The sequence below is a fragment of the Oryctolagus cuniculus genome, chromosome 11, assembly GCF_964237555.1.
Source record: "Oryctolagus cuniculus chromosome 11, mOryCun1.1, whole genome shotgun sequence".
NCBI lineage: Eukaryota > Metazoa > Chordata > Mammalia > Lagomorpha > Leporidae > Oryctolagus > Oryctolagus cuniculus.
Window position 1 is genome coordinate 27648583 of NC_091442.1, and position 70833 is coordinate 27719415.

General features: G+C 52.2%; 1 protein-coding gene across 1 annotated transcript; it reads right to left on the reverse strand.

The window, feature by feature from the left end:
- Positions 1-20029: 20029 nt before the first annotated feature.
- PDYN (prodynorphin) lies at positions 20030-32656 on the reverse strand. The gene is made up of 3 exons (XM_002710907.5): positions 32351-32656; positions 23348-23489; positions 20030-22142 (listed from the first exon to the last, which is right to left on the reverse strand). Exons 2-3 carry the CDS (start codon positions 23468-23470, stop codon positions 21513-21515), a joined length of 753 nt encoding a protein of 250 aa, XP_002710953.2. The 5' UTR covers positions 23471-23489; positions 32351-32656; the 3' UTR covers positions 20030-21512.
- Positions 32657-70833: the final 38177 nt, after the last annotated feature.

Below are 70833 nucleotides of genomic sequence, written 5' to 3' on the forward strand. Positions count from 1 at the left end.
CCTGGGAAGGCAATGGAGGATGGCCCAAGTGATTGGGCCCTGCACTCGCATGGAAGACCAGGAGGAAGCACCTGGCTCCTGGCTTCGGATTGGCGCAGCGTGCCGGTCGCAACACGCCAGCCATAGCAGCCATTGAGGGGTGAACCAATGGAAAAAGGAAGACCTTTCTCCTGTCTCTCTCTCTCACTGTCTAACTCTGCCTGTCAAAAAAAAAAAAAAAGAAAAAAGAAAAAAAGAAAGAAAAGAAATGAACACAATATCAGTGATACTTGAAACAGTGCCAAGTGTGTATTGTGTATGTGTGTGTGTGTTGTGTGGTGGATATATATATGTGCGTATGCATTTATGTTTGTATGTGTGCATGTCTCCTGTGTGTATATGTGTGTCATTTGTGTATGTGTGTGTTCATGTGTATGTATTGTATATGTGTATTGTGTGCGTGTGTCTGTATGTTGTGAATGTATATGTGTGCATGTGCATTGTGTATGTGCATGTATTGTGTGTATGTCTCATATGTATGTGTATGTGTGCATGTGTATCATGCATGTATATGTGTTTGTGTGTATTGTATGTGCGTGTATTGTGTGTATGTATGTGTATGTGTGCTGTGTGTATGTGTAATGTTTGTGTATGCACATATGCATCCATATGTGTATTTAAACACATATATGATGGGCCTTCAAAAAGTTCAGTGAAAACATTATGCAAAAACTATGTATAGCGTTCAAAATTGTTCTGCTCCAAAATAAGTTTGCCTTTTAATTCTATTTTTCCATGAACTTTTGGAATTCCCCTTGTGTATAAGCAGATAAACAGATATGTGGAGACAGAAACAGATAAAGGAAAAAAAGATGTGGAAGGAGAAATAACAGTTAAAAATTTTCCAAATCTGTTGAAGACTACAGACTCACAGATCCCAAAGTTCCGTGACCTTTGCACAATCACAACCTCAGTCTACACCTGTGTCCATGTACTAGGAGGACCAGATCCATGAGGATCCCACAACCACGCCCTTCCGCCTCTCCCCTCCTGGCCTTAAAGAAACAGCCAGAAAATGACACCGAGGCCCTTTGCAGTCAAGCTACTCAGAAATAGATATAAAGAAAAAAAATCCTAAACGCAACTAAAAAACACATGTTACACACAAAGGACGAAATAGGAGACAGGCATCCAGTTCTCAGGTAAGAAGACTGTCCTGCCTTTAAAGAGCTGAAACGGGGAGGAGTCGGCCTAGAATTCTACATCCAGCAAAAATACCTTTTAAAAAAATGAATGCAGGAACATGTTTTCAGATCCAAGAAAGCGGAGCGGACTCGTCGCCAGGTACCTGTTTACAAGAAATGTTAATGGAGTCCCCCAGGCAGAAGGAAAAGGAGAGCAGATGCTGCACACAAGCACGAAGAACACCAGCGAGGGCAGCCACAGGGGAATGAAAACCCTTTTTCCTTATTTAAAAATGAACCTTTCAAATACAATCGACTGTTTAGGGTGACACCGTGACACCGCACCATGGGGACTGCAATGCATGCTGTAGCAGCGCCAAGGCCAGGGGGAGAAGCAGGCACAGGACACTGATCCCATCTATGGAGCAGTGAAACATCACCGGAAGGCAGACTGCAAGCAGTTAACAATGTGTATCACAAACTATGAAACAACTGCTAATACTGCAGACTTATAGCTGATGAGCCAATGAGGAGATAAATGGAAGCACATAAAATACTCTTGATCCAAAAGAAAGCAGAACCAAAAGGGGGGGGGGGAGAACCAACAACAAAACGGACAAATAGAAAACAAACAGCAATGTGATGGATTTAGATCTAACCACAGCCATTACCACATTAAATATAAATGGCCTAAACACCACAGCGAGAGGGGCAGAGCTGGCGCTGGCATCTGGCACAGCAGTTAAGACACCATTTGGGATGCCCGCAATCCATCCTGGAGCGCCTGGGTTTAAGTCCTGGCTCTGCTTCTGATCCATCGTCCTGCTGCACACATCCTGGCAGTCAGCACCAGTGACTCAAGTACCCACGTCCCTGCCACTCACATGGGTACCTAGCCGGGGTTCCAGGCTTCTGCTTTGGCACTTAGCCCGGCCCTGGCTGTTGCAGTCATTCGAGGAGTAAACCAGTCTGCCTCACTCTCTGCCTTTCAAATAAAATGAATTTAAATATTTATTTATTTGTTTGTTTGTTTTAAAGGGGGGACAGGGATTGTCAGATTGGATTGCAAACCAAGACCCCCTAGGGGCTGGTGCTGTGGTGTAGCAGGTAAAGCCGCCGCCTGCAGTGCTGGCATCCCATATATGGGCGCCAGTTCAAGTCCTGGCTGCTCCACTTCCCATCCAGCTTTCTGCTATGGCCTGGGAAAGCAGTAGAAGATGGCCCAAGTCCTTGGGCCCCTGCACCTGCCTCGGAGACCAGAAGAAGCGTCTGGCTCCTGGCTTCGGATCAGTACAGCTCCAGCTGTTGCAACTATCTGGGGAGTGAACCAGCAGATGGAATACCTCTCTCTCTCTCTCTCTCTCTGCCTCTGTCTCTCTGTAACTCTGTCAAATAAATAAATGACTCTTTAAAAAAAAACTCCATAATTTTCTTTGCATAAGAAACTCACTTTAAGCCACAAACATTAAACATTTAGGAGCAGATATACCACGCTAACCATAATCAAAAGAAAGCTGTGTCACCACATTCATATCAGATGAGCTAGATTTCGGAGCAAAGAATACTGTCTAGCATAAGAAGAGCCTTCCATGCTGACTGATGCCTGGGTCTGTCCCCAGCCCCCAGCCCCCAGCCCCCAGATGTTCTGACCTCACAGGGCTGGGCTCAGACCTGCACCTCGGTGTTTTCTGGAAGTCCCCAGAGGCTCCGACCCAAGAACCTCGTCTCCATCTGGGCTCCTTTGTCGCCTGCTTGGCCCCTGCAGGCACTTGAGCGGGCTCCCCTGGATCAGGAAATGATAACTAAGTGCTGACTCTGGGTGTTTCCTGTATTCCTGGTAGCTAAGGGCTTACAGCATAGCCTCTCACCTCGGCTTTCCTGCGCCACTGTTCCAAGCAATGCCATCGGTTCTAGGGCTGAGGTTAGGAACTGGGCCACATGTGAAGAGGGGGAGCCGAGCACGCTGGAGGGCAGGGGGTTTGGATTTGACCCCTGACCTGGAATCAGGTGCCTTTGCCGCCAGTGGATGACAGGAGGGGACTGGAGCTTCAGAGACCACTCCCAAGGAGAGGCGAGGCCATGTGGGGCCACTAGAGGCACAAAGGTGGGAGGTGCTGGCAAGAGATCCTGGGAAACTGATGTGCAGCTGACATCAGTCCGGCTGACAAGGAGTGGGGCACGGGCAGGGCCTGGGGACGACAGATCCGGGATGACCTTGAAGGGACTTCCTTGCCAGCACTACAGCCCGGAGTCCAGCCTCCTTTGGCTCCGACAGTCCGGAACGGGGGACTCTGTCACCAAGGATGCTACAGGGGAGCCTGGACATCTTCGCCGTCCTGCAGGGCTGTTCCCCTGGAGCCGCAAACCTGATCACCCTCAGGGCACACAGAGCCTGGGAGAGGTGCCAGTGTGGCCCCAGCAGCCAGGCCGCCCTCACTGCCTGGTCCCCAGTCACTCCTCGCTTGTCCCCCTCCAGGCATGTGGACATCTCATCCACGGCCTCTGCCCTGCCCCCCAGGGCTCCATTTGTCTTCAGGACGAGGCCTGGATGCAGCCTGGGTTCCCTTCCCAACGACTTAGCGCCCCCGCCCCCCACAGTGCCGTGTGCACCTCCGACCTGGGACCTGGCTTTGCCCTCTCTTCATTTGCAGGGTCAGCATGAAGTCAGGCCTGAGAGCACGCATGGGTGGACGGAGGAGGGGAGGGCTGGAGGGAGGCACGGGGGGCCATGTGAAAGGCAGAGGTGTGAGGGGCTGAGGGTGCACAGACAGGTGTGCAGCAACGAGTGGAGGGATGGATGAGTTGATGAAATGCAGTGGTACACGAGGTGACAGCATGGACAGTCTCCAAGACACAGGCATACACTGTCGTATCCCCGGTGCTTAGAACTGCATCCAGTACACTAAGCATCTGATGAACAAACCCCAGCCCCTCACCTTTCAATGCCATCACTTGGAGCTCAGCCCCTGTCTTCTTTGGGCCTCTGTCTGCCCATCTATAAAATGGGCTAATTGCCTTTCCTTGACACTACTATCCTAAACACACCGAGTCACACGGCAACAATTAGGACCCAACAAATGCTGGCTCACTCCAGTCTTCCTATTCTTTTTTGTTCAACTTGAACTCCCCTCCAGATTTTTTTTTTCATTTTTATTTGAGAGGGAGCAAGCGAGCAAGCGAGAGATCCTCCATCCACTGGTTCACTCCCCAAATCCCTTCAGCACCCAGGGCTGGGCCAGGTAGAAGCCAGGAGCCTGGAACTCTGTTCAGGTCTCCCAGGTGTAGGTGAGCCACCGCCCCCAGGGTTGTGCCAGCAGGAGGCTGCACCTGACTCTGAGCGGCCAGGACTGGAACCAGGCAGGCAGGCATCCCAGCTGGCTTCCAACACCTGTGCTACAGGCCTGCCCTGGATTTTTGAAAAATACTACAAAATACCTACTCTATCTCCTCTCTCCCAAAAACACACCTCCGGGAGTCCAGGTCTATGCAGCCGAACCCAACCCCTACAATGCTGACTTCCGGCAAACGAACCAGACTGTCTTCTTTCACCCCAACTGTGGTCAGGCACCCCTGAGCGGCCCTCTCTGTCCTTACAGGGTCCGGCTGAAGCGAGAAGTCTGCCATCAGGTTATAGGGAGCCCCCCGCCCTGGCAGCTGACCCTCTGGTCGCCATGGCCTTGTCCGTTCAGCCAAAGACCCTCACCCTCATTTCTTCCTGACTTTCCGCTTGTCCTTGCTGGGCGGAGCCTGAGCCTGAGCCCTCTCCTCCCCTGAGGCTGGGGGTGCGGGGTGCGGGGTGGGGGGGGGGCTTGCTGTGTGCACCAAGTGTCAGGAGTTGCCCTCTCCACCAGGCTGCACGCAGGCAATGCTCTCCCACACAGGCATCGCAATCTCAGTCGAGAGCCCTCAGCATGTGTAGTTTATTATTTTTGCTTTTATCATCATCATTTTTATCTAAAATTTCCCCTGGAGCTCGAGGCAGACAAAAGCCTCTGGGTGTTTTTATCTTCGCTTCTAAGTGGATGGCATGGGAGGAGGGGGGAAAACAGGAAAACAGGGCTTGGTCCTCCAGGGAGGCTAGAGTTTCTGAGAGCCGACTGTGCAGGCTGCCAGGGCCGGTGCCCGTGAGAGCCAGGGTCGTCCCCTTTGCTTCCCAGTGAGCAAATTGCTTAATCCCCTGCAGCACTGAAGAACAGCACATTTTAATAGGAAGCACACAGCCTTCTCATCTTAAATGTTAACGACTGCCTATTTGTATTAAATGGGACCCAGAGCTGCCTTTCTAAAGCCTCTTTGTCTCTTTGCCTCCCTGAGCTTGAACCGCTGTTAAGACCACCTGATGGTGGGAAAGCCTCCTGCAACATGCATTGCTCTGTCTCGCCACCAGGGGGCGCTGCCAGATCAGACACAGGCGGCCACAGCCCACCTGCCCCTGCTGCTGCCACCTCCCCGGGAGGGTGGGGTCAAGGACGTCTCCTGTCCCAATAAGATGGCCTTGCCGGGCAGGTGCAGCCCTGAAGGCTGGAGCAAGGTCATTACAGAGGAGCGGGATGTTCACGACAGACTGGACTTCTGGGGGGGGCTCATGGGAATTAAATTGAGGGCCTACTATGTGCCAGGGTTGTCATTCAGCCCACAAATACCAGGGCCTGTGGAGGAGGTCGGGGAAGGGAGGAAGCTGAGGTCCACAGGGAGCTTGACCTTCAGAGGCGTTTCCTGGGCCGCAGGCACGGCCTTGCTCGTGTTACTGAGCAAGAAGCTGGCCTCAGCTGCGGCTGGCTGGGCTGAGCGCGACGCTAGGGAACTCAGCGTGGGGACAGGTCTGCGGGGGCCCCGGCCGGATGCTTGGGGAGAAGCAATTTTCTAGGGTACAGGCAGTAGCAGAGGGCATGGAGACCCCAAGCAACAGAGGACGGGTACACCAGCCGGAACCGGCCCCAGCGGCGTCTGCCACGGCTGTCATAGTGACTGCTCCGGCTTGTTAGGACGGCCAGGATCTGTCCCTCCCCAGGCACAAGTGTGGGGATGGCTCAGGTCCCCCTTGAGGACCCTGGCGTCAGCTTTGACTCTTTCGTGTCTCTTGGCTCACTTTCGTCTCCCTGGTGGAATGTCTCCAGCGCAGACTGCGCCTGCGCCAGGCTGAGATCAGGGACACGGGGCCGCTGCCTGGGCTCTGAGCACGCATACCTGCGCCCGACCCGCAGGGCGCTCCACGCCGCCTTGTCTCCTCCCCGGTTCTGCCAGGCCCCTTTTGCAGGCTGGCATTACGGTGCAGCTAGGGGACCAGTAAGGACACTGAGGGTACTCCCAAGCCCCAGGTTAGCTCCTGCAGGAGCTCAGGAATGCCACCGTGGGAGAGACTTTTTTTTTTTTTTTGATGCAGATAAAGGTTCCCTGCAAGTCCTTGTTAGTCAATGAATATTCATTGTATAGCAGTTAACTTTAAAAACCTAGTCACTCCTAAGCCTTTAAGTTCAACTTGCAAAACTTATTATTCTACTTCCGTACAGTCACATCCAAAGGGCTTGTGATGAATGGTCAGTTGACTCAGTTAAATGATCCATCCGGTTTGCAAACTCGGTTAATTAAATTATCTCCAGCATTTTACACAGGACTTGCTAATCTAACATATTCAATTTCCTTTTTTAAACACTTTCCTTGCCTGACCTGACAAGCAAAACTTCTCAAAGTCCTCAAACCACTTTGGAAAAATCTAATTTAAAAACTTTTGCAATGGTGGCTCTCAAGATATCTTCTACATTCTGGTATCATTTATAAATTTAGCATAAGATTCGTATGCTTCTCGACAGAAGAATCACGAGTCTAAAATCAATTACACATTTTAAATTGGAGTCATAAGGCTAATTTGTTCATACTCTAATATGCAAGAAAATCGCTTCGATTTTATGAATACTTAAATACCAAATACACAATAATATGGGCCTGACTTCTAACCATTTGCAGAGCTGGAAGGCACCTGGCAGGGGTGGGGGGGCGGAGTTCCCCGCCCACAGGGGCTGATAGCTCCTCCATCTCAGGGACAGAAGTTGACCAATGTGACAGTAACCGCTGGGTCCCTGGGCCATGCTCCCCTGTACCTCACACACAGGCCCTCAGCTTCGGAATGGGCATTGGGCCGCCTGGAACAAACGGGGCATTCCCTAGCCTCCCTTGCACCTAAGCGTGGCCCTGTCACCAAGACATGGTCATGTGGAAACTTCCAGAAACCTTTCTGAAAAGCCATCTGGGTGTGTGTCCTGTCTCTGTCCCTCCTCTGCCTTGCTGCCTGGTCCAGGAGTGCAATGGTTGGACTCCAGCTGTGACCGTGGACGCGGAGGGCCAGGGTCAGTTAAGTGAGCAGCTGACTGGATCTGGTGTCTGAGGTCCCCGGGGAGAAGTGCTTCCAGAAGGTTCCCTCCCAGGAGCTGTGCTCCTCCCCCTTCCCACCATGGGATGACATCTCTTCCCCTCCCCTGGACTTGGCCTTCAACTGTGACTTACTCTCTTCTTTGCCTTTTTTTTTTTTTTTTTTTTTTTTTTTTACAATTTACAGGTGTGGGAGGGTTGGGCAAGAGAAGTTTTCTACCACTGGTTCACTCTCCAAATGGCCACAGTGGGGCTGGGCCAGGCTGAAGCCAGGAGCCTGGAGCTTCATCCGGGTCTCCCATGTGGGTGCAGGGGCCCAAGAACTTGGGTCATCTTCTGCTGCTTTCCCAGGCATGTTAGCAGGGAGTGGGTCGGAAGAGGAGCAGCTGGGACTGGAACAGGGGCTCCTATGGAGTGCCAGCGTTGGAAGTAGCGGCCTGACCTGCTGTACAACCAGAGGGCGAGGGTCTCTGAGCAGGGGGCATCAGCTGCAGGCACTGGGGTGGGTCCATCCGGGCCGGGCAGCGGTTTTCAGCCCCTGAGTGTTCCCGGGCCTGGCTGTCCACCTCTGGCTCTTCCGGGAGAAGCCGACTTTGATCTTGGTAGGGACGTGATCGCTCGGGGTCTGGGGTGAACCGATACTGCGCCCCTGCGGACCAGAGACTCTTGCTGGGCGAGATACCTCCATAACTGGGGTGAGTCCCTTGCCCTGCCCAGGGACCAGCTGTGAGCCCTTTTTTAATTGGTTGCCATGCCAACAAGGGACTCCATTTCCTCTGAAGAGGTTGGCCTTGTGGACAATTAGATTCTGGCCGCAGCATTACCTAATTCCCGTCTGATCTGCGACGGCAGCCCCTCCCTGCCTGGCCCGCCCCTTGCCCCTCGCCCACGAGGTCAAAGCTGGCTTCCTCTGCTAATCTCCTTATTGCCTAATTGAATTCTGCTGCTGTTTCTTGCGCTTTCTGTCTGCCCAGGCTGCGGCTCGCAGAGATGTTTGAACAGTTCCCCTTGGATTCTGCGTCTCTCTCTTTCCAGGCTCTGGGCTGCACCTCCCTGAGGTCAAGCTCCACAAGCAATGGGAGCCTTCTCCTGATCCGAGCCTCAGTTTTCTTATTTGCAAAATGGGGACAGACTCATGGGGTTGCCAGGAGAGCTCTGAGCTTCCGCCTGGATGCACCTGGTGGTTCCCAGCCCCTCATTCCCTGTGCGGGGGCCCAGATGGCTTCCCAGGGCGTCGGTGATGAAGTCTCAGCTGCTCGCGGGGGCCTGAAGGTCTGCTGGGCTTCTATGTCCTCCTTCCCCTGCCACAGCCGTGCTGCCCAGCTGCTGCCCCTCAAGCTGCCTGGTGTGTCCCCACCCCAGGGCCTTTGCACCTGTTCCGGGGTTGCTCTCCCCTCAGCTCTCTCATGGCTGACTCTCTCCCCATCCTCAGATCTTAGTTTAAATCTCATCTCTCCAGAGAAATCGTCCCTATTTTGACAAAAGAACCACCCTGGCCTGTCTCATTCCTACCCATCAAAGGTAATAAAAATTGCATAATTAAATTCTAATTTTAATAAAAATCAAAGCTCTTCATTGAAAATGGTATGTCCACACAAAATCCTGCACACCAATGTAAACAGCAGCTTCATCCATAACTGCCCACACTTGGGAGCACCTGAGAGCCTTGCAGCAGGTGAGTGGACAGACGGGGAAGCACCCAGCAGGCGGAATATTATTCAGTCATCAAAAGACATGAGCGACCAAGCCATGAAGACACAGAGAACCTCAGCTGAGTATCACTGAGTGAGAAGAGCCAGCCTGGAAGTCTACACCCTGCAGGGTTCCAGCTCTATGGCATACTGGGGCAGTGCAGCCAGGGAGAGAGCAAAAAGATGAGTGGTTGGGGCCAGCGCTGTGGCGTAATGGGTAAAACCACTACCTGCAGTGCCTGCATCCCATATGGGCACCGGTTCAAGTCCCTGCTGCTCCACTTCCGATCTAGCTCCCTGCTGATGGCCTGGGAAAGCAGTGGAAGATGACCCAAGTCCTTGGGCCCCTGTGCTCACATGGGAGACCCGGAAGAAGCTCCTGGCTCCTGGCTTCGGATTGGTGCAGCTCTGGTCATTGTGGCCATCTGGGGAGTGAACCAGCAGGTGGAAGACTCTCTCTCTCTCTCTCTCTCTCTCTCTCTCTCTCTCTCTCTCTCCCTCTCTGTAACTCTGCTTTTCAAATAAATAATTAAAAAAAAAATAGATGCATAGTTGCAAGAGACTGACAGCCAGGGGGCTGAAGCGGCAGAGCACCGTCTAGGGCAGTGGGACGGTCACTGTCATTGGGCAGGACTCTGGTGTTAGGGCCAGGACCTCACCTTTCCAGCAGGCCCCAGCACACCCAGCACAAGGAGTGAGCCCTAACAATGTATCAGCAGATGTTCAACCTGTGTTACCAACAGGGAAGGCTGTGTGCACCCAGGCAAGGCAGAACAGGGGTATGAGAACTCTGTATTTTCACCTAATTTTGCTGTGTAAAATCGATCAATCTTTTTAAAAATTAAAGCTCTGGCACAGGCATTTGGCACAGTGATCAAGCAGTGACCTGGGACAGCTGCAACCCGTATCAGTGTCTGGTTCAGGTCCTGGCTTCTTCCCTTCTGATCCAGCTCCCTCCTGATGCATCCGTAGAGGGCAGCTGCCACCCACGTGGGAGACCTGGATGGAACTCCAGCCTCCTGTCTTCTACGTAGCCCAACCCTGGCTGTTGTGGGCATTTGAGGGAGTGAACCGCTGGATGCACCATCTGCGTCTCCTCTGCGTCTCCTTCAAATAAAAAGCAAATACATAAAAACGAAGGCTCTTGCAGCACTTAAGATGCCCAAAGTTACACCGGCAGCTTATCTGTTCCCGTCTCGTCCTCTAGCGGGGAGCAGCACGTCATAGGAGGCTGGCGCTAAGTCCCCCTGGTGAGTGAATGGGTCTGCAGCAGCACAGGGCTGCACCCACTTCATGGGGATGAGGTGTGGACAGGCCACCCTCGTGCTGAGAACCCTTGGGACAAATGCTAAGCTCATGACTGCAGGACGCAAAGCCTGTTGTGATGGGAGGTGGCCCCAGCCCCACAAGGTGCACACCTCCCTAAGCGAGGCCACCCGGAGCCCCAGAGGGAGACAGCTTTCTGTGCCCTTTGACACCTTGGGCTTCCATTGCAGAGAAAGGCTCGCCTGTTGCTCATCTCTTTCACCCTCCACTGCTGGGGAATCTCCCTGGGCCCGGCTTCCTCGTCCTCAGGCTCCTGGGATTGCGGCTTCCATTCGTGGACTCTAACACCAGTTTTCCGGTCATGCTCATCACGCAAACTTCCCTCCTTCCATCAGCTCTGTGCACGGAAGTCATTGCAAAGGCTGTCGGATTCGCGGCAGATGCTAAGTGGAGGGCAGTGCTGCAGCGGGAGGCTGCGGCCGTCCGAAGCTGGGCCAAGGCAACGTGACCACCAAGGGTGCCTGCTTGTGACCGAACGTTTGCTTAGGCTGACTGGGCAAAGTCTGTGAATCACAGAGTTATTGCCAGCACCGTGATGAGAATGGAAGCAACTCAAACGCTTTTCCTTAGGGAGAGGACTTCCGGGCCGGCGCTGTGGCGCAGCGGGTTATCACCCTGGCCTGAAGCACTGGCATCCCATATGGGCGCCGGTTCAAGTCTCGGCTGCTTCACTTCCGATCCAGCTCTCTGCTGTGGCCTGGGATAGACCCGGAAGAAGCTCCTGGCTCTTGGCTTCGGATCGGCACAGTTCCGGCAGTTGTGGCCAACTGGGGAGTGAACCAGCAGATGGAAGACCTGACTCACTCTCTCTCTCTCTCTCTCTCTCTCTCTGCCTCTCCTCTCTGTGTAACTCTGACTCTCAAGTAAAAAAATAAATAAATCTTAAAAAAAAAAAAAAAAGGAAGAGGACTTCTCATCTAGATTCTTTAACAAGTGACAGAGATGTTATTAATTATGACTGCCAGTGGGGACACCCACCTCCCCGTCAGTGTGCCTGGGATCGAGTCCCATCTCTGCCTGCAGCCCTGCTTCCTGCTAACGTGGACCCTGAAGGCAGTAGATGACGCCTCACGTACTTTGGTCCCCGCTACCCTCCTGGAAGAACCCAGCGGAGTTCTCGGTTCCTGGCTTCTGCCTGACCCAGCCCTGGCTACTGTAGGCATTTGGGGAGTGAACCAGCAGATGGAAGATCTCTCTTCCCCCTCCCCTCTGCCTTTCAAATAAATAAATAAACTTAACGAATTCATGAGCCCAGAGGGGCTGGCCTTTGGCACAGGTGTTAGGAAATTGCCTGGGACGCCTGCGGCCTAGGTCAGAGCACCTGCATTCGAGCCCCAGCTCTGCTTCCAATTCCAACTTCCTGCGGACGCTCACCGTGGGAGGCAGCAGTGAGGGCTCAAGTACGTGGGTCCATGCCACGCACATGGGAGACCTGGATTGAAATCCAGGTTCCTGACCTTAGTCTGGCCCAACCCCAGCTGTTGCAGGCATTTGGGGAGTGAACCAGTAGATGCTAGAGCTCTCTCCACGGGCCCCCGCCCCCGCCACCCCTATCTCTCTGCTTTTCAAGTACAATGAGAGTAAACTAAAGCTATTTTTAAAAGGAAGACCAGAGCAAAGAGGCAACCATGGAACACCCCCCCAGGAGGAGTTCTTAATCAGGAAATGCTTAAGTGCATTAAGGTCCATCCAATCTGTATGCTATTGTGATTATGCAGATTCTAAAATGACTGTACAACAAGTGCTTCAGGCGGATGACGTCACGGGAGAAAAGCCTAGCACGTGTTCAGGGCCCTGCTGAGCAGTCCCCCTGGGGAGCATTGCTGTGTCCCCCAGGTCGAGATCAAAGGAGGCTATCTGGGGTTTTTGGTGGGACTTCAAGTGTAAGTGTGTCCTAGAGAACTCTGACCCCGCACACCGAGCCCCGAATGCTGCCCTAGTTCCTGAGAAGGAGCCCGTACATCACAAGGCCGGCAGGTCTTGTGTGATCAGGCTGCCCCCGACCATGCACGCCAGCTCGGGTCTCAGCTTCAGAGACCTCCTCATGAGGCCCTCCCAGCCCCTGCACCAGCAGCACCGCTCCTTCTTGCCCACCCCACTAGGTGGAGTCTTTACTGCTTCCCCACTGTGTTATTTGCTCTGTGAGGGTGATGCTGCCACACTGGGAAGTCCCCGAGGGCAGAGGCCACATGGGCACTGATCCTTGTCCCAGCCCAGGGTAGGGGCTCAGTGCACATTCCCTGTCTGATCTCTGGCCATGGGTCAATTTCACAGGAACATTCTTGATGCTTTTCTGTTTGTTTGTTGTTTTTTTTCCCCTAAATAGGCAAGACACACTGATGTTGTAGTCTGTAAAATCAATAAGGAAATGGAGTTGCAATATTCCCCAGAACATTAAAATACAATTTGATTTGCAAAAATGTGATTTATGCACTTCCAAAGGATGCGGCTCTTATGCAAAACAAGTCCCAAGGCAGAGGCTTTTCTCCCCAAAAGTCCAAACCACGAAGCCACATTTCTCCAGGCTGAGAGGGGAGGGCAAGATGGGGACTCCACGTGGGCTTCTGCAGGCTAAATCCTCACATGCAAGGCATTCCCACACCACTGACAGCCTGAGGAGCCGCAGGTCCCACACCCTTGGCTGCCCAATAAGGGTTAAGAAGAGAACAAAAAAAAAAAAAAAAAAAAAAAAAAAGGAAGAGAACACTGTGACCACGCCCAATTTTTTTTTTTTAAAGAGAGAGAGAGAGATCTTCCATCTGCTGGTTCAGTCTCCAAATGCCTACAACAGCCAGGACTGGGCCAGGCTGAAGCCAGGAACCCAGAACTCAATCTGGGTCTTTTGCATGTGTGGCAGGGACCCAAGCACTTGAGCCGTCACCTGCTGTCAGGGTGTGCATTAGCAGGGAGCTGGATTGGGAGCAGAGTGTGCCGGAACCAGACGATCCGCTTGGGATGTGGCCGCTCCAAAGCTGTGACCTCACTGCTGCCCCAAAACAGCTGCCCCATATCCAGGCCTTTGACCCCAAGAAAGAAAAGCCCCCGTGCCATTCCTGGGACCCCCAAATCTCCAGCATTCACTTTGGAGGGTGCCTTTCCCCAGTAGGATATGGAAGTGTCCCCTCCGTGCCCTGCCACCTGCTCCCCACGTAACGGCCAGCGCCTTCCCTTTAAATGCAGGTCCCTTCCTCATGTGCTTAAAACCCCACAGTGCTGCTGCCTGCCACGGGCCAGAAGTCAGGGTCCTCTCCACACCCAGCAAGTTGGGCGACAACATTAGAGGTTGCTACCCCGGGATGCTTTGAGCCTTAAGGTAGGCTCCACGGTGGCCTGGGGTAACCAGTAAAGGCAGACAGCGCTGACAGCGGGTGGCCCCCATGCTCCTGTCTAGCCCACTTCTGCAGCCGCAGCTCCGCCCCTCCACCCTGGCTCCTCCCCTCGCCTTCCAGGCTCCTCTGAACACAAACAACCCCACCGCCTCCTCCAGGCCTTTGCGCTTTCTGTTCCCTCTGCCAGAAATGTTCTTCCCCCACCCTCCCAACCAGCCACGCAAGGCTCCCTCACCTCCCTGCACCTCCTGCACCATTACCCGCAGGGAGGCCTTTGTGCCGCTGTGAGTGACCACACCGCCTGCCGCCGCTCGCAAACCCTGGCCTTTCTCTCCTCTCCCTGCACTGAAACCTCCAGAGCCCTGAGCCCCCCACGCTCATTTACGGGTCACAGGTCTCCCCCACCCACAAGGGAGTCCCAGCAAGTGGGAGCTTTGCTGAGCCCCTTGTCCCTAGCTTAGCGCAGGGTACACAATAGGTGCTCAACACATGTCCATCAAAAATCGGATGAATTCAGGCGGGGAGGGCAATTGCCTTGGCTGTGGGACCAGTCCGGGCTGGACACTGTTCCGTGGCTTCTCATGTGATTCCCTCTGCACCTGGGTGCATCACCACCCTCACCATAAGACAAGGAAGCTGAGGCTTGGGTTAGTGCCCCAAGGCAGGCGTTAGGGACAGGTGAGCTCCGGAAACGAGGCAGACCTGGGGACAGCATCAAGCTCCTCTTGCAGAAGTGCAGAGGTGACAGCCGGCCTGGCACAGCCAGTGAGCAGAGCAGGGACCGTCCTCAGGCCCCTGGCCCTAGGCCCCAGACTCTTAAACTGGGACTTTTGCCCAAGTTCAAAGATGACCTTGATCTTGTCAATCACAGGGAAGAGGACAAGGAAGCGTTTTCAGAAGGCACGCTTCACGGCAGAGGTGACAAAGGATGAGGGGAGTCTTGGGGACAAGAATAATGGGGCTTGGCTCCAGTGAGACAGGGGCAAGATAATAGCGTGGGGGCCAATGGGTGCACATGTCCCTATCACAGGAGTAATTAGAGTGCCCTGTGATAAACCCCACGGCTGGCGGGAGGTGACGCGGGCCCAGCGCATGCGTCAGCAGTGCCAAGATGACATCCGCTAGGGAACCTTTGTTCTCCGCACTGTCATGGGGCTTTTAGTCCCTTCACTCGGGGGCCCTTAATGAACAGACAGGCTGCTCGTCTGTGTGCAGGGCTGGGCGTCTGGAGGGGGGGAGGGGTGGTCCCAGGCCAAGGGCTCATAATGACTGTCATGATCATTATGACAAGGCTTTGCTCACGAGTGACGGCGTACGGCGTTGTCGTGGAAACCGTGTGCTAATTAGCGACAGGCTTTGTGAGGCTCCCAGGGTGCTGGCATCTCCTAGGCAGTGCCTGCTCCGGAATGGCTGCACGGCGGCCTTGGCGGTCTACCCAGAAAAGACCGGTGATGCCGCATTGCTTTCATTCCAATTCTCTGACCCCCGAAGTAGCTCATTAAAACCATCCCCTTGAACCCTGTGGGGGGCTGAGGAGTGGCGGTCACACAGATGTGTGCAAGTGTGAGCACTACACACTTGACACCCTTCACTTTCCAGCACGGTGACATGGCTCCGTTGTCACATCCTTTTATGTCACCTTCTCACCACCAGCAGAATTCTTTTTTTTTTTTAATTAATTTATTTATTTATTCGAAAGTCAGAGCTACACACAGAGAGGAGAGAGAGGTCTTCCATCTGATGGTTCACTCCCCAATTGGTCGCAACGGCCAGCACCGCGCTGATCTGAAGCCAGGAACCAAGAGCTTCTTCCAGGTCTCCCATGTGGGTGCAGAGGCTCAAGGACTTGGGCCATCTTCTACTGCTTTTCCAGGCCACAGCAGAGAGCTGGATCGGAAGTGGAGCAGCTGGGACTAGAACCAGCGCCCATATGGGATGTCGGCACTTCAGGCCAGGGCGTTAGCCTGCTGCACTCAGCGCCGGCCCCCAGCAGAGTTCTGTGCCTCCAACAGGTGTGCTCTGCACTCAGGTGAGGTTGGAAATGCCTCGGAGGCCCGCGCCTCTGTGTGTCAGGAGTGTAGCAGACTTCCTATGGCTGCAGGGCTCTCAGGGTTTCTCTCCCCATTTGACAGATGGGAAACTGAGGCTGTGTGGAGGGCAGTGGCTTGCCTGGAGTCACCCAAGGAGGCAGGTTCTGAGCTTGTGGTCTTTGCCATGTCTATGGGAGTCTCCTCTCAACCAAGAGCAGTCAGTCCAGAAAAGGGAGACTGGGACAGCAGGATTCCAGAAGCCACTGCCTACGGGAGGAGAGATGTTTAAAGAGATGTTTCAATTCATGGCTTTTTAGATTTTTGGTATGTATTTAATAATTGCGTACAAATTAAAATGTGTGTGCTGATTCTCAACACCAATAAAATCTCAATTACGGACAATAAAATAAAATAAAATAGAGGATGTTTCTCATTTGAAAAATGAGGAGTGGCTGGCGCCGTGGCTCACTTGGTTAATCCTCTGCCTGCGGCACCGGCAGCCCATAAGGGTGCCAATTCCAGTCCCAGTTGCTCCTCTTCCTGTCCAGCTCTCTGCTGTAGCCTGGGACAGCAGTAGAAGATGGCCCAAGTCATTGGGCTCCTGCACCCGCGTGGGAGACCTGGAAGAAGCACCTGGCTCCTGGCTTCAGATTGGCGCAGCTCTGGCCATTGTGGCCATTTGGGGAGTCTACCAGCAGATGGAAGACCTTTCTCTCTGTCTCTCTCTCTCACTGTTTGTAACTCTACCTGTCAAATCAATAAATAAAAAATCTTAAAAAAAAATGAGAATGAGGGGCTGGTTCTGTGGAGCAGTGGGTTAAAGCCCCGGCCTGCAGTGCCAGCATCTAATTTGGGTGCCGGTTCAAGTCCCTGCTTCTCCACTTCCAATCCAGCTCTCTGCTATGGCCTGGGAAAGCAGTGGAAGATGGCCCAAGTGCTTGGGCCCCTGCACTCATGTGGGAGAACTAGAAGAAGCTCCTGGCTTCGGATCAGCTCAGCTCTGGTCATTGCGGTCGTTTGGGGAGTGAACCAGCAGATGGAAGACTCTCTCTCTTCTCTCTCTGGCACTACCTCTCTCTGTAACTCTGTCTTTGAAATAAATTAGATAAATCTTTGAGAGAGAGAGAGAGAGAGAGAGAGAGAGAGAGAGAGGAGGGGCCAGCGCTGTGGCGCAGTGGGTTAAGCCACCATCTGCAGTGCCACATGGGCCCTGGTTCAAGTCCTGGCTGCTTTGTTTCCAATCCAGCTCCCTGCTAATGACCTGGGAAAGCAGCAGAGGATGGTTCAAGTGCATGGGGCCTTTGCACCCATGTGAGAGACCTGGATGAAACTCCTGGCTTTGGCCTGGCCCTCCCCTGGCTGTTCTAGCCATTTGGGGAGTGAATCAGCAAATGGAAGATCCCTCTGTAACTCTTTCAAATAAATAAATAAATGCATCTTTAAAAATAAATAAATAATGAGAAAATTTGGAAGGAAGTCACAAAACAGATGTGTCTCACACTAAGCATTTTCTGCTTTGTCCTACTCAGTACTTTTTTAAAAAAATATTTTTTTAAATTTATTTTACAAGTAGAGTTACAGACGGGACAGGAAGGAGAAAGAGATCATCCATCCACTGGTTCACTCCCCCAAATGGCTGCAATGGCCAGAGTTCAGCTGATCCGAAGCCAGGAGCCAGGCGCTTCCTCCAGGTCTCCCACATGGGTGCAGGAGCCCAAGGACTTGGGCCATCTTCTACTGCTTTCCCAGGCCACAGCAGAGAGCTGGATCAGAAATGAAGCAGCTGGATCTCGAACTGGTGCCCATATGGGATGCTGGCACCACAGGCGGAGGCTTAGCCTACTGTGCCACAGTGCCGGCTCCTGACTAAGTAGTTTTTAAAACAATGACTTGCCTACATTGGAAAACAGAGAGACATCGTATGCAGATCCAGATGTCTGTGTCCTCCTGAAAACCAGAACCTGGCTGCTCTGGCCCCATGTTCCCCACGACAGACGCTCTCCATCCTGCTGGCCCCAGGCCCCACCATGCCCCTTTGCTCACCAAGGGGTGAGCATCTACTGCTGAGTGGTCTGGCTCCCCTCTTGAGAACCCCCTCCCTAACTCCACCCCTGGCTCCCGTGGTATCCATGACATTTGGGTCTTACCGACCAGGGCATCTTGTAAATCTGTCCACAGCGGTGGGTGTTAGCTCAGGATGAGACACGTGACCCAGACACGGCCAATGAGGAGCAATGGAAGCTTTGAAAACAGCACGCAGGACTTGACCGTGCGTGATGCACCCTGGAGCTTCTCCTAGCCTCTTTCAAGGACACGGAGACTTAGAATTAATCCAGCATGAGGAGGAGCCTAGTGATGTCCTTGCTGAGCCTCTTGACCCAACTCTACCTGCAGCCGATATGCTTGGATTTTTCATTTATGTGAGCCAGCAAGCTGCCTGGTTTTTCTGTTTGTGTAAAACATTCGAGATACACAGGAGTCAATTGTTTGCAAGTGATGGAAAATTCTTCCCAGCAGAAGCTCCTAGACTTGGATACAGCAGGGTCGCGGCCCAGTGGATAAAAGTGACAGAAACCTAAACTTCAACCTAGCAAACGATGGAACTTTCTGGGACAGGTGTTGTGGTGCGCTGGGTTAAGCCACAGACTGCAAGGCAGGCATCCCATATCAGAGCGCCAGCGTGAGTCCTGGCTGCTCTGTTTCTGAGCCAGCTTCCTGCTAATGTGCCTGGGAGGGCAACAAATTATGGCCCAGGTGCTGCCCCGGCCACCCACGTGGGAGATCTAGGTGGAACTCCTGGCTCCTGGCTTTGGCTTGGCCCAATCTGGGCTGTTGTGGCCATTCAGGGAGTGAATCAGTGGATGGAAGAGCTCTCTCTGTCTTCCTCTCTCTCTGTAACTCTGCCTTTCAAATAAATAAATCTCTTTAAAAAAAAAAAAAAGATAGAACTTTCCAACACTGAATCATTAAGGAGTAGAGCTAGGGTGTGAAATTCCATGAATAAGCCATGCTGGGGCAAGTTTATGGCCCATGCATCAGTTTGGGCGCAGGGCAGGTGCTTGTTCATGGTAAAGCCAAGCCCTAGGCTCCTTCCTCTTTGCTGCTGCTGTGAGGAGCAAGAACAGAATTTTCCACAGAGAAGGATTTCCTGCACATCCTCAGGCCAGCCCCGCCCCCGGCTCCTGTTACCCTTTGGGTCCATACCCCAACTGTTTCCTTCCCCACAATTCCCCAGTTCCTAACTTCAGACTCGTATTTTGTTTGCCTGTTTATTTCTGTCTCCCTCACCACACTGTGTGTTCCATAAGAGCAGAGATTCTTGTCCATTTTATTTTCCTGCACTGCCAGCCCCAAGCAAAAGTCTGCCACACACAGTAGGCCTGCAAGTATTCCTTTGTTGGATGAATGAGCAAATGCATGGGGTCTCCCTGACCCCCTTGACCCTGGGTTTTCTACAAAGTCACTCAGAAAGCCAGTGTCCAAATTGAACCCGTGAGGTCTGGAGCCAGAATCTCTTGGGCACTCATAAAAGCACGTCGTCTACACCCCCGGATGAAGGATGCCACTTTAGGGGCTAAGCACGCAGCCCAGCACACTCGGACTCCCACTCTGCTCATCGCCCCTTGGAACTGCGCCCTGGGACTCCCTGGTTGCTGACTGCCTTGGCAGCACCCTCTTTTCACCCCCCCCAACCTTGGGTTCCTGTGCACTTAGGCTTGTTGCTGTGCCTTTACCAACATAGGAAACTCTCCCTTATTGAGCACCTGCTGGGTACATTTTGTGCAGGTGATCCCATCTGGTGCTCACAGCCGCTCATGAGGCTGGTCCAAGCAGTCTTCATCTTACCCAGGAGACAACATCAGAGAGTTTGATGACTCAAGGTTGCACAGGTCCAGTTTTCAAAGTCATGACTGTGGCACTCTGTTACCCTCTGCTTCCTTTCCTAACTGAATACACATGTCTGTATGGGTTTATGCATGTATATGAAGACATGATGAATTTGTGTGTGTGTGTATGTGTGTGTGTACTTCCTTTCTTAGCACATGGGTCTGCGAATGGTCTTTCGGCTCCCCCGGGATTGAGGCTTGCATGTGCGTGCATGCATATACACACACCCCAAGACATCAGCATCTTTCTTTTATTTATTGTACTGGAAGAGTGGGAAATCACACAGGCCAAGGAGGACTAAGCAAATTCCAAGGAAATTGCTTTAATGGGATGGTTCAAAAGCAGACAAAGTAACCCCAATAGTCTATCCCTTCCAGAACCCCTGCAGGAGCCCTGGGGCTGTGCATGCAGAGGTGGGCTCCCAGCATCTTTTACAAAGTATCCAAACTCAAGTTCTTCTCCCATCCAGCCTGGTCTCCCCGCCCCAGTCAAAAACCTAGAGTCTGGGGATGAGTGAGCAAGACAGATACACAGTGAGAGACACACACTGAGAGAGGCAGGGAGGGAGTCAGAGAGAGAGAGAGAGAGAGAGAGAGAATGCCGATGGAAAAGGAGGCATTGGGCCAAGGGAGTGGCTCTACCTCTGATTCTGGGTTATTGGAATCAAGGGAACTGGTTGGCCTCAAACACTCAATCATTTTATTCCTCTTTCTGGTTTTCTTCTGAGAAACTAAGAGGAAAAACTCATCCTGGGGGCTGAAGAGGGCCTTTCTCTCTGCCGCTGCTTCGGGATCCCTTAGCCAATGCCCAGTGCAGATGTAGGGCCAGATGGCTTGGATTCTTGGCAGCCAATGCAGCTGCTCAAGAACATGGCTGCGCTTAACCTCATCAACTCGACTCAGCTCAGTTCACCGTGGGGTAGATGTGGGATACCCATCCGTCTAATTAGTTTAATGAGGACGGAGGGAGCTGGTCCACATTTTGAATGTGTTGCACAGAACAAATTGCTTTGCCTTGCTCCCTGCCTGATCATGTAAGCATTCAGATGGAAAACGGCTCTGAACCATGGAGGCAAGCCGGTTTCCCCTTCTTCTTCTGAGAGTCGCTGGGCGCTGTCCAGGGTACCACCATGCGTCCAGGAGCTGGGTTCTCCAAAAGGTGCATTTCTAAACACTGACAACCGAGTTACAGCCCCTTAGAAGACTGAACTCCAGTGCCCAGAATCTTGATCTGATAAAAGGCGGCACTGCAGCTTTTTGCCTAAAGTAAGGTCTCCAGAGTGGGATGCACACGGAGACCCTTTGAGATTTGGGAAGACAATGCTAGGACTTGGAGGTTTATGACACATGTGTCTCCCACGTGCTCTTGTTTCTCCCTGGAGTGCCAGGTGATTAGTAGAGTTTGGAGATCACAGATCTGCAGATAGGAAGCACAGGCCACTCTGGGTCCCTGGGGTGGGGGACTCACCTGAACAGGGCAGGAGAACCAACCTCAATGGCCTCTGTGGGTGGTGGTTTCAGAGGTGGAGCCAAAGCTATTAGGGAGATGACCTCAACCCTTCCCACACTGTACACCCAGGCAGAAGAGGGGGAGGCTGGGCTTGGTTATGTTGTAGGCAATGCTGCACTAAGTGGCGGGAGGAAGGGGGGGAAGGTGTACACAAGAGGATGGGAAGGTGTCAGGGGAAGCTCTCAACTCAACTCCGTGCTGGGGAGGTGTTTATGCATCGAACAGCTCTTCAGAGTAGGCATCGGGGTCCTCCTGAGACCGGGTCACCACCTTGAACTGGCGCCGGAGAAAACCCCCGTAGCGCTTCTGGTTGTCCCACTTGAGCTTGGGACGGATGCGCCGCAGGAAGCCCCCGTAGCGTTTGTACAGGTCCTCGTGGCCCACCCTCTCCCCCTCCCCAGCTGCTTCCGAGCTCCTCTTGGGGTACTTGCGCAAAAAGCCGCCATAGCGTTTGACCTGCACCTTGGGGTCCTCCTCTTGGAAATCGAGGCCACCTGCCTCCACAGCGCTGTTGTGCAGCTGAGCACCCCCCGTGAGTTCAGATTCTGCTCCCTCCCCAAGCCCACCCGAGAGGCCCCTGAGTTTCTCTTCCAGGCTCTGGCTCAGAGTGTTTTCCTTTGTTGGGGTATTGGGGAAGAACTGCCTTGTCTCCAGCTCCTGCAGCAAGGGCCCTGTGAGCTTGGCCAGCTCACTATAGGGCTCTTCCAAAGCCACCTTGCTCTCCACGTCTTCATTGCCATTGAGCTGGAGAGTGGAGGGGGTGAGGAAAGACAGAAAGCCCTGGCATCTCTCCCATTCCTCAGAGGGCAGCAGGGCAGCCTGGCATTCCAGGGAGCAGATCTGCAAAAGACCCCAGAGACCACAGCGGTAACATCACCCCCATCAAACCATGCAACCCTGCACGTCCCCACCCTGGAGCCCTCTGTCAGATGCCTGAGAAGATCCGAATGAACCACATTGCTAAGCACTGAGATACCCATTGGTGCATCAAGATAGGTGGCTGTGTGACCATGTGAGGGTGGAGAAAACAAATTTGCAAAAGGACAACAGTGTTCCCAAGGGCACAAGCACAGGTGCAATGCCTGGAGTAGAACCCAGAGCCCATCAAACTCTGAGATCACCCTGCCTCTTCCAGGGCAGTGAGTGGTTCTCCCTACCCTTCCCAGGTGTCAAGAATGCTGGTCACACGGTGGAGAGAGGCACAAAGGGACACAGAATGGTAGAAAGCACGCAGGTGAGGGCACATGTGTGGGTTCCTCGAGCCTGGGGCTAGGGAGACAATAGTACCTACTTCATAGGATTGCTGGGAGAATTGAATTGTGGTGGTGATGAGACGACATTGGTATTGGCCAAGGTGCCCAGTCCTGGAACATGAACCCAGGCAGTCCAGTGCCATGAGTTGTCCTGCTTTCCTGAGAGCATGTTTGGGCAGCCTCTCAGTTAGCAGGGGCTAGAATTGTATATTGAGTACTTTCCATCACGATCTTAGGGAAGCACCCCCCATTTTGTAGATGATGAAACCGAGGTTCAGAGAGGGAGTTCCAGGGTCATGGGGCAAGCAAGGGTCAGGACCAAAGCCTGTGCTGTGTCCACTACATCCTTGGAAACTCTACCCCGCCCTTCTGGTGGGAGCCTGATTCAGAGCAGAGCTAACGAGGCTGGGTCGACAGATGCTAAGACTCAGGAGAGAGGTCAGGCTTTGACCCTGCCAGGCAGGTCATTCGGGGGTGGTGGACACAGTGCCTGCCACAAGAGCGACAGGAGGGGCCCATCAGCCCAGCGCTGAGAAGCCCTGGAAGTTCATCTAGGGCTGCTGTGTGCAGAAGCCAGCAGCTCATGACTGGCACTCCTAGTTGCCAGGCACCAGGCTCCATGGAAACCTGCAACATGGCCTGGGTGAGGTCTGGGGTGGGAATGGGAGCTGGACAATGGCAGCCCCCAGAGCCCAGGCTGTCCACAGGGCAGAACAAGCCCTGCCTGGTGGGCCAGTCTCCAAGACAGGCACAGCTGCCCAGGCCTGTGACCTCTCCTTGCCTGCAACGCACCAGGGGGTTGATGGGCTTGGGTCCATCCTGGGTCTTCACAGCACACAAGGAACACCGGGACAGGCAGTCTGCTGTGGCCGAAGGGAGCGCGAGGAGGCAGGCAAGCAGCACCGGCCACGCCATTCTGTCTCCGCTCTTGCAGCTGGGGAGGGAGACAGAGAAGATTATGGAGTTTGCCATCACCACCCTGGGGTGTGTCCTGAGCCCGTGCACTCGGTTCTTAACCTCCTGCTAGCAGTGCCGCAAGGCCTCCCTCGTGGGCCCAGCCTATAGCTGAGAAAGCAGAGGCCCGGAGAGGTGGAGTGGGTGCCCAAGGCCGGGGATGGAGGGAGGGAAGTGCCGAGGGCTGAGTGCCTGCCCCGTGCTGGGAGCTTCCCCGTGCGCTCGCGCTCAGCCTGCTCTTCGAGGTGCGCTGTGCTGTCTTCATTGCAAGCTGGGGAAGCTGAGGCTCAGAGATGCGGAGGTGACTGCACGTGCCCAGGAAGTGGGCGAGCCAGGACCTGACCTGGGCCTTGTCGGACCTCAGAGCCCACACCAACATCCGCCAAGCCAGGACATCATCGGCCGCATCCTCGCCTGGGCTCTCCGAGGCCCCCTGCTCCCCAAGCTGTCCCAGGCCAGTCCTCTCTGCTTTGTAAAGTCTTGGGATTTGCCTTCTGTACCCCAGCACCGCTACTGCCCTGGCCGTGGGTCCTCCTTGCCCGCCTCTCCATGCCGGCCTCCCTGCCTCCAGTCCCTCCCTGACCTTCCTGCCCGCCCCGAAATGCCCTTGGCAGCCTAACAGTTTTGTGATCAGAGCCCTTGGGAAGGGCCAGGACTGGCTGTTCTGCTTAAATGTCAAGAACACCCCCAGTCTCATCCTTGCACCCCAATACTTTAGCTCTGGGCTCCAACCGCATTTAGCTACTTGCAGTCCCCCAAATGATTGCAGCAGGCTCTGTCTCACCCTGGGCCTCTGCATACACTGGAAAACCTGTCCCGCCTCTTCTGTCTGTCACTGCAATTAGATGAAACTCTCGCTTCCTCCAGGCAGTTCTCCCTGATCTCTTAGGAGGGCTGAGCTGCTCCTATTCCACACCCTGCAGCTCTTCCAAGAAAACCACCCACAGCCTGGTGCTGAGCTGTGTGCACCTTTGGACTTTGGTTCTACAAAGACAGGCACCATGGTTTTTCTTCTCTGTAATCCTTGCTTGCTCCTACTTCAGGGCCTTTGCACATTCTGCTCCCCTGTCTGCAGTCCTGTGACCTCAGATTTTCATGTGGTTCACTCCTTCGTACCCGTTAAGCAGATCAATTACCCCATCAGCAGAGAAGCACCCACCGCTGCCTGAGTCTAACGTGGCTGCCTCCTTCCGTCCCTCTCACCTCAGTCCCCGCCCCACAGCTTCCCATCAACTTGATTTCTGCTGCTGGCAGTGGTGGTGGTGGCCATGGAAGCCCCCATGAGAATGTTAGCTTCTCAAAGGCACGGGTCCTGCCTTGTCCCCTGCTGCACCCTAGCATCTAAGTCCCTGACCAACGCAGAGTAGGTCCTCCGTAAACATGTGGCAGATGAATGCAGGCTTCACAGTCTGTTAAAAGTTGCCCCTTTTAGGCCGGCGCTATGGCTCACTAGGCTAATCCTCCGCCTGCGGCGCCAGCACACCGGGTTCTAGTCCTGGTCAGGGCGCCGGATTCTGTCCTGGTTGCCCCTCTTCCAGGCCAGCTCTCTGCTGTGGCCAGGGAGTGCAGTGGAGGATGGCCCAAGTCCTTGGGCCCTGCACCCGCATGGGAGAAAAGGAGAAGCACCTGGCTCCTGGCTTCAGATCAGCGCAGTGCGCCGGCTGCAGCGGCCATTGGGGGGTGAACCAACGGCAAAGGAAGACCTCTCTCTCTCTCTCTCTCACTGTCCACTCTGCCTGTCAAAAAAAAAAAAAAAGTTGCCCCTTTCCTGTTCAACTCTTTATAAATCCTTTATCAAGATTCAAATGGGACATATGCTGTTCTCCCAACAGGGAGGGCAGGGTCCCAGCAAGGCCCCCGCCCCCTGGCTGCTGGGGCCCCGTGCCCTCCCAGTCTGGTCTGTGTAGCCGGACGCCCCTAACTCAGAGATGGCCGTTTCTCCTTCCCTCCAGGGTCCCCGTTCCTGCAATCTGTCCTGTTTACTCAGGTACTCAGGGGTTCAGAAGATTCCAGCCCACCTGCCCAGAGCCCCACACTGTTGTCCAGAGCAAGGTCTCCCCTCCAAAGCGCAAGTAGGGTCCCTGACTGGAGCATGCGCAGGAACGACCCTGTCGCCATTTGTTGAGCCCGTACTGCCCAAGCCCCCAGGGGGCACTGTCGCATTTACTGCTCCCCCGTTAGGTAGGCGGGTCTCACGCTGGGAGACACCTGCCTGGGTGACTCCCCACCTACTGGCTCTGACTTCCGGAGAGACTTTGGGTCATTACCAGCTCAGCCCCACTGAGATCCAGGAGCCCTCGGCTTGTACATTTTACTCAATCCACTGCCAGTGGCCTGAGGTGGGTGAGAATGCTGGGGCTCGGAGGGGCTTGGCCAATCCCCCGGGGTCACACAGTGATTTAGGGGAGAGCTCAGGCCCGTGAGCCTCCCTTGAGTCTGGACAACATCAGCTCCATGGAACAGAGAGGCTCCGAGTAGGAAGCTCAGGGCAAGAGACCTGCGTCTGCCTGGGGTCTCTCTCTTGCCCTTGGCTTTCACCCTTGCTGCACCTGCTGCTGAGCCGAGGAGGGTTTCAGGCCAGCGAGCTACCGTGGAGACGGACAGCAGGCGGCTTGTGTTTTCTCTGATGTTGGCGATGCCTGGGACAGCCTGGGATGAGTCTGGTGGTGATGGGAGGGCATTTGGTGCCGCAGCACAGACACTGCGTGGGACACCCACACCCACATCACAGCACCTGCTCTGCGTCCCAGCTCCTCTGCTTCCCAGCCGGCTTCCTGCTAATGTACACCCTGGGAGGGGAGGAGGCCGGTGACGGTGCGAGCGCTGGGGCCCCTACCACCCATGTGGGGGATCCTGATTGAGTTCCTGGCTCCTGGCTTCAGCCTGGCCGAGCCCTGGCTTTTGTGGGCATGTCTCTCTGTCTCATTGCCTTTCAAATAAAATGAAAAAAAGGAAAGATTGGGTTAGCAGTGAATGAACCCACAAGACCTGGGAAGCCTGCTCCAGCCACTAACTCCGGCAGGAGGCCTCCCACACGGCTTGTCTGTTTCTGTAGGAGACCCAGTCTGAGATCTCCAGTCCAGGTAAAAACAATTGTGGGCAACTTTTCCTTTCATCTGTTAAGTCTGTCTATAGCAACAATTCCAGCAGATCTGGGTATCGGGTAAGAGGTTCCGAGCAATCTCATGCCTTAATTCACTTCTACTCGCAGCAACTCAATGGAGAGAATACTATTACCATACCCAATTTACAGATGAAGAAACTGAGGTAAGACGCCAGCCAAGACTCCAAAGCAAGCAAGCAGCGATGCTGGGGTCTGTGACCAGATAGTCTGGCTGAAGGGGCCTGAACCTCTGCGTGCCGGCCAGACCCCTTCAGTTGCCCAGCTCCGACCTCCAGCTGCTCCCCGCAGGTTTCCACACTAGCCCCCACCAGGTGGAAGGCCTGCTGGGCACCAGGCTGGGCTGAGCGCCCCTCATTCCTCCAATCTGGAAGCAGCCACCAGTTCTCAGGAGCCTGCTGGGTGCCAGCCAGCCCTGGCCACTTTGTGCATTTTTAGTTCCGAATCCTCACAGTCATACAAGAGATGGGTGTTCTTATACCCATTGTGCAGAGGGGTGAGACTGAGGCTGGGAGAGGGAAACTCGCAGGTTCAAGCTTGTGCCTGGGAGAGTCGGGCTCCTGATAAGCAGCTTCCTCTGTGTTAAAAAGGAAGCTGTACTAGAGACACAGGCTTGAGGCTTCCCCAAGCGATCCTGTCTCTCTCTTTTTTAAGAGTACATCATCGAGCAATACCAGATGGGTCCCGGGTGCAGGTTCACCTTTCTGAGGGCACCTGCTGAGGACTGGAGCTTGGAAGCCAGACGTTGGCGATGGCCGACTTGGGGTGAGCCGGGGGGCGGGGGAGTGGACGCACGCCCACTCGGCAGGCCCGAGGGGCCCTGGCAGTGGGTGACTTCGTGGCCTCCTGCACGGGCTTGTGGACCAGGCAGCCTCGCTGAGAAGGTCCTCCCCGCAGCTCATGAGGCGCAGCCGCAGCCTCTGTCCCCGGGCACTCGGGAGCAGCCCTGGGGGTTGGGGGCACAGAATGGTTCTCCCCGCAGCCTCCATAATCGCGTGAGACCACTTCCTGCTGCAGAAGCATCCCGCTGGCTCTGCCTGTCTGGAGAACACGGCCAGGCCCCTGCCGGCGGAGCAGAGCTGTGCCTGGGGCCCTCCGCAGGCCATCCTTAGCATCAGCTGGAAGCAGAAAGCCACGCATCTCCGCCACATTCCCCGAACAGGCAGCGCCGAGCCGCCCTTGCGACTTTCCTCACCACCCTGTGATCCTCACGACGCCAGTGGCCCAGCCGCGGCTTGTCTTGGTCTCCAGGCTCCTGACGGTTGGGTCAGTTCAGTAACCGGCCCCGCACCTGGTCCTTGCGCAGAGGCCCCTCCCCCCAGAGGTCGGGTGGGTTACCAGCAAGAGGAGCAGCAGGTCACTTGCCCTCCACGAGCCCAGCCAGAGCCCCTTCCCATCACCCCGGCTCCCTCGGGGCAGGGACTGAGCCACCTGGGAGACCTACCCTTGGTCGGGAAAGACGAGGGCTTTGGGGTCACACAGACCCCAGTGGCGTTTCTTCTGCAAGCCTCAGTCTTCTCATCTGTGAGTGGGTTTTGTCCCCTCCTTGCGTGACTCAGGGCTGCCTGAGACAGCGTCATGGAGAGCCCAGCACACAGCAGGCCCTCTCCTCACCCAGGGCCCACAGTTCCTTGAAAGGCTGGTCCCTTCGATGATGTTTCAACTGAGAGCTCAGAGGAGACACGAGCATTTTTATTAAACATGCCAGCACGGAATAATAATGGCTGGGTTTAACATCGCAATTATCTCTCGGAGCACTTTATCGCATATGATTATCCCTATTTGATAGAAGAGGAAATGGGAAAAGGTAGAGATGAAGTCACTTGTTTAAGGTCACACCATGAGTCAGGAAGGAAATGGAGACAGCGCTGTGGCCTCCCACACCCGGCCGTGACGCCCACAGAGGAGCCGGCCCATCCCCAAGGACCCTGCAGTGGCCGCCGCCCTGAAAGCCCGGCGAGGGAGCCCGGCCCAGGCCCCCGCGTGCCCCCGCCGACTGGCACCCTGCCCCTCCCCCTCCCCCTGCCCCACCAGGGTCGCTGAGCACCCGGCTGGCAGAGCTGGAATTCTCGGAGTCCCTGGCGTCCCCCACTTAGGGCCCAGCTATGTGGAGGGGGCAGGCTCTTTGCTGAACTTTTCATCTTCACCCTCAAGAGAATCTAGGGGGCCGGGCACTATTAGCCCCGTATTCCAGATGGGGAAGACAGAGTCAGAGAGGTGAAAAGATTGGGCCGAGGCCAAGGAACAGGCTTCAGCGTCCATCTGCTGACTCCACTCTACAAACTGGCCCAGGGTGGTTGTCGGCCGGCCCCCTCCCTATCACTCCCGCGATGAAGCCGCAGCAGGGGCCCCTGCCCCACTGGAGCACATGAAGTCCCTGTTGGTGGCTCTCCGGGAGCTGGCAGAGGGGCCCTTGTCTGGCTTTAAGGTCAGTCTCTTGGCAGGGGTTCAGGTTCTGACCCGGAAGCAAAGGCTCCCTTTAGTCCAGCAAAAATGGGTGCACAGATTGTAGCTGGAGGCCCCATTGGAGGGACAGACACACCTGCTGTGCAGGAGAGAAAGACGCGGCCCTACAGGTCATGGTCAGGGTCACAGTCAGGGTGGGATCATTGACCGCGTTGTTAAGAGCACGTGTGTTGGGGTGGGATTCATACGGAACATGGAGCCTTTTTATCATTTGGTGCAAGGGATAGTGAAGAAGGCAAAAGGAGGGTAACGAGAGAGAGAGAGAGAGAGAGAGGTGAAAAGGAGAGGTGTAAATGGCCAAGAGAGGCAGAGGTGGGACTTTCATATGGAGAGAAAGAGACGAAGACAAAGGGGGAACACATGGGAAAATAAAAAAAGATGGGCAGAGAAGGGGAGAGGAGGTGAGGGAGGGGAGGGGCGACAGAAGGAGGAGGAGGTGGGGAGGGGGAGGGGCAGGAGGCAAGAGACAGCAGTCTGGTTCCAGAGGTCTCCACTGCCCCCTCCGGCTCCTCTCGGGACCTGCCCTCCATTGCCAGTGAGCAGCAGGCAGGAGACCACGTGATAACTTCCCAGCAAGACCTCGTCAAGTTAAATGGAACAGGACAGGGGCCAAAAGGCATGCGAGTCTCCCCGTGACTCTGTCTGCAGCTTGTGGTTCACTGCTCTGGCCAGTGGGACCAACTCCGGGGCCCAGGGAGGAGTTCCTGAGCCGAGTCATGGGTCCCCGGGACCCCGGTCGTGGACCCACGCCCCTGCACGAAGCATTATCTGGATTCTGTCCGGGAGAGATGGATGAGGTTCCACTCCAAAGAGCCAAGGGCATGACTGCGTGTCGAGCGGCAGATCCAGGGCTTACCTGGGTCGCCAGCCGAGTTTACTGCCTGCCCCTGGGGCCAGCTCCGTGCCAGCGAAGCTGCCTTGTCCTGTTGCCAGCCCCAGTGAGGCTGGCCACGGCAGGTGGGAGGTGAGGGGATGAGCTGGCGGGCCGCACCTCCCAGACCCACACAGGACTCAAGCAGCAGCCAGTGTACGCACTGGCTTCCAGTGATGGAAGGTATCTACTGAGTGCACGGTTGTGAGAGAATGACCCGGGGAGGCGGCCGTGGGAGGCGGAGTCTGGAGGATTGATTGAGTCGCAACTTCTCGATCCTGGGGCAGCGCTGAAGATCCACCAAGCCTGCCACTGGGAGGGAGAGCAGAGCCAGCCCCACAAGTGCAAATGGGAGGCGCACACACCACCCCGTGGAGTGCCCTGAGCAGGGACGACACAGCAGAAGGGGTCTATTACGAAACACTGGAAACTCAGGCGCTCCTGGTAGCACTTATTGAGTGCCTAGTAATTAATTGCCAGGTGTACTGCAGCACGCCATTGGAGCGTCACAGTAACTGACACAGGAAGAAAGTTAAGGCTCAGAGAGGGACACAAAGCCAGTGAGCAGTGCAGTCTCAGAGTTGACCCTTCCACCGTCCGAGGTGCTGTGAGACACACAGTTAGGCGAAATATGGAAAGTTCCTGGCTCCCTAACCTCCAACACCCTCCATGTGTTCTAAGGGTTGCAGATTTCTCAAACAATTCCAGAGCTGTTTGTCCGCTCCCTGCAGAGGTTCTCGGGAGTCTCTGTGGCCTCCACTCCTCACCACCAGGGTCACAGGATTCTCCTGCCACCCATCGCACCCCCAGATCCATGGGGACAAAGCAGTGGGAAACGCAAGCCTCCCCACGGCAGCTAACTCAGCAGACTGGCTTGAGCTGCTGCAACAGCCCCCCTCGATGCAAAAATAGCCCCCCAAATTAGCACAAGAGGCAAGATGGGGTGGGGCTGGGGAGCAAAGGGACACAGCAAAGAGGTGGCAGGTGCACTGAGGGGCTGGGGGCGAGGCTGGGGAGAGGAAACGGCAGAAGAGGGTTGACATCCTGCAGCCGCTGTTCCCAAGACTGTCAAATGTGAGAGGCAAGCCTTGTCTATTCCAGCAGCCCTTGCAAGAAAAATGATAATGAAGACTTTCTGTCCGTGGGAGGGGAATTGAAATCAGATCCAATAACCTAAAGAGCTCATCTCCCCCGGGAGGCTCGGAGGCTTAATTAAGGAATGTTTGTAAAGCTTGAGAGGTTCTCGGAAAAAGACACCCAGGAAAAACGAAGAGGCTGCAGAACTCCCTGCTCAGCCTCCGAGTCGCCAGCAGGCTCCGTGACCGATGCGCACCAGCTTCTTGCGAGAGCCAAACTTTGGGGTTCTGGAGCGCTTTTCTTCGGACGTGGGCATCTTTTACCAGCAAGCAAACGGCTTTCCCCACCAGAGTTCGCTCCCTGCCTCACTTGGCCACCTCTGGCTGTGATGTGTAAGAAAGCAACAAGTCCTCCAGCTTCAAGCATCCAGAGAGTGAACCAGGGGTGAGAGACCTCTCTCTCTGTCTCTGTCTGTCTGTCTCTGTCTCTCTGTCTCTCTCTCTCTCTCTGTCTCTCTGTCTCTCTCTGTCTCTGTCTCTCTCTCTCTCTCCGTCTCTCTCTCTCTCTGTCTCTGTCTCTGTCTCTCTCTCTCTGTCACTTTGCCCTTCAAATAAAGAAATGCAACTTTCTTTTTAGAAAAAGTGAAATCGACAGGAAAAATCCTGCCCACCGGGGTCTCCTGGCATGCTGCCCCTCTGTCATCCCCTCCCAGGAAAACAACACCAAACTTCATTCTGTGTAAAATGATATCCAAAGACGCCACAGAAGTCAGCACCCCGTCAGCAAGTAAGCAGGATCCCAAAGGCTGCAAAGGTTAAGCCTGGTTGTACATTGATGTCTACGTCGCCAGGTGAAATGCCAGAGCCCAGAATCTCATTAATGTCCCCAAATCCTTGTTCTCTATGTCAAGTGTGAGCCACTGACCTTTAAAATCACCCTGATTAGCTAAAGCTCTCCCTCCATCCTCCCTGGGGCTCCCATTCTCCCGGGACCCTGGAGACGGCGTGGGAACTGCTGCCCGGCTGACAGCAGGAGACCCGGGAGTCAAAGGCTAAAGCTGCTCTCCTGCCAGGCAGCTGCCACCTGTTTAAGCCAGGACTGCATGGAGAGGGGGAGTCAGAGTAGGCAGCCTGTCGCTGCTGTGGCTTTTGTAAGCCAGCCTTGGAACTAGAATGATCTTGGCCGGGTGACCAGACTCAAACACGAGCCCCCACCCCCACCCCAGCCCAAGCTCTGGGTCCAGAGGACCAAGAAAAACAAACAAGTGAAGCCGAGAGGAAGAGTCCCAGGGCCCCTCTGGCCTTACCTGTGTTCTGCTTTGTCCCTGGGCAGCTCCTGGCCAAGCACAGTTGGAGGGACAGCAGGTGGCTGGACCAGGACTCAGGGGCTGTGCCGACTCTGGCTCAGACGGAGGTGCGAAGAGGCAGCGGTGAGCACAGCCACAGCCCCTCGGAATGGCAGTCCTGGTGCCTCGGCCCCCTTTTATGGACTGGAGCCTCCCCCTGTCGCTCAGCCCTCGCTCGGCACAGGCTGCTGGGAGCCAATGGGGAAGTGGCTCAGAGCAGGCAGAGCTCAGACCCCCGGGCCCTCCGACTGCAACTCCCCGGGACGACACAATAGGCTCCTGTGCGTGACGGGGCTGTGGGGGAGGAAGGCAGCCGCTCTGGGGCCGGGGGTGGATTCTGGGTGTCGTGTGCTGTTTGTCACTTGAAATCCGGCCACTTCAGTGCTCAGTGCGTTTCCAGGGGAGTGTCACAGGAGAAGAGACAGAAGTGGGGGAAGACAGAGATGGCGAGAGTCGAAGGAAGGCAGAGAGACGGTCAGAGGGAGGGGGACGGACCCAGAGTCAGAGACTTAGCGAAGCAGGAGTGGACAGGCACTGTCAGGGACGTAGGCAGTGTCAGCGATTCCCATGGAGAGGTAAGAGGCACGATGAGTGTCAGGGCTGGGCTGCGCAGAGGGCCGGGGAGAGACAAGGAAATGCAGGGAGAGGGCACTCAGCCCATGTCCGGACGGAGGGACACGGGGCACGGAGACAAACAGAAGCCGAGTTTCCTGATGCCAGCAGAGCTGTGGCAGCCCCACACCGGCCGGTGCACGCGAGTGCTGGAATGCTTGGGCGTGCACGTTTGCCTGCGAATGACAGTCGGCTCTGCCACATGCCTGAGCCGGTGCCAGGCACACCCGTCCTGGCAGGAGCACAGGCCTTGCCCGCCGCCAGGGACTGCCGTTGCGCCTTCTCTGGCGGCAACGCAGAATGGATTTCATGAAATCCCCCTCAAAATCTGGGCCGCGATGTGCCTTTCTCACTCCGCGCAGAGGGCAGAGCCCCTGGCGTGTAGCCTGCCCTGCCCTCCTCCCTGGCTGCAGACACCTTCCAGAACACAGGGGCGGCCGAGTGCGGAGGAGAGCGTGCTTCAGCCCCCGGCAAGAGCAGACAGGTGGTCTCCGGTGGAGACAGGGCTGTGGCAAGGGTTTGGCTGGGCCCCCAGCTCCCGGGCACCTGTGCTGTGCCAGGCACCATCCGGGTTTGTCCTCATGGCTTGGTGGACAAGTTCTTACCAGCCCACTTTACAGATAAGCAAACAGAGGCTCAGGAGCAGAGACTCCCTTGACCAAAGTCCCTGCTCGCTCCCTCATACCTCCCTGGGCAGGAAGCCTCGAAGCTGCCAGCCCTGGGGATTGGGGTTCAGTCACTTCCTTCTCTGGGACCCAGGCTCTCCACCCGCACGAGGTAGAGAGAGGAGAGCTATATCCAAGCGCTGGAGATGTGGCTTTGATCCCCAGCTCTGCCACTCAGCAGAACAGAGATCTTAGCCAAGTTATGAACTCCGGCCTCAGTTTGCTGCTCTGTAGAATAGGTTCAACAGTATCCAGCTCACTGGGCTCTTGCAAGGGTGAGCCAAGGCTAAGGCAATGCAGGCACTCAGGGGCACTTGTTGTGGTGGCCTGGTGGCTGAGTACATTGCCCTGGTTGTGACACACTGCCATTGTCTGGGGCCTCACCTCTGCCTGCACCTGCTCATCAGCTTCTCACATAAGGAGAGTGACAGGAGGGACTGTCAGCCAAGCACCTGCTCCTGTGTCGTGTAGCCTCACCTGAAGCCAATCTGCGTGCCACATGGGGAGGGAGTAGCCGCAGCTCCCCCGACTCCCCTCTGGCCTCCCAAGGGGGCCTCTCTGGATCCCAGCTCTGTTTTCCTCTACCCCTTCTTTTCTTCCCCAAAGCAGCACGTTAGTTCCACCAGACAGATGCAAACACCTGATGGGGGGATCTATGTGGGGCTCCAGTGTCTGAAACCCAGGCCCAGGGTACAGAGTACTTGGCCACCTCTCAGGCTGCCTTCCTGCCTGGCCACCGGGGGACATGAGTAGAATCCACTCACTGTGGAGCCAACGGAGGTGGGGGAGGAGGGTGCAGGGGCGGGGCGGGGGGACGGTGAGCAGCATTGTCATCTCCAAGGCCACCCCCGCCTCCTGTTCCCTTCCTTTCTTCCTCCTAACCTCCACCTCCATCAGCTCATGGCAATGACCTTGGAATAGACAAAGCTCTGAGAGAGGAGCACAGCAGCTCCTGGGGCTGGCAGGCAGCAGGCACCAGAGGACAGAGGCACGGGGGCCTCTCCTGACTGCTCTGCTTCGTGAGGAGGAGGGAGCCCGCCAGGGCAGACGCTCGTGGAAAATCCTGCTTTCCATCTTTATTTTCCAGTCTGTTATTGGCCTCAAGAGCAAACGGTTCTTGCATGTATCTTTCCCCTCCTTCCACGAGATCCTGCACACACACGCGCGCGTGTTCACAGGCTCATGCACACACACATGTTCACAGGCTCTTACACATGCATGCGTGCGTTCACATGCTCATGCATACACACACGCTCACAGGCTCATGCACACACATGCACGTGTTCACACATTCATGCACACATGCAGAAGTCCAGCGCCTGGCCCCTTGGTTCTGGAGACCTCACCATGAAGCTGACCCCTCTCCTGTGCCCGGTGACCTCCAGATAGCAGCACGGGAGTTGGGGGTGGGGGAGGGCAGAGGGGGCAGGTGCAGGAAACCACGCCCCGCTCAGGGCTTGGATCCCCACACTGCTGTGTGCTCGCCGTGTGACAACTGATGGATCCCTCACCTCGCCGAGCGCCTGAGTCATCTTCTGAAGACAGCAGGCCGGGACGAGCCGAGGCAGTTGTCACGACTAATTCCAGAACTCTCTCCTGCTCCCTTCCCTGCCTGTCCTCGGCTGGTGATGAGTCTCCAGGTTGGATCCTGAGGTGGGAAAAGTGCAAATAAAGAGAAAGAAACACAGGCAGCTTCCAAGCCACGCGCTCGGGAGGGATTCCGGAAGAACAAGGCAGACGATGGGAAGGTGAGAATAACAAACCCATCGTCTCTCCAGCACTGGAGCTGCTCCTGCTCCACCTGAGCAGACCGAGGCTGGCGGAGAGGACTCAGGCGCGCAAGCCGTGCAGCTGGGAACTGGCAGCGCCAGGGCTGAAGCCAGGGCTTCCTGATCTCCAGGCACAGGCCCCAGCCCCAAGCTGCCTGCCTTCCCAGCTCCTCTGTCCCCTCCCTGCTTTTGCCTCATGCACACGGCTCTGCGCACACCTACACTCACCTGTCGCACTGGAAAGGTAGCGGCAGACGGGCTGGGTCACTCTGTCCTCTGGCCAGTGTCAAGCCTCCTGGGTCCCGCCCAGGGCGTGTGCCCAGCGTGGCCATCCAAGGAGCTGGAGCAAGGACAGCAGTGGACACGGTGGCCCCAGGCCGGCCTGGGTTTGGCCGCTACCGGAGGTCAGAGCTGGACTCACTGTGCCTCCCTCAGCCCGTGTGAGTCCCTGGCCCCCGTGTGACATGTGCCACACACGCCGTTTTGCCTTCTTGCTGCTCATGGTCCAGTCTGGGGGCAGATGCAGGAGCAGCCCCTCCCAGTGGTAGGGTGAGTCCTGAGCTAGGAGCACCGTGGCAACAAGAGGAGTGGCGCTCAGGCTGGAGGTGGGGGTGGGGGTGGGGACAGGCCCGAGGATGATACACAGAGCAGTTGTCCAGGCAAAGGGAAGAGCGGGGCCCTCGGCACAGCTGGGGCAAAGGCCGGGGAGCCAGAAGAGTGGACTGCCCTCTTCTGTTGCGCACACAGCCATTGTCTTCACCGGGTATGGCTCTGGGGAGCAGGTGGCCTGCAGCTTCTGTCCTAGACGCCAGGGCCAGCCCGCTGACTCCTGCTGGCGCCCTTAACCCCGCCTCCCATTCGCTCGTCAGCAGCCAGAGGGACTCTTTGTTGGCATAGTGGGTGAAGCTCCTCCTGTGGCACCTGACCTCCCCCCACCACACACACACACCCTGGCATCCCATATGGGAACCTGTTCGAGTCCTGGCTGCTCCACTTCTGAGTAAGCTCCTGCTAATGCACCTGCGAAAGCTGCAGAAGATGGCCCAAGTGTGTGGGCCCCTGCACCCATGTGGGAGACCCAGAATTCCAGGCTCCTGGCTTCTGTCTGGCCCAGCCCCAACCACTGTGGCCATTTGGGGTGTGAGCCAGTAGATGAAAGATCTCTCTCTCTCTCTCTCTAACTCTGCCTTTCAAACAAATAAAAATTTAAAAACTATTTTATTTACTTCATTAGTTTGAAATGCAACGAGAGATCGCCTATCTACTAGTGCACTCCCTAGATGCTCACAACAGCCAGCTGGGCCAGACCAAAACCAGGAGCCCAGAACTTAATCTGGGGCTCTCATGTAAGCGACAGGAACCCAAGCACTTGAGTCGTCATCCGATGTCTCCCAGGGTGTGCATTAGCAGGAAGCTGGATCAAAAGCAAAGTCAGGACTTGGACCAGGCACTTTGATTTGGGACATGGGTGTCCCAGGTGACGCCTTCAAGGTCATGCCCACGCCCACCCCTGGGGAGGAGCCCTGAGCCGTGGGAAAGCTGTCAACCCTGGCACCGGGTCTGGATCGATCTCTAAGCTTCGGGATCCGCTGCTTCCCTTAAGCCAAGCTGAGCACAGGCTTGTTTGTAGCCCGAGTCTCTAGAGATGATTGGTTTCCCAGGCAGGAGCCCGTTTTCCTGGGAGAGGAAAGTTCGCTGGCAGCAATGGGAACACAGGGCGGGGGGCGGCCGGATCCAGTTGTGTTCTTCTTCCAGCCAAGAGCTTCAGAGCCCCGCAGCTGAGCCGATGAGCTGGCCTGGAAGAGAGCAGCTCATCCCCCCCCCCCCCCCCCCGGGCAGAGCTTCCCTCCTCTCCTCGGGGTCTCAGCTGGCAGTACCTCTGCCTCGCCCTGCCTGGCAGCTGCTGTCCGTCTACTCGAGGGAGGGGGGGAGGGACTCTGCTAAGCCCTCTCTCGCTGTCATCTCGCTCCATCCTCTAGCAAACAACAAAGCAGGTACATTTTTTTCTTTTGCCTTCATCCCCCAGTGGAGGAAACTGAATTTTGGAGAGGCAGTGACTTTTTTAGTCCACTTTTAGTTCTGTAACTAAAAAACAGGAGAGAAGCTTCTTTGGGAAAGAAAAGGGTGATTTTGTCTCACAGTGTGAGCTGACAGGGCTGAGGGGCCCCATAGTTTGACTTCTGGGAGAGGCTGGGCGTGGCAGGTGCAGCAGGAGTGACCGAATGGTGCACCAGGAAGCAAAAGAGGGCACGTGGGCCAGACTTGAGCCAAAGCAGTCAAATCTCCCCTGAGAACCACCTGCTGAGGACACGCCCCTGGGGACACAAAGGCCTTTCAAAGGCCATCATCTCCACCCTTAATCAATCAGCTACTAGCATTAAGACATTAACGTTTAATCAGTTGCATGAGTTTGGGGAGACAAATGCTACTCAACTTGTCACATAGCTTGTCTAAGGTGACACCACTCATAAGTACAATGGATCCCAAGTTCACCTGACTCTGAAGCCTGGCTTCGAGCGACCACCTCACAGGAGCACACTGAAACCCACACGCTGCAAATGCACACATTCAATTGCCCACCGAGTCATCCTGAGCCAGACACGAGGCCAAGAACAGAAGCAGGTGCTCTTCCAGGTCCTCCCAGCAGGGGAGGAGTGGTCAGCTTCACTGTACAGATGGAGAAGCTGAGGTTCAGGGATGTGAGATGACTTCCGGGGGACAACAGGTTAGCAGTGGGGACTCGCACAAGGTCTGTCTCAGCCCAAAGTCTGAGCCCCTCTGCTGCGTCGCCTCCACCCATGATGCTCTTCTGTCCTCGCCAGCCATCGAGAGCAAGCCCTGCACAAGAACACGAGCAGCACGTGGCCAGGAGGAAGGACACCTGCTTCTTCTTCTTCTTTTAAGATTTATTTATTTATTTGAAAGGCAGAGTTACAGAGAGAAGAGGCAGAGAGAGAGAGAGAGAGAGTCTTCCAGCGGCTGGTTCACTCCCCAAATGGCCACAATGATCGGAGCTGTGCCAATCCGAAGCCAGGAGCCAGGAGCCAGGAGATTCTTCTGGACTCTCACATGGGTGTAGGGGCCCAAGGACTTGGGCCATCTTCTGCTGCTTTTCCAGGCCACAGCAGAGAGCTGGATTGGAAATGGAGCATCCAGGACTCAAACCAGCGCCCATATGGGATGCCGGCACTGCAGGCAGCTGCTTTACCCACTACACCACAGCACCAGCCCCTGAGACACCTGTTTTCTGAGCAGGCTCTGTGTTCTAGGACCTGGACCATAGGCTTTGTGTTCCTGGCCACACATCTGGAACATGCTCTTAACCTCCTCCTTCAGTCAACCAGGGGGCCTGTGGTGGGAGTGGACTCCTAGTCAGATGGCGTGGGCAATGATGCCACCACGTGTCACCTGCCTGCCAGGTGCCAGGCCTGTCTGAGAGACCACTCACAGATCTTCCCACCCACGTCAGGAGACAGAGCTCATCCTTAGCTCCACGTTTCAGACAAGGAAACCAAGCTCTAAGCAGCAAAGTCGCTGGCCTGGGATCGCACAGTCAGGAAGTGGTAGAGCCACGGTGTAAACCCCAGTCCCGCCTTCTCACAAGCCAGGCCACCTGCCAATCACAAAGCTGCCTCGCGCTGACCAGCAGCACTTGACTGCCTAAGCCTGGGCACCTTCGAGCAGCCAGGCCATGCAAGGAGCCCGGATAGCTGACCCAGAGCACTGTTCCTCCTCTTTCATTTGCCCCATGAGGTCCATCGCTCCTCATAATAGCCCTCAATACCAAGTGACATTCTTTTTGCCAAAGGGAAAGAGTAAATTGCTTTTTTCTCAGTCCATAAATCTTGCAGTTTCTCCTGACTCCTGTTAAGCTGACAAATTGTGGCCTTTTCTGTATTCATTCTGCAAAACACTCCCAGAGCACCTGGTGTGGCCCAGTTCTCTGCTGAACCCCAGATGCACAGCTGAGCAGACCCAGTCCTGGCCTCTGGGGACCACAGCTGAAGGGGAAGATGGGAAATAGTGGTGGATTTCAGCAGCACGTGGGAAGGCCTGGGAGAGGGGCAGCTGCGGGATGGCGGAGGAGAGGCACTCAAGTCTGGCCGACAGAAGTCATCCTGGAGCTGGAGCCTAGAGCTGGGTTTTGAAGGCTGAGTAGGAGTATTCCATGGTGATCAGTCAGGGTTCAGCACAGAAGGAAGGAATCACCCCAGGCTTTTCTAAGAGAAAAAAAAAGGATCCAACATAGGGGATTAGGAGCTTCAAAAGGTTCTTGGGGAGGAGGGGCTACAGCAAGAGTAGGCTGGGCCTCCAGGAAGGACCCCAGAACACCAACCAGAAAGTGGCCAGCAAGAGGCCACTCCTTCGGACAGTGAGTTCAAGAACTTACCGCCACACCAAGATCCAAGGGTCTGAAAGCTGGGGCTTGGGTGCTACTGAGCCACCCTCACACTGCCTCTCCACCATCCTGGAGAGGCCACTGGCTTCTGAGAGGCCATGGTGGGAACCCCCTGTCTCATGCCATGGTGGGAAAGGGCCAGAGCACAGAAGCTGCCTCCATTCAGTTCCCATTGTCTCAACCTCACACAAGCCTAACTCGCTGGTAAAGCTTAACTTGCATCCAGGATTCTAGCTGCAAGGGAGCCTGGGAAAAATCACTTTCAGCTCCAATCTCTGCAGTCCAGGAAGGCACACTGGAGAGAAGAGCGACAGCAGGTGGGACAGGGTACAAAGGGCAGGCAGATCCACGGAGTATGGGAGGGAAGGAATAGGTGTACTAGACCTGGTGGATATATTTTATGTCCCCTCTTTGGTTCCCATACAGGGGTCCTTTCCTAGGTCAACACTCCCCAGGTGAGAGGGAGGCCATGCATAATGACCCCTGTCCTGTGGCCCACATTGTCAGAGTGGCAAGAACCTTTCAGTCCAGGAGGTCAAGTTCTTATTTTAGTGATGGGGAAAGTGAGGCCCACAGGGGAGAGCTAACTTTGCAAGGCCACAGCTCAGTTCTTCCTGCAGCACTGCACCTGTTTGCTGCCAGCCGGAGTCCCCGTCTGCACATTCCGGAGCTGGAGCTTGGCTGGACGGCCTGGAGAGATGGAAAAGCTGAGGCTCTGGAGCCAGAGAGGCCTGGCTCCTCTTCCTGGCTCCCCTCCTCCTAACTGTGTGACCTTGGACAAGGAGCTTTACCTCTCTAAACACCAGCTGGGAACGGCTGTGGGTAGCTCAGAGTTGGGAAGAGAATGTCAGGTATGTACATATAAGGGCACTCAGCAGCTACTCTCTAGATGGGAGTTGATGTGAATAGTTCTATGGTTCCATTGTTAATTCATAACCTATGCTCGTTATTCATCATAGCTAATGATCCCTTAATTCAAGATGAAAAATTTTAAAGGTCTGTATGTGATTTAATCCATGCTTCTGTTCCTTCCCCTGCATCATTAGCAGCGTCAACAGACCTGCTCTGTAACTGCTTCCATCATCCTAGCCTACCTACCCTTGACAACTTCTAGTTAAACACCTGCCCTCATAAAGGTCCTCGAAAATGCATGCCCAGAGAGCCACAGATACCCACAGACCCATTCATACAGCCTGACTCCAAACACTCACACACACATAGATGTGAGCACACCACAGAATCGTAATCAAATACTTAGGTCCTCCCTAGCTCCCTGGGACTCTCTCACAAATTACAGAAACACACACACACACACACACACACACACAACCGCATGCAGCCACAGAAGCACCCTGCAACCACACTCTCGACAGGCACACCGCGCTCTCTCCCAGTTACAGCCAGGGATAATTAAAAGTTGCAAGGAACAGACGTCGGAAGTCCTGCTGCACACTGCCCTCTAGATGAATGGTCAGTGACAACTCAGGACTCCCTGGGGCCCTCGGTGATGGCTAAAAGCCTTCATCAGTCTAAAGCTGAGCCTTCAGCCTGGGCCTTGCCTTTGATAAGATAATTAATTTTCCATTATATCTGCTCCCTCTCTGAGTCATCCTTACATGTCCCCAGAATAACAGCATTTAAGGAGGGAGCTTTCTGAATACCCAAATCCCCACAGAAAGTTGCACCTTCCTGGGTAAAGCATTTACATGCTGGGGGAGGGTACACAGAGCGCCATGGTTTCCACATTCTAGAAAAGTTAAGTGGGAGGGGACGTCAGACAACCACACAGTGCAGATCATCATTTAAATAAAATCCCCACGGGGCTCCTTGGCAGCATTAAAATCACTCCATGCCTTTACAGAGGTGTCGGGAAACAGGTCCTCGCCTTTCTTCTGCTTTGCCATTGAAAGAGGCAGTGTAGTGTCATGGAAGTATCTTCGGGTTTGATCCTGGGTTCAAGCCTGATCCACCACTCCGGACCGTGTATAACTGGGCAAGTCACTTACCTGTCTGAGTGACGCCATCTTCATCAACAGAAAGCAGTGATTCAGAGGAGGGCTCCAGGGTCAGGCTGCTTGCTTCTTCCCCTGCCTCACTGTGTCGCCTTTAGCAATTTACTTAGTCTCTCTGGGCTTCAATTTTCTTACGTGTTAAATGAAAATAACAGTGGCACTTACCTTCTAAGGGCGTTACAAGCCTGAAATTAATATATGCAAAATGCTTCTAGTATACACTAAACATTCAATAAATGTTAGCTGGGGCAGGTGTTTGGTGCAGTGGTTAAGACTCTGCTTTGGGATATCCACACACCATATCAGAGCACTTAGTTTGGGTCCCAGCTCTGCTTCCTGCTAGTGCACAGCCTGGGAAGGCAGCAGATGATAGTTCAGCTAAATGGGTTCCTGACATCTACCTGGGAGATCTGTGTGGAGTTCCAGGCTCTGCCTGGCCCAGCCCTGACTGGGTGGGCATTTGAGGAGTGAACCAGAAGATTGGGAGATCTCTCTCCAAACTTCTCTCTCTCTCTCTCTCTCTCTCTCTCTCTCTCTCTCTCAAATAAATGCTAGCTGTTGCTATTCCCATCAAAGCTACCTTCCAACTTTGGGGGGAGTGTTAAGAGAAGTAGGAATGAGACTGTGCCATGGAAGGAACAGAGATATCAGGTGCTACCTTTATCAGCATTGGCTCTGCATATGTGAGTGATAGGTTGCTTTTTTTTAAATCACCAAATGACTGAGTTGCATACTTGAGTATCTAGAAAAAATTAGGACCACAAGCAACCTTGGGTCAGTGGATTTGGGACTAAGTCCCATTTCCTGTGAAGTTCTCTGTGACCCTGGGGGAGTCACTGAACCTTCCCAAGCTTCAGTTTTGCACTTGTCAAATGAATCAATGCTCCTCTGCCAGATTCTCAGACACCTGGGACTCTACAACACATCAGGGATGGGTGTAGAATTCCTTTGTCGCCTAGCACCAGTGAGGGAGAGTCTCTTCTTGCTTGGCAGGATTGTTTTCAGGACGTGGAGTCTCTTTATGGGAATTATTATGTCCCACCATCACATGGAGTTGATGGGAAAACTAAATATACTAAGTCAGGATGCCTGGATTCTTGCTTTCTTCTGGGGACCAAGTGAAGGGGCCTGAGCTTCTGAGGTGGGGGCTTCTAGGCTGTAGCCCCCTGTTGTCTTCTATCTCTCAAGATGCCCTATTGCAGAACAGGCAAGCATCAGAGTGAGTGGCTTTGTCCCCAGTTCTGCTGTCTGGGGCCTCTGACTTGCCTTTACACATTCTAGCTCCATCCAGTGACTCATTTCCTCTTTTCGTCAGCAACTAGACCTGAGCCTTGCATTAGACAATGGTCTTTGGGACCCAGTACATACTTTAGAATGTTGGCTGAATAAATAGTACATTGCTAGCTCCTGTTGACCTCCATTTGCTAGATCCTCACTCATGAGGATCTCTGTGGAGGCAGGAGCCTGTATCTTCTCTTTGCATCCCTGGTGGCATCTGGGTTGTGGCTCATCCATGGCAGGTGCAGCAGTAACTCCTCACTTTATCCCAAGCACCTTGCATTGTCCTCAAGACATCCAGGATCCAGCTTCTGTGTATTTATCCAACATTTTCTAATGCCCTCTTTGGTAGTTCTGCTCTGCCCACGTGGACCTCCTTGCTGTTCCTTGGATGTGTCATCTTGTCTCCACCTTAGGCTTTTCCCTTGCTGTTACCTCTGCCTGAAAGGCTGCCCTTCCCCCATATATCCCTGCCTTATTCTCTCAATCCGTTCACATTTATCCACACATGTCACTTCCTCAAAAAGCCTCCCATGATTACTTTATCTTTAAAAAGCATTCCTTATCAGTACCTACTTTCTTACCTGGAAATGTAGCACACATCCATTTGTGTACTTGCTTATCATTTGTATCCTCCATTGGAATATGAGTTTAAGAGGCCAAGATTCATGTCTTTCTAGCACTTGTCTGTATATGATGCTCCTGTCATAGTTCCAGGCCATGATGGGCACACAATAAATATTTATAGCATAAATGAATAAAATACCTTCACATTAAATATGGGTCAAAATGAATTCCTAGCCAGCTGGAACACTCACTCAGTGCTGCATTATTAATCCCAGACCCTACCTCTCCCTGGTTTCCCGTAGCCAGTTCTGACTCAGTGCTGCCTACGTTCTTGGGTGACTGACATGGATGAAATAAGCTGGAGGAAGCAAGCATACATGACTGATGAGGTTTTTTTGTTTTTTCCCCCCCCAGGAAGAGACTGGAGAAGGGATTTACTACTTTTTCATATACATGAAAATAGAGATTTATGGGATTCTGGGGTTCCCCATACTTTCACCATGGTAGGATATTCACCCGTGGTTATTAAGAATACCTATCTGCTCAGTGTTTCCAGCTAGCAAGAAATGCCAAGTAGGGGCAGCTGGAAAGAGAAATATCAACTTTGGATTCCAAGAGATGGCAAAATGAAGCTGTCACTAATAGCAGGCAAAAAGTTGGCTCGTTCTTGCTCTCTCTGCTCACTCCTCCTGGGCTCCATTTTCTGCCTCAGCACCTGCGCCGCCTCATACTGAGAGGCACGAAATTTGCTTTTCAGCACCACGGACAGCTATCGGCTGGCTGCTGGGGAGGCAGAGGAAACCAGAATGTGCAGCACTCATGAAGCCAAATATTTACTGAGCACTCTGGGGGCAGGCACACTGGAGAATACAGAGATTTATGTGGTCTTGACCTTCAAATAATTTAATCTCTTCAAGTCATCAGCATTCTTAGTGCAGGTGGGAGAGAGCCCACTTGTAAAGTGTGGACAATGGGAGAATCAAGTGGGAAATGTTTTCCTTTTCAACAGTTGTTCGCGTCCCATTGTGCATATGCATATGTCATCTAATCTTCTCGCTAGCTGCCACCCTCAAAGAACACGGTACTGCAGTGTCCTAGTCATCATTACACCCTCGGCGCAGCACAGACCCTGGCACACAGCAGATACTCGACGGTATTGGATGGGTGTGTGGATGAATGAATCTTCACAAAATCCTTTTCTTTTTACCCATTTTTACAGGTGAAAGATGGAGGCTTCATGACCTGCCTTCTTATGACAGCTATTAAATGGCAGAGTTTAGAGTTGATTCAAGGCCTCATTTCATGTACATTCAAATCAGAGATACCTACTGTGGGCTGGGCATCCTCAGAACCTGGCCTTAAAACTGACTCACTTTCCAGCCTTGGCTAGATCAAACTTCTCTCTGGCCTCAGAGTCCAAAGGAAGGTGTGTGTCTCTGGGCTCCCCTCCCCACCCAGCAGCAACTTGGAGGGGCCCCTGAAGACAGCATCATGCACCTGTTGCAGTCAGACAAGGGGACTGGCAAGGGGCATTAGAATTAATTTAACTCTCCCTTCCCTCACCTCTGCAGGGCATCAGATGAGAAGTATATTGATATCCTAACAGATCTCAGGCCCCTTTTCATCTTCCTATTGCAACCAGAATGTGTGTGCAAGCAGTGTCGCCTCTCTTCTTTTGAGAGCGCAACAAATGAACTTCAACCCCTCTTGGGAAGAGAGTAAAGAGGCAGCCCCAGGACACAGAGACAGCAGAGTGAGGCAGCAGTGACTTATCGCCCAGGAACCCCCTGGTTGAGTAACTTTGGACAAAGCCTCAAGCAAAGATAACTGTTTAAATGGCTGCAGCAGCGGAAAAATCAGTTTGGCTGATTGATGTCCTGGGTTTCTAGTTAGTGGGTGGCTTCCAGCCATGGCTCTGCCTCAGCTCCCAGAATTACTCCAATAAGTGATTTGCTCATCCCTAACTCTTCCTGAGGACATTGGAGGGGGGCTGAATCAGCTCGATGAGAAGCCTGATTGGGATTTAATGGAGACCTGTGGGTATTTGCACACTGGTGGCAGCGTTGGGAGAGGAGCAGATCTGTCAGGCTTGGCAGAAGGGTCTGACTTCTGCCTGTGGGTGTGGAGGGAGAAATAAAACCAGGAAAGAACTGATTGCAGGGTGAATGTCTTTCAATTATTTGAATCAAAGGTGGCATAAAGGCATAAAGGCTGTTTCTCTAACCAAGTCCTAGTGGTTGAAACACAGATTGACCACGGAGGGTCCCCAGACTGAAGAACAGTAACGGGGAGCTTGGAGGATTTTGTCAGGGAGCTAACCTGCTAGGAGGCACCTGGAATAATGGGAAGAGAGCAAGCTCTGATTTGCCAGACCGCAGTGCAGGCTTGGCTCTGTCTTTGGCTGCCTGTGGGGCCTGGATCATGTTGCCTAATCTTTCTGAAACTCAGCTTCCTTGTCTGTAGAATGGAAGCATACTAATAATAGCCATTCTTCTAGAAGTCTGTCCTTGGATAACAAACCACATCACCATTTTGTGGAAGAATAAAACAATCATTTTATTTTGTACATGGGCTACCATGTCAGGAATTCAAACAGGACAGGATAGGTGCACCTCATCTCTGTTGCATGAGGCCTGGGGTCTCAGATGGGAGAACTCGGGGAGCTGGTTATTGGAATAGCCCTCTTCACTGGCACAGTTCCAGGCAGAAGTGACTCTGTGTACCAGTTCAGCTGAAACAATGACCGGAGAACTTACCGGTGGCCAATCCAGCCTAGTAGCCCAGGACTCTGAAAGCTGGTGTCCCAGTAACCAGGCTGGGGTTGCTCGACCTTCTATGACCTGGCCCTGCAAGTCACACAGTGTCACATTCTTTGCATGCTTTTGATCAAAGCTGTCCCAAGCCCACCTAGATTAACAGCAGAGAACAAAGACCCTACCTCTAAATGGGCAGAGTGTCAATTTGTAGGCATGTTTTAAGACCACCACACCTGCCCGGCGAGGGTATTATAGCAATTAAATCCATGCCAAGTACTTGACACCAGCTAATCCTGTTTTCTTACAAATCCTGTTCTTACAAACAGTTCTTGGTGAGAGCTTTTCAACATTCTTAAATCCTTACCATGGTCTACAAGGCCTTGTGCGCTCTGAACCTGATTTCCCCTCCAGTTCCTTTCTGCCCATCTCCTCTCTGAGACACCTCACCATTTGCCTTCACACATCATGCTCCTGTGTGCCTGCCAAGCCCCTTTGCTGCTCCCATTGCCTGTAACAGTCTTTGTTTATCTAGTTCCCTGGCAAAAATAATCTATACTCTAGGTCACCACTTCAGCAAGACCCTCTGATTCTCAAGCCCCATGTCAGGTCTCCCTCTTTATATACTGTTAAAACATGCAATACTTTTCCATCATAGCACTTAATCACAAGCACTGTGGAATTATTTCATTGGTAGCAATGCGTTTCCCACGCTCAGCTTGACCATCCTGGTCACTAACAGACAGGGATCCCCATGTGTCTTGTGCCCCCAGCAGCTGGCACAAAGACTGGCACAGATTAAGTGCTTGATAAATATTTACTGAATGATTGACGACCAGGCCACCAAGGCTTTAGATGTGGGCTTGAATCACATTTACTCAGTGTAATCAACTCCCGGTAATCAGAGCTCTGATTGGGTTTGATGTCATCATGGGACTTAGTGGTTTTCAGGGAGAAGCATCTGGTGTTTAAATGAGACTTACTTCCTGGGCACACTGTTGAGGGCTGGTCTCTTGGAGAGCCCTTAAGGATCCCCATCTCAACTGTTGCACGAGTACCTCCTGGACTGCAAGAATGGAGGGGACCAACAATGCCGGGAGCAGTGAGAATGTATGAGGCTGACTCGTCTGAACTCAGCCTCTTTTTAGCTGAGTGGTAACAACAATGTCCAAAAACAGTGGACAAACAATGGAACCACAGCATTGCAGGCACCGAGCACATACTGTGTGCCAAGCCCTGGGCCAGGCACCAGAAACACTAGGAGAGGTGAGGGCAGGTGAAGTCTCTGTTCTCATGGAGCTGAGAGTCAAATGGGAGAGAGAGGAGTGGAAGCTCTATGATGGAGAGGCCCGAGCACCCATGGGAGGGTGGCGTGGCCCCAACCCTACCCAAGGTGGGGGATCAGGGGAGGCTTTTCCAAAACAGAGATCTTGACCGGGAACAGGTACTGGTGAAAGAAAGGAAAGGGGTATAAAAGAGAGTTCCAGTAACAGGAATGGCATGTATTAAAAAGAACAACAGAACAGAAATACCATGGCTTTGCTAAGGAAGTGGAAGGCCTGGGTGTGAGAGTGAGAAGCACAGGATGAAGCAAAGAGGAGTCCCGGAATCAAGGATATACTCTGGGCCACGTCTGGTGATTACTTTCCATCCGAGGGCAATGGAAAACCACTGGACGGTCTTGACACGTGATGGCAAGGCTTCAACATGAGAACGGGTGGGAAGAGCTAGAAACAGGAGGGCAGTTGGAAGGCTGATCCCTGTCCTGGAGGGAGGTGGTGGGGGCCTGCACTTGAACATGAAAGTAGAGTAAGAAGCGGGCGAGCTCCAGGAATGCCCAGAAGGTGCAAGACTGACTCACAAGAACCGGGGAGTGGGAGAGAGAAAAGCAGGAGCCCCCCAGAGCTCTGCTTGAGCACCTGGATGGGAGGGCAGGCAGAAACTCAAGAGTAAAAAGCAGGTGGGAGCGGGGAAGGCGATACGTCCAGCCTTGGACATATTGGACTTGAGGTGGCTATGGGTGTCCATGTGGAAATGTGATGCTGGTTCTAGAATCCCCCAGGTATCTGGCTTTATTCAGGTGGAGTCATGAGCGAGGGTTCTATTTTGGCCAAGGGCCTTCTTAAAATTCAAAATCTGACTTCATCTCTGGGGCTCCCCAAATCCAGGCAGCTTTCCCAGGGATCAGGTCAGGGATGCCTGCAGTCTCTCAGCCGGTGTCTGCTCGGCAGCGCCAAGAGAGTGCGGGAGAAAGGAGTCAGAACCGGGGGCTCCCGTCGGTCCCTGGCACTGATGAGTTCTCTCTCAGTAGGCACATTTAAGCACAGGTTCCAGAGAGATGTTTTAAAAGAGACTCACATGCTGGCTAGGGAATAAGATCAGGGGACATGTAAGAACCCTCAGAGCCACCATCTTTACTTATTGTAATCCTGTACCTGCTGCTTTCAAAACAAGACAAAACCTACATAGCTCGTTGCCTTGCTTTCTTCGTCTGCAGAAGAGAGTGAAGTGTGATGATTTCGAAGGACCCTTCCAGCTTGCTGAGGATGGCTGCTCTGTCAAGGGCTCCTTGTTGACAGGTGCCGAGGGCCCTTCTCCATGCCTACCTGCCCTGCTCCCTCCCGTGGATTTTACTCTGTTAATTACTCTGTATCTTGGCTCACTCCGGGGCTTCACAGACAAAAGGCTCTCCTTCTGTGTCTCTGAGCACTCCTCCCATGCCTCATCAAAGGCTTCTCTTTCCTCTAGAGATCCCTTAAAATGAGCTCCCTCTTTTCTTCTCTCTTAACACACTCTTATCCACAATCTCATGTGCCAGGATGGCTCTCACACCCACTAGATGCTCATATATCTGCCAGAACTCCCAGTAGAGATGTAGTATAGAAAATACCTGTTCTGGGGCTGGCGCTGTGGCACAGCAGGTAAAGCCACCGCCTGCAATGCTGGCATCCCATATGGGTGTTGGTTTGAGTCCCGCCTGCTCCACTTCCAATCCAGCTCTCTGCTGTGGCCCGGGAAGGCAGTGGAGGATGGCCCAAGACCTTGGGCCCCTGCACAGCATGGGAGACCTGGAAGAAGCTCCTGGCTCCTGGCTTCAGATTGGCCCAGCTCCAGCCATTGTGGCCATTTGTGGAGTGACCCAGTGGATGGAAGACCTCTCTCTCTCTCTCTCTCTCTCTCTCTCTCTCTCTCTCTCTTTTTCCCTCTGCCAATCTGTAACTCTGCCTTTCAAATAAATAAATAAATCTTGAAGAAAAGAAAGAAAACCCCTGTTCTAACCTCGCTTAGGGAATATTGAAACTATTGTTTCAAATGATCGAAACGTTCAGAGACTGAACCCAGATTGACCAGGGGCTCAAACAAGAGCCCTAGACCCACTCCTCGCCAGCGTCCCTCAGCTCTGCCTCCACCCCTGCTCATTTATTTCCAGATGACTTCCCTCAGCAGGGTACGATGGCAGCAGTGTCTTCACCCCTTACTTATATCAGGTCAACCTCACTTAGAAACAAAATGTGCCCGGTCCACTAAGACCCAGGTCTGGAGTTGAATGCAGTTGGGGATGGATCGTCAGAGGCATACAAACGTTGAGTGGCAAAACCAACAGATGCCACTGCAACTGATGACTTCCAAATCCAGCACGAAGCTCAAGACCCCTCCTCCTGCAGACCCCCATACGTGGCTGACAGCCTCCTGAGCATCACCAGTGTTTCCCTCGAGAGTCTCAAGCTGTATGTGTTCCAAGCCAAAGTCATTTCCCTACAATCTGCCCCCCATCTATATTCACCCAATCGTGAATGACATCACCATATTCCCAGCTACCTGATTCAGAAACTTCAGTGTCTGGCTTAACTCCTCTCTTGTCTCTGCCCTTACATTGAGTCAATAACCACATCCTCTGTACGTCTGTATCATCTGCATCTTTCTAAGTCAAACACTTCTCCACTTTCTTAAGACAGGTCACCATGATTTTTCATGCTAGTTCTTGAGCAGCGTACTCACCAGTCTCACTGGGGCAGCCTGGCCTCCACTAATCTACTCAATATGATCAACTTCAAGTTCCAGGTAAGCTGCAGTTAGCAGTTTCCATCCTGTCTCTCCCACTGAATGCAGCCAGAACTTGGGCAGCCTGCACGGAGCGGCTGTCTTAAGTAAATAGCAAGAGGCCGACTAGGAAGGGAATCAGAGCACTCGTGGTCTAAGTGGTCTAAGTATGGCAGATAGTTTTCTGTTCCTTCTGCCTTCTGCCTTATGTAAGTTGGATTCAAACATGGTGAGACTCTTGGAACTGCATACCTGGTGTGAGGCAGGAAGTGCTAGAATTCAAAGGAGAAATGACCAAATCCACCAGTACAGCTGGGGATGTGCACACAACTTTCTCAGTCACTGATGGCACCAGTTCCCTGAGAATCAGCCAGGGCAGAGAAGCGCCAAACACCACCAATGAACTTGAACTCACCATTTCCAGACCACTCCCTCCGAGAGGAGCAGAACACACGTTCTTTTCAAATGTTCAAGGAACATTCACCGAACTAGACCACGTTCTGTGTCATAAAACAAAGCTTAGCACATTTAAAAGAATATAAATCACCCCAAGAATGTCTCTGAGCATAATGGACTTAATTAGAAATTAATTAATAACAGAAAGTTATCTGGAAAATCTCTCTAATACTTAGAATTTGTGTTCAGAAAATTCTTAAATAATCTGTAGGTCAAAGCAGAGGCCTCCAGGGGAATTAGAAAATTTTAAACTTAGGGAAAATGAAAAAAAAAAAACTCCAAATTTGTGGGCTTCAGCTAAAACAGTGTTTAGAAGAAAAATGTATATCATTAAATGCTTATAAGTGAAGAAAGGGAAGATATCAAATCAGCAGACTCAGATTCTACCTCAGGAAACTAGAAAAAAAGGCATAAAATAAACTCAAAGTAATCAGAAGGAAGGAAATAATAGAGATAAGACCAGAAATCAATGAAATTGAAAACAAAATAATAGAGACAATCAATCCAACCAAATGCTGCTTCCCTGAAAAGATCAATAGAATTGATAAACCCCTAGTGAGGCTAACAAAGAAAAATGGAAAACACAAATTTCCAATATCCAATGTGAATACAGACTATCACTACAGGCCTCCACTGGGCATAAATGGGAAGTAAGAAAATAGCATAAACAACTCTACCCACCTCAGTTCAACAACCTAGTTGAAATAGATCAGATTCTTGAAAGCCTCAACCTACCAGAACTTACCCAAGAAGAAATAGGTGACTAAAAATCCCCATGTCTATTAAAAAGTCCAATTGATAGTTTAAAAAGTTCTAAACAATGTGAACTCCAGATGCATAATTGGTTTCAATAAAATATTAATTAGTCAAATATATGTGTATATGTAACCGCATACACACACACACAACACACACACACACACACGTCTTGACCAGGTGAGTTTGTCTTGAGAGTATAGTGCCAGTTAAACATATAAAAATCAGTTCAATTCATCATCTTAACCCATATAACCACATAGTAACACAAGAAAGAAGAAAACCAAATGATCCTATTAATCAATACAGAAAAATAAAAACACCACATTTCATATCCATTCATGATTTTCATTTTTTATAAAAGGCCCTCAGCAAACTAGGATTAGAAGGAAGCTTCCTTACCTTAATAAAGGGCATCCACCAAAATCTACCCAATAAGGTAACAAATTATTTAATGGTGCACGATTGACTACTTTCCTCCTAAGACTTGGAACAAGGCAAGGCTCTCCAATGTCACTGCTCCTTTGAACACTGTGATGTGAGTCTTAGCCACTGCCGAAGCATGTGAAAGAGACAAAAGACACATAGAGTGGAAAGGAAGGAACAGAACTACCCCCATCTAAATTCTAAGGAATTTCCAAAAAGAAAATGTTTCTGAAGCTTACAGATGAGTTAGGCAAAGTCACAGGATATATGGCCAACACGTAAAAATTAATCATATTTCTTACACCATCAACAAACCACTAGAAACTGAAATTGTAAAAACAATTTACAATAAATCACAAAAAGTAAGATACTTGGGTATAAAAAAATATGTGTGGAACCTATAAACTGAAAACTACAAAGTACTGATAAAAGAAAACCTACATAAGTAGACATACAATGTTCATTGATTGAAAGTTTCAGCATAGTTAAGGTATTAGCCCTCCTCAAACTAATACAGTTATAATAACCATAGTGAAAATTTTTCTGTAGGTAGAGACAAGATTATTCTAAATGTTTTATGCATAGACAAGGGAACCAGAGTAGCCAAAACAATTTTGATGATGAAAACATTAAATTCAAGGACTCACAGTACCCAATTTTAATATATAGTATGAAGCTACAGTGATAAAGGCAGTGAATTATTAACATAGACACGAAGATCAGTGGAGCAGAAGACAGAGTACAACAGTGGATCCACATAAACCCAGTTGTTGCTTTTCAACAAGCTGCAAAAGCAACACAAGAGAGAAAAGACAATCTTTTGGGGACTGGCGCTGTGGCACAGCTGGTTAAAGCCCGGACCTGAAGTGCTGGCATCCCATATGGGCTCCAGTTCGAGTCCTGGCTGCTCCATTTCTGATCCAGCTCTCTGCTGTGGCCTGGGAAGGCAGTGGAGGATGGCCCAAGTGCTGGGGCCCCTGCACCCACGTGGGAGACCCAGAAGAAGCTCCTGGATCCTGGCTTCAGATCAGCTCAGCTCTGGCCGTTGAGGTCATTTGGAAAGTGAACCAGCAAATGGAAGACCTCTCTCTCTCTCTGGCTCTACCTCTCTCTGTAACTCTTTCAAGTAAATAAAATAAATCTTTTTAAAAAAAGACAATCTTCAAGAAATGGCATTGGAACAATTGGACATCCATATGCAAGGAGCAAAACAAAACAAACAAAACACCTCATATCTGGTAGGAAAATGGCCGTAGATAGAACGTGAGACATAAAACATTTAAAAGAAAACACAGGAAAAATCTTTATGAACTTTGGTTAGGCAAAAATTTCAGTTATGACACCAATGCATCATCCATTAAAAATGTTTGATAATTGGACTTCATCAACATTTAAAATGTTTGTTCTAAGAGAGTAAAAAAAAAAAAAACCAAGCTACACATGAGGAAAAATGTTTGCAAATCACACATTTTGCAAAGGAATTCAGAATAAAGACCTCTCAAAATTCATTAATAAGAAAATAATATATGTGAATGTGTAAACAGCCATGTTATGAAAGAAGATATACGAGTAGCCAAGAAGCACATGAGAAAAATGCTCAACATCATTTATGAAAACACAAGTGAGAACCATGGCGAGATACCACTATATACCTATCAGATTGCCTAAAATCGAGAGGAAATGAACAATACCGAGAGTTGATAAGGATGCAGAGCAACCAGAACACATTGCTGATAGAAGAGAAAACAGGACAGCCACTCTAACCTTCAATAATTAATCAGCAAATTGTTGAGCGTCAATACACAGTAACACTAACCAATAAGAAAGAAACTGTTGACGTGTACATACAACGCTAACATTGCAGGTCTGAGGCATTGTGCTGGAGGACATCAGTATCGAAAGGTTACGCACTGTGTAATTCCATTTGCAAGACATCTGTGTGGCAAAGCTGCAGGACAGAGACCAGATCGGGGTCACCAAGAGGAAGGAGTTGGGAGGGTTCATACCTCTAAAGGGGCAGCATGAGGAAAGTTTAGGGGATGAAGGAACTCTTTTGTGTTCTGATTCTAGTCATGGTCACATAGATATTACATGAATTGAAATTCATAAAGTGGTGCACAAAAAGTGAAGTCATTATATGTAATTTTAAAAAGAAACCCCATGACAGAAAGCAGTAGAGCGACATCTACAAGGTTCTGAAGGCAAACCACAGAGCTACTCAGCTGAGTTTTCATGTGCAGTAAGGGCAAAGCATGGACGTTGTCACGTGTGCCCAGGCCCAGAGAGCGCACCAGCAGTGAGCCATTCCGGAAAGAGTGCTTATTCATGAAATGCAGCCCATGAAGGCCTAGACCCCAGTAGGCAAGTCCAGGAGGAGCGGCACATGCTGCAACCCGAATGTACGGAACTCAGAGACTTCACTGAAATCAAATGGCTCCACTGATAACTGTGATTGCAAACAAAAGGATGCAAATGTCCTTAATCTGGAAAACAGAAAAATGATTAACAGGAATTGGCAACTTGGGAAAGAGCAAATGAAAAAAATGAGAAAGGTGTGAATGTCATCATGGTTCATAACGGGGTGATTCCATAGTCTCCAGAGGGAAAACAGAATTAAAAACTACTTCTCTCATCATTTTTTAATCTTAAAATGATCTTTTGAAAAAAATGCTTACTTTGGGATAATTGCAGAATTGCAGAAAAGGTGGAAACACAGTACAGAGAATTTGCTATATCTTTCCTTTCTTCTCCTAATGTTAACATTTTACTGACCATAGTACAATGATCAAAACCAGGTACTCAACACTGATACAACTATTATCCACCCTACTGGCCTACTAAAATACAGCATCCCCTCTTTTTCCATGGATGTCCTTTTTCCATCCCAGAATACAATCCAGGATCCCACATTGCCTTTTGTCATTGTATCTCCTTAGTAAACTCCTTAGAGTGATCTGTTAGGAAATATTAACTCAGGTGGAAAATAAATTCTTTGAAATCAGCATTTATTTCAAGTTCAGTGTGATTTTCTACTTTAACTTCTGATAAAGTTAAATGTAATACTTTCATTCGAAATACCCTTGTTGAATGCTTTTTCATCTGATTGTTGTTATAGCCCTTGCCTATTTTCTATCTAGACTATGGTCTTTTTATGTGTGTTGAGTGCTTTATTTAGTAGTGCCATTAAGTGTTTGACTACAATGTAAATTGAAAATGTTTCCTTAAAGAATAATAAATAAAATGCTAAGTTGAAAAAAGAAATCATGTAATAGCACAGTGCTGCAAAAGTCAAAGGAGGGATTGATGTCTCATTGTTCACACAAAATGAAATTGACCAAGCTGTAGACAGTCTTTGAGAAATCCCTGTTTAGCATCATTCACTCATCCATGCACTTGAGCCTGAGTTTTGAAGCCTGCTATGGGCCAGGAACGATCCCGGGCACACACACACGTGAGACACAGGCTCTGTCCTCACAGCTCTCCAGCCCACTGGGAGCATGGGCACTCCACAACCACAACACCTGGGCCGCAGGAGACCCAGTGGGTTCTAGAAAGAGGAGAACTTGGATCCACTGAGGCTCATGAAGCCTTCTCAGGAAGGTGGGATTTGAGCTGAGGCTAAGAATGAATAAGCATTTGCTAGATAGAGCAGGAGTGGCTTTTTGTTGTTATTTCTTCAAACGGGAGAAAACCCAGCCAAAGAAGGAGCAAAACAAAGAAACTCAGCAGTGCACAAGACTACGGTCTGCCTGACTCTCAGCGTGACCTGACTCGGAGGTTGGCAGGATTGTCAGCCGGCCGGCTCTGTTTCCTTCCGTATCTCTCGGGCTCTGTCCCTCTGTGCTGTTGCCTGTCCCCAAGTGGAATCAGCAGCGGCTACAGAGACACTGTCCCCACCACGTCTCACTTCTCGCCTGGGCGTTCCCAAGGATGTAGGCACCTTTCCCCGCGCCCTGAGCAAGCATCTCCATGCTCATTCAGTCTTGTGCTCAGCCTCCACCAGCATCTGTAGCCGACAGGGTGGAGTACTTGGGTGGGACTAAGCCCTGGAGCTGGGGGCAGAATCAGACCCACCCAAACGCCATGGCTAGGAACGGAACAAGGATAGTTTCTGTCTAAAATCTCGGTGGTTTTGGCAGAGAAAGAATGCCAGGGAGCAGCCTACACGTATCTATGTAGATTCAAGCAGGAGTGAAGACTGCTTCAGTGCACACTGAAAACAGCATGTGTGAGATAGTGAGTGTGCTGTAGGAGACTAAATGCTCAATAGAGTAGAATAATAAACATGGTAGGAAGATAGAGCCAGAAAATAACACCATACCCAGGTACTAGTGCAGGTGATGGGAAACCTTTGAAAAATTTTTAGCACAGGAGTGATCAAATTTGCGTATTTCAAAAGATACCTGTGACTGCTATGCAGAGGATCAATGAGAAGGCTAAACCTGCAGGAGGCGGGTTGGAAATGTTCTGTGATAATGCAGGTAGACTAGGAATCCATTCCGCTTTGAGTAACAGAAAGCTTGACTGATGTTGGTTTAAATGAGTGGATAAGTGGATGAATGGATGGATGAGGATGGATGGGTAGGTGGGTGGATAGAGGGATAGATACATGGATGATGGGTGGATGGATGGGTAGATGGATGGGTGGATAGATGAGAGGATGGATGGATGAATGGATGAATGGATGGATGAGAGGATCGATGGATGGATGAATGGATGAGTGGGTGGATGGATGGGTGGATGGATGAATGGATGAGAGGATGGATGGATGAATGGATGAATGGATGGATGAGAGGATCGATGGATGGATGAATGGATGAGTGGGTGGATGGATGGGTGGATGGATGAAAGGCTTTCTCCAAACCACCTATTAAGTTCTCCATGTCATATTCCCAGGTTTCCTGGCAGGCTGCCTCCTGCTGTAATTTTTGATGACTCCTTCCTGTGCTGAAAAAAACTGGTTGGATCTTACCTGGGCCCACACTGCTGGGAAAATAGCCAACTCCGTATCTGCCTGGAGTGTACAGCGGCAGAAGCTCGTGGGCTGATGGAGAAATATCTTCTCCCAGGAAGAAGGTGGGCTCACAGCAATTATGCAACAGAAAGGGCTTTTGAAGCAAATCTGCCTTGCACAAACAGGTTAGAGTTAAACTTGACCTGAGCCATGAATCACACCGTCAGTCTCCCATTCAACCACATCTCTGAGTTACCAACCGTTCTGATTGCTATTTATACAGATACAAATACACGCATTTATACAGACGAAGGAACGTGCGCAACTGAAGCCTTCTGATTAATTGCATCCTTGGGGAGAAAGATTTTTTTTCATCCGCCTCCTTTTGTGTTCAGTCAAAGCTAGTTCAAAGGTGTAAGGAAGAAGGTCCTTGAAGGACCACAGGTGCCAGGAGTGGGTGGAAAGATCGACGAGTCATTCAGCAAGCAGTTCCCGGTGCCTACTCTGGGACGAGCGCCTGGGAGTGGGAGCGGGGCAGTGGAATAAGACAAGCTTTTCGCCCCCATGTTATTCAAGCTTCATGGGGCTTCTGACTGACGGGAGCAAGGATAGTGGGTGGCTGAGGGTTTCAACTCTGAAATCAAATAGCTTCACCTGCTGTGTGACCTTGGCTATTCAAGATCTCTGAGCCCAAGTGCTAAAATAGATATAATAGACAGGGACAGAGACAGAGAGAGGTGATGGAGACAGAGAGAGGTGATGGAGACAGAGAGAGGTGATGGAGATAAAGATAGAGATAGAGGTAGAGATAGAGAGAGATGAAGTGTCTACCTTCTGGGCTTTTTTTTTTTTTCTTTTTTTTTTTTTTGAGTCTGAAGTAAGGCTAGCCCGGCAGAGTAAACACTTAAGAATTTTGTCATCCTCATCATCATGGCTTCATATCTCATATCTTTTTGCACTCAGTATGTGCCAGGTATTAAAAGCACTTATAAATATTGACTCACTTAATCCTCACAATGACCCTAGGAGAGAGATAGGATTTTTCAGATTAAAACAAAGATGGGAGCCAGTGCTGTGGCACATTGGGCTAAGCCTCTACCTGTCGCACCAGCACCCCATATGGACACCGGTTCGAGTCCCGGCTGCTCCACTTCTGATCCAACTCTCTGCTTATGACCTGGGAGAGCAGTAAAAATGGTCTAAGTGCTTGGGCCCTGCACCTACATGGGAGACCTGGAAGAAGCTTCTGGCTCCTGGTTTTAGATTGGCTCAGCGCCGGCTGTTGCAGCCATCCGGGGAGTGAAACAGCAGATGGAAGATCTGTCTCTCTCTCTCTACCTCTGCCTCTATGTAACTCTTTCAAATAAATATTTTTTTAAAAAAAAGGATGACACAAAGAAGTTAAGTGACTTTGCCCAAGATCACATTCTTACTAGTTAGAAGAACCAGGTTTCAAACTCAGAATACAAATCCAGAGCCGAAGGGCCACAAATCCACCCCAGAGTTTCTTGAACATCCTCCTGGCATCCTTTCCCTCCCCTCCCACCCCACTGCCGCTCCTCGGTGACAGAGGGAAAATTGCTTCTCCCACCCTAAGTATCGTTACCTGCCGCGTGTTTTCTATGTACGAGAAGCAGTATTGTGCGGTGTTTATGGTTTAAATCCATACTTTCTCCCGTGTTAAAGAAAAGATTGATAACAATAGCAACCAGATGGGCCATCTGACTTGAAAGCATTGTATGGGGGAAAGGGTTTAACAGAGATCGGATCCTGATGCCTGCCACCAGCCTCGGGGCCAGCAATTCCCCTCCAGTGCCCTCCCAGCAACGGCCTGTGCTTTGCTTATTAAATATTTCTCCGGTCACCATTCCAAGTGCTTTACGAATATTATTTTCACACTAATCCAGTGAGGTGAGAATTATTGTTCCCCACTCTGCAGATGGCAAGTCGGAGACACGAGGAGTTTGATAACTGGCCCGTGGCCGCACAGCTGGGGAATGACAGAGCCAGGACTCTGACCAGGCAGCTCAGTCCACGGTCCACCCTGCCTCACGTGCCTTGTCACACGGCAGCCTCCCAGCCACCCAGGTGGCAAATAGCGCCACCCCATCTTCCAGGCCAGGACACTGGCACTCACCCAGGTGCTCTCCTGTGAGTGGCATGCCCAGGACAGAAGCCAGCTCTGCCATGAGCAGGGGCTCTGGCCAGAGCAGCCGTCAGGTTCTTTCTGGAGTAAAAATCCCATCAGCCACTCTGTCATTCAGATGCACTCACAGACCGCTCCTTGTCTTCAGCGGAAAATCCACCTGCTGTGCCCCGGCCCCGGGAGACCTGGCTGTGCGGCCAGCGCCCTTCCCGCTCCTGTCACTCCCCACTCCCTGAGGCAGGCTGAAGGACATGCAGCTCCCAAAGGTGGTGGTGCTCGGCAGGAAGGAGCAGGGGTGGGAGGGAGAGGGACAAACGCAGCAGCAGCCCCACCCCCTCGCCGGTCCCCATGCACTGCAGAAGCACAGTGTGCCCCCCACCCCCGCCACATCCAGGTTACAGCGATCCCCCCCTGACACTTAGCAGTGGACTTGAGTGAGGGCCTCACACTCCATCCTCCCTAGGAACTTACCAACTTATTCTCTTAATCAAGCTCTCCTAAAACAGACCATGCCCAGGCCCCACCCCAGTCCAACAGAGACCAGATCTGTGCCCGTGAGACCCAGGCACTGGGCATTTTGTCCCCTCCTGTGACTCCCAACTTCTATCCATTTCTGCTCCTCTTCCCTGGTCAACAGTCATTGACTTCCTCAGTCTCTTCCTCCAGGAAGTCTTCCCTGATGTCACTTTCCCACTGTCACACATCTACTGGTAACACTTAATACACCTTTGCCGAAATCGTGTATTCCCTTGCTTTCTCCTCTCCACGACTGTTGGGTTTTTAAATTCCAGATCGAGCCTTAGCACCTTTTCCTCCAGATCCTATATGGCCTTCCACATCGCGAAAGAGCTTAACAACTGTGGAATGAACGAGATGAACATCAAGGCTGCTTCAAGCTTTTCACTCGTGTAATGAACGGGGGCCTCTCCGTAAATCTGCCTTTCCGTCAGGGCTCCTGGCGCCGGGACGTCACGAGGCGTGTGTGTCCCTGACTCCAGGTGACTCGCCCCACACTTCTCCCTCCCTCCCTCCCTCCTGACAAAGCCCTGTCGTGTCACCCGTACAGTTAGGACAAGATCAACCCAACCTGTGAGCAGTAAACGTACGTTCTGTCACGCCCCACGCCGCATAGACACACACGCAGGGACTGACTTTGGGACGGCTAGCTGGGCTGGGCGGGGCCGACTAAGGCTCAGAGCCAGTGCCTTTTAATTGTCGAGCACAGATAGCGTCCGTTTGCCCTGCACACCATGATGTTTAGATATACTCATAGGCACACATCCTGCAGTGGCTAAACGGAGCCGTCCGTGTATGTATTATTTCACCGATGATTACTTTCTGTGGCGAGGAGAGCTAACACCAGTCTCTGGGCAGTTTCCAAGAACTCTCTGTGTGGTGCTGAGCTCCACTTAGCGGGCTGTACAATCGGTCTGCTCAGCTTACTGAAATGTTGCAGCCTTCCACGACACCTTCCGGTCTTCTCTGCCCCTTGCGCCCTCCCCCACCCCGCACCCCCCGCCTCTGCCATCCTCAGGTAACCATCATCGTTCTCTCTATTTATTTTTTTAATAAATTTTTTTTTTTTTTTTGGAAAGGCAGAGTTAATGAGAGAGAGAGAGAGAGACGGAGAGAAAGGTCTTCCTTCCGTTGGTTCACCCCCAAGTGGCCGCTACGGCCACAGCTGCACCGATCTGAAGCCAGGAGTCAGGTGCTTCCTCCTGGTCTCCCATGCAGGTGCAGGACCCAAGCACTTGGGCCATCCTCCACTGCACTCCAGGGCCACAGCAGAGAGCTGGACTGGAAGAGGAGCAACCAGGACAGAACCGGCACCCCAACCAGGACTAGAACCCAGGGTGCTGGCGCCGCAGGCAGAGGAATAGCCAAGTGAGCCGCGGCACCGGCCTTTCTCTCTATTTCTATGGCTGATTCTTCTCTTGAGCATACAAATAAGCCAGCTTACATGTTATCTGTCTTTCTGTGCCTGGTCTGTTTCACCTAGCACCTGTCCCCCAGGTGCATCCATGTTGGTGCGAGTGACAGTGACAAGCTTTCAGGCTTTCCTTCTTTTGAAGGCCAAATAGTATTCCATGGTGTGTGTGTGTCGTATTTTCCTAATCCATTCGTTTGTTGGATTGCTGATTCCATTTCTTGGCTGCTGTGAATGATGCTGCAATGAACGTGGGAATGCTGGCATCTCTTCGACACACCGATTGCATTTCCTCGGGCTATACGCCCAGTAGTGGTTTTTTGTTTTGTTTTATGATCAGAAAAATGTACTCCTGCAACTGGCGCCAAACAGCAGAACCCCCTGGTGCTGGCGATGCTGACGTTGGGGGCCTGAGGGGAGAGCGTGCCGCCTGCTGAGGAGGCAGAGGAGACAAACACAGAAAGGGACGCGGATGCTCCAAGACCTGGAACCAGGTAAGGCCACTGATTTCAGTACTGGAAGACTCAGCGCAAGCAACTAAGCAAAGGAAAGACGGGAAGGCTGTTCCAGCTAGCATGGAGGAATGTCTGCAGATGACAGGATTTTTTTTTAAGATTTATTTATTTATTTGAAAGTCAGAGTTACACAGAGAGAGAAGAGGTAGAGAGAGAGAGAGAGAGAGAGAGAGAGATCTTCCTTCTGCTGGTTCACTCCCCAATTGGCCGCAATAGCTGGAGCTGCACTGATTCGAAGCCAGGAGCCGGGAGCTTCTTCTGGGTCTCCCATGTGGGTGCAGGGGCCCAAGGACTTGGGCCATCTTCTACTGCTTTCTCAGGCCATAACAGGGAGCTGGATTGGAAGTGGAGCAGCCGGGACTAGAACCGGTGCCCATATGGGATGCCGGCACTGCAGGTGGCAGCTTTACCCACTATGCCACAGCGCCAGCCCCAGGGGCATGATTTTATTCTGAGTATGTAGAAAGTCTTAAAGATTCCACCAAAACCTGTTAGAACTGATAAACAAATCCAGGGAAGTTGCAAAACACAACAGTGGGCACACGTACAGCCAGGTCACTGCTGGGTGAATCCTCCGGTGAGGCTGGGCCTCTTCGCCTTTGTAATTATGGAAGCCAGTAAACTCCCATTCCTGCTTAAGCCACATTACATTGCATCTTGTTTTTACTTTCAGATATAAGCCTTCTAGCTCAAGTACTGCACGCTGCCAAATTATTCTTCATGAGAGTTGTCAACATTTGCAATTAGGCTGAAATCGCTTTAACCTATTAGAGGAGACAGCTGCTTCTGAGAATTCAGGAATCCGGCATATCAGATGCCATCAAGATGCTAAGATGCTGGCTCACTCATCTGGGCTCCTCAGCGAGCAGTAGAATAAGAAATCAACTGTGATTCGTCACGCACCCCTCTGTACCCAACCCGGGCCACATGGAGCAGCAGGTAGACACGGGACAAATCTCAGTTCCTAAGTGACTCATTGTTCATGTCTGTAAATTCTAACAGCAACTTTTGCTAGGTTTTTAATCCATGTTCATTACAGCAAATATCTATGTTTCAATGATCTGATGCTGGGTGGCAAACCAGTCCAAGATTTAGCAGCTTGTAATCAGGATTTTATTGCACTTCCACCTTCTGGGGGTCAAGGGTGTGGAAGGGGCAGGGGGAGATGGTGTGGATCCGCTCCACTGGGGAAGACAAAGATGGGGCTGAGCTGACTGCTAGGCCAGAGCCAGCTGGGGCTGTCACTCACTTGCCTGGCCAGTGAGCTGAGATACCTCAGATGTCAGCTGGCTGCAGCTGCAGCATGGGGTCCCTCTGGGCGGCCTGAGCTTCCTCCTAGCGTGGCTGCCTCAGGCCTCTTCTGACGTGTAAGCTCAGGGCCCCACGACCAGTGCCCGCAAGGAAGCATCCAAGCCTCCTGCCTTCATGGAGCTGGCGCTGGAAGTCACACGGCATCGTCTCCACCGCCCTCTCCTGCACGTTTAGTCCCTAAGGTGACTCTGGATTCCACTAGGGGAAGGACAGAAACCTCGTCTTTCGCAAGCAGGAGTGTCCGAGAATTTGTGCACGCATTTCCAAACCACCGCAGCGTCCCGGCGAGGAGCCGGCAGCACACACCAGTAGCTCCTCACCCAGGAATCATCGCAGTGGACATCTGCTGTAGGCCTTCCTGGTGCTGCTTGGCTGCTGATTTTTTTTTTTTTTTCATAGAACTGGGCTAGTTGTAGTCAAGATTCTTTGATTTAAAAGTGAGAGAAACCCAAACGAGTGTTAGCCATGAAAGAATGTTTTGGCTCATGGAATTGAACACCACAGGGCAGCAGGATCCAGGGGCCTAACAAGTGTCATCGGGCACCCGTCTCGCTGCACCTGCTCCTCTGCTATGTACTTTTGTCCCAGGCAGGGGAGGAGGCACGACGGCCTCCGGCACACATGGTCCTTAGTCTTCATTCCTGTCGAAGGAGCTGCTTCTCTCGTGAGCGCTCCACCAGCGTCCTGGGACGGTCGGCATCCGCCCGGGGCTGGTCCCGAGCGCAGGACGGACTCTGGCGGCTCAGCCTGCCCAGAAGATGCTGGAGAGATGAGCAGCTCACGTCCACTACAGGGACGCCCCCTGCACACCGTTTCGTGCCCTGCTTTTTTCAATTAATCTTATATCCACACCAATGGACACGCTGCCAACAATATCCTTCAAAATGCCTGCTTCGTAGCCCTCTGAGTGGCTGTGCTGTTATTTATTTAATTAAATCTCTCTTGTCGAACATGTGGCTGCTTCCAATTTTCCACTGCAACAATCAGGATGTGAGCCTTTTCACCGAATCCCTGCGGACATCCTCCCCCCGTTACTTGTAGACTCGGGACCGCGGCGTCAGAGGACTTGCAGATTTTTAATGCTTTGGGCGCTGGTCCGTCAGGCCGTCTTCAGGAAGAGTGGCAACCATTTATCCTGCAGGGCGCTGCCCGCCCCCACCCCTTCTGCCCACTGGCCGTGTTAACACTTGAAATGCAAAATCCCTGCCCCAGAAAAATTATATTACATGCTCCTCAATAGCACTTCTTTCGTTGCCAGTAAAACTCAATGAATTTCAGTTCCTTTCATGCAAATTACCCTTTGCTGAGTGCTGGTGCTGTGGTGCAGCAGGTTAAGCCGCTGCTTGCCACCCTGGCATCCTATACGAATGCTGGTTCGAGTCCCGGCTGCTCCACTTCAGATTCAGCTCCCTGCTAACGTGCCTGGGAAAGTAGCAGAAGGTGACCCCATTCCCTGGGCCCCTGTACCTCTGTGAAAAAGCTGGATGGAATTCCAGGCTCCTGGCGTCAGCCTGGCCCAGCCCCAACTGTTGTGGCCATTTGGGGAGTGAACCAGCAGAGGGAAACTCTGTCTCTCCCTCACTCTCTGTAACTCTGCCTTTCAAATAAATAAATGATTTTCTGAAATTGCCTTTTCTGGTAGAGAAGCAAACAGCAGTAAGAGGGAACTGGCTCCAGGCCCACAGCCCCAGCCTGGGAAACATGAACACTAATTATACTGATGATCTAAATAACAACAGGCACCACTTACAGAGCATTTGCTATGATCTCCATGCAGATGCCAAATGTGGCCCGACTCAGGAGCGCTCCCTCCCTTTGAGGGTCCAGGGCTTCCCTGGCAACAGAGTCCTTCCCCCTGGCTCCCATGGTGAGGCGCTCTTGACCATCAACTTGGTCCCTTCAACTTGGGAGCCACAGGAAGCAGGCAAGCGACTCACCGGCCCCGCCTGACCAGTGCCGCTGTCTCTTCTCATCTCATTCGTTCTTTGCCCCGTCTGCACAGCAGCATAGGAATGCCTTTGATGGTTTGGCTTATTTATTTTCATTTATTTGAAAGGCAGAAGGGCAGAGAGAGAGAGATCTTTCATCTGATGGTTCACTCCCCAAATGCCTGCCAACAGCTGGGGCCGTGCCAAGCCAAAGCTAGGAGCCCGGAACCCCATCAAGGTCTCCCACGTGGGTGCTGGAGACCTAAGCAGCTGAGCCATCATTGCTGCCTCCCAGGGTGCGCATTAGCAGGAAGCTGAATTGGAAGTGGAATAGCCAGGATTCAAACCAGGCACTCCGATGTGGGATGTAGGCATTCCAGGGGGTGTTCTAACCACTGTGCTACAATGCCTGCCCCACTTTGGTTGTTTAAATGCTCACATGGATGCCCTGGTCAGGGTGGGTGTGTCTCTCTCACCTCCCACAAACTTACCGAAGTATTTTTGTCCAAAGGTATAACAGATTTTTAAAAAAAGGAAAACTAAAATATTCCCTATGGCTTTTAATATCTATACGTAAGGTAGGGGCTAGTGCTGTTCCATTGTGTAGATGAGAAAACTGAGACTAAAAGAAACAATTTGTGTGGGTGCCACCCTTGGACAAAGGCTAAAGTTGCAGCTCATCCTGTCCACCTCGTGCCTCCCCTACTGCTATTTTCTTTGCTTCTGCCTGTCTGGCCCGCACGGCCCCGTTACTGCCAGGGGCTCTGCAGACAGACCACGCCCAACCCTTCAACCTGTGCAATGGAGCTCAGCACACACAAGCAGGAGCGCTCTGTCACAGACACACCCCTGTCCTCACGGAGTATAAGGCAGGTGATCCCGAGACCTCTCCCTCCACAAACGACCCAGAGCAGGTGCAGGGTGGGGCCCAGGTACCTGGGACACGGGGAGAGATCAGCCTGCCCCGGGCTCACGGCTGACTCGTTCCCCAAGTCGCGCTGCCATCTCGGCGCAGGCAAAGCTGGAGATTCTCAGCTGCCTCGATGCACGCCTGCTCCCGGGGGCGGCGGCTTTGGGTAGCGTTCTGAAGAGCAATTATGCTTATTACCAGTTAGGATTTCACAAAGCCTCTCTGTTTGCCGAGTGCCTTACTGCTCAGCCCTTTCCGTCACTCATTCTCCCTGACAGCCCCATTTTGCAGGTGGGAAAACGTGCAGATGGGGGGCAAAGCAGAGAGGCTGGAACTGCAAAGGCCAGGTGGCGAAGGGAGTTTCCAGGACGGAGAGAGGCTCCTGAAGGCACGCTCGGTGCCTGGGCAGCTCCAAGGGTTGCCTCTGGACACGTCCCGGGAGCCAATAGATTGCTTCCTACTTAAACCAGAGGGAAGGGCTTTCTCTCACTTGCCATCAGAATGCCTCTGACCCCTATGCCTCTTGTATTCATCTACGGCATCTTTGAAAACAAAACAGATATTTTTATTGTGATTTACAGACATATTTTAAACATTGAAACCATATAAAACTATGCAAAATATAGATTTAGGATTAAGCGTAAGCGGTGGAACCCCCTTTCCAAACCCTCACTATAATTTTTAGTTGATTTTTTAAAAAAGATTTATTTATTTGAAAGAGTTACAAGGCCGGCGCCGCAGCTCACTTGGCTAATCCTCCACCTGCGGCGCCGGCACACCGGGTTCTAGTCCTGGTTGGGGTGCCAGATTCTGTCCCGGTTGCTCCTCTTCCAGTCCAGCTCTCTGCTGTGGCCCGGGAAGGCAGTAGAGGATGGCCCAGGTCCTTGGGTCCTGCACCCGCATGGAAGACCAGGAGGAAGCACCTGGCTCCTGGCTTTGGATCGGCACAGCGCGCCGACTGTAGCGGCCGTTTGGAGGGTGAACCAACAGAAAAAGGGAGACCTTTCTCTCTGTCTCTCTATCTCTCACTGTCTAACTCTGCTGTCAAATAAATAAATAAAAATGAAAGAGAGAGAGAGAGAGAGAGAGAGAGAGAGAGATCTTCCATCTGCTTCTTCATTCCCCAAATGACCTCAATGGCAGAGGCTGTGCTGGGTCCAGAGTAAGAAGCCAGGAACTCCATCTGAGTCTCCTGCAAGGATGGTAGGGGCTCGGGACTTGCACCATCTTCCACTGCTTTCCCAGGAGCATTTGCAGGGAGCTGGACAGGAAGCAGAGTAGCCAGGACTCAAAATGGCACTCATATGGGATCTGGCATCACTGGCAATGGCTTAACCCACTCTGCCATATGCCAGCCCCTCTCCTTGTAATTAAAAAGAGGCAGGAGGGGCCGGCACTGTGATGCAGCAGGTTAAGTTGGCTGTCTGTGGTGCTGGCATCCCATATGGGCTCCAGTTCAATTCCCGGCTGCTCCACTTCTGATCCAACTCCCTGCTAATGTGCCTGAGAAAGCAGTGGAAGATGGCCCAAGTACTTAGGTTCCTGCACCCATGTGGGAGACCTGGATGAAGCTCCTGGATCCTGGCTTTGGTCTAGACCAGCTTCAGCCGCTGTGGCCATTTGGGGAGTGAACCAGCAGATGGAAGATATCTCTCTCTCTCTCTCTCTCTCTCTCACTTTGCCTTTCAAATAAAATATTTTTTTTAAAAAAGGGAGGGAGGAGAGGACTCAGAAGCATGAAGAGAATGGGAGCTAAGACAACAACAGATAGACCAGTGTTGGTGGACTTAGCAGACCCAAGCTGAAACCTTACAGGCAGTGGATCACAAGAAAGTCCATCTGGTTTGTGCTGTGCATCCCCAAAGGCTCTGGAATCAGCAGTGTCGAGCTCCTCTTAACACAGGGTACAGACAGGGCAGGAAGTGGAAATTTTGTTCAAAGGGCAGTCGGGCCTCTGAAGCCCTCACCCAAGCAGAGGGTGTCTTTAGGGGTTGAAGCAAGAGACCCCGGCCTTAGGATTCCACGCAGAAATCAGGAAGGGGCTGAGGGAAGGGAAAACCATCAGCCAGAAGCCAAGGCCCCGTTCTCCTCTGTGCTCTACCCCACCAGAGCCCTGGGAACAAAGGCCTAGGAGCACTCCCAGCAGGGGCTCCTCCAAGCAAAATCCCGGCCGCCTCAGCCCTGGCCCAACCAGCACCTCTGTCCCCTCTATCTGCCGAGACCTACTATAGTTTGTAAGGAGGGAAGGCTGTAATGACACACAGCACTCCGCCACGTCACCACGTGCTTCTTTACTGAGGCACTGTGGACACGTCCATGGCTCTACCAAGACGCCAATATGCCCAGACTTCTATGCATGAAAAACAGGCTTTTACCTCGTCTCCAAGGACCACCAAGCGCTACTCATTTACAAAGGAGAGTCCCTGTCCAATGGGAAAAATCGTGACCGCTGCTTTAACCAAGGGGGTCTGCTCTGGCGTCACCAAGGAGTGAACCAACGTATGACACGCTCATGGGGACACAGCGGCACTCCTGAGGCATTGCCACCAACAATGCACACCTGAATCTAACCAGACGGAAGTGGGCAGAAGGACCCAGAATGTGAGATACTGTCTTAGACTCTTCAGAAAGGTCAGCGCTATGGAGAGAGGGAAAAAGGGCTAGGGAATGGCCACCCAAGAGAGGTGACAGCCAAATGGTCCTGGACGGAGTCCTAGACGGGGAAGAAATAAAAGGACCGTGGAGGGAATGTGACTACACTCAGATACAGAATGTGTGAGGTGTCCCGCTGGAATTCCCATAGCACGGCGCAGACGGGCATCCCCCTAGAGGAGGCGTTCTGGGTGTCCGCTGCACCAGTCGGGCAACATTTCCATTGGCTTGAGCATTTTCAAACTGAAAACAGGCGGATACAGGGTGATATTTCAGTAAAAGTATGCGATGCGTACTGATCAGATCAGGGTGACTAACTGTTCCTTCTCCTTCTTGTGGGTTTATGGCAAACCCTTCAGTTCCTCCCTTCTCTCTGCTCATAAAACAGAAAGCAGTCGCCCCACTGTGTGTGAAACACTGACACATGTTCCTTCTCGCCCCATTGTGGGATGCACCTGCACATGCTCCCCACCCATCCCCCCTCCCCTCTCCCCATGCTCCTGCCTCTCGTGCTCGCTGTTCTATGTTCAGATCGACTGTTTTAGCTTCACGTGTGAAGTGGAACATGGAGCAGATGTCTTCCTGTGTCTGGCTGATTTCACCTCACGTCTTCCAGTTCCATCCACTCTGCTGTGAATAAGTACAGTTAAGTGTTAATCCAATCCAGTTTTAGTGATGGGCCAGGGTTGTGGAGCAGCAGGCTAAGTGCCACTTGCTGCTCTGGCATCTCACGTCCTCGTTAGTTCAGGTTCTGGCTGCTCTGCTTCTGATTCAGCTCCCTGCTAATGTGCCTGGAAAAGCAGCAGAGGATGGCTCAGTACCTAAGACCCTGCCACCCACGTAGGAGACCAGGATGGAGTTCCTGGCTCCTGGCTTCTGCCTGGCCCAGCCCTGACTGTTGCAGCCATTTGGGGAGTGAAACCAGCAGCTAGAAGATTTCCTCTCTCTCTCTCTTCCCCCTTCCCCCCCTCTCTTCCCTTCTCTCTCTCTCTCTTTCTCCCCCTTCAAATAAATAAATAAAACTTTTTAAAATGTTGGTGATAATCTGATTTGAGCATCATTCATTGACCACATGTACTGAATTATTACGCTGTGCCCCATAAATACGTACAGTTTAAAAAGCCAGAAAGACGGGGAGTTGGCCTCCGGAATGTGGTCCACCTGAATACTTGGGCAGGTGACTCAGCTTCTCCAAGTGCCATTTCCTCCACTGTCAAAGGAGGATAATAATAGCCTGCCTCGTGAGGCTGCTGAGTTAAATGAGATAATGCCTGCAAAGTGCGTCTCCCCGTCCCTGACATCGTAAATGTTAACTGTCATCATTATCATCTGCCTCGCGCTCTCTAATGGATGCATCACTCCATTGTCTTGAGTTTCTCTTGATTTGGCAGCGAAGTCAGCACCCAGATAATGAGCTCTGCAATTTGCTTGTCAGAGCCAGATGAGGTGGTCACCGCACGTGCGATCCGCGTTGATTGGAGCAGAAAGAGGGCTTGCCCCGACCGTGGACTCTGGGTGCCCCACCAGCCCGGGACACCTGTGCTTGGCAGCCCCCTGCCCTGGCTATTTGGGGAACTAGAACACCTTCCCTGGGTGGAGCTCAAACAGCCTGGTTCTCCACCACCCCAAGGATGGCCCCCTCCCCGGACCTGGACCAAGAGGTCATTTTTAAGTGTAAGAAGCGTCGCAGAACTCGTCCTTCCAGGAGGTCTTTGCCAGTGTCATCTGCCATACCTACAGTGACTCAGTGACAGAAAACATGCAGATCCAGCCCTCAGGACCTCAAGTCCCTAACGTGCGCCAAAAGAATCAATGCTTTCTCACTTCTCTGTCATCTCAAATGAGGCACCAGAATCGAACTTCTCAGAAACCTGCTTTATCGGCAAGGGCAGAGATTTAAGGTTCACTCTGAAACACCTGGAGGAGCCATTTCCTCCCAATTACCACCAGTTTCTCATCGTCACCATCCCGTGGGGACGCATTAATAGATGGGAGATGGTCCCAGGCGATAATGTCAGCAGCTCGGCACTGTTAAATGACTCTTGAAATCCCCGAGGTTCAATGGCAGAGCTTTGCCTTTGAACTCCTAACTTCTTTCTTCTTTTTTTTTTTTTTTTAAGCACCATCCAGTCATTTCATTTTATTGTGTTCAGACCATCCTTTGACGCAAGTGGAACAAATATAGCCCTATCCATCTCTCTGATAGCAGAGGGGGTGGAGCTGTTTCAAGCGGGAAGAACACGCTCTGGCGTCAGACTGCCTGCGTGCGCTCTCGGCTCTGCCAATTAGCAGCTTTGTAACGTTGGGCCAGTGACTCTGCATCTTTAAGCCTCAGTTCCCTCATCTGTAAAATGGGGGCTAAAAACG

What these genes read in the sequence shown, in the direction of transcription:
- PDYN (XM_002710907.5), bottom strand. Translation starts at nt 23,470, where the DNA reads ATGGCGTGGCCGGTGCTGCTTGCCTGCCTCCTCGCGCTCCCTTCGGCC. An exon ending in CCAAGCCCATCAACCCCCTG is followed by an intron (nt 22,143 to 23,347) that starts GTGCGTTGCAGG and finishes GGTCTTTTGCAG; the next exon opens with ATCTGCTCCCTGGAATGCCA.